The 72,089-nt window shown below is 40.6% G+C and overlaps 1 protein-coding gene across 1 annotated transcript; it reads left to right on the forward strand.

The window, feature by feature from the left end:
- Positions 1 to 1,605: 1,605 nt before the first annotated feature.
- Positions 1,606 to 18,844, forward strand: wnt9a (wingless-type MMTV integration site family, member 9A). Its single transcript, XM_044021513.1, is given in 4 exon segments — positions 1,606 to 1,811; positions 13,886 to 14,145; positions 14,262 to 14,524; positions 18,069 to 18,844. Coding segments are annotated over 4 exon segments (1,275 nt in total). The 3' UTR covers positions 18,615 to 18,844.
- Positions 18,845 to 72,089: the final 53,245 nt, after the last annotated feature.

Genomic DNA, 72,089 nt, shown 5'->3' on the forward strand with positions numbered 1-72,089 from the left:
CATATTATTCATTAGAGAAAAATGGAGTGCACCATCACTTAATCTGTTGTTTATTTTCTCAATTAATCGAGTACTTGTTTCATTCGTAAAATGTCAAAAAATGTTAATAAATGCCGATCTGTGTTTACCAAACCTGGAGACAGTGACGTTCTCGAATGTCCAAAATAAAACTTTTTTTTTGATTACTATTATATGGAGCAAAGAAACCAGAACATTTAAGAAGCTTGTTTTAATGATTGAAAAAACCCTCAAACCGCTTAATTGCTTATCAAAATAGTTGACGATTCATTTAGTAATTGATTAATCAAATAATCTCGGCAGCCCTAAAGTGAACAAAATGGCATATCAACATGTTGTCTGCAGTTGTCAGCAGAAAACAACTGTTTAAGTAGATTTCATGAACAAACCCCAGCCCTCGTTGAATTGCTGGGTTCTAATCCTCAGTGTTCTTTTATTCATAGCAGCGTCTCTCCAAAGCTAACAACCCACCAAGCATTAAGTGTAGTAGCCATGAATTAATGGTCTTGTTCCCACTTGTTATTAAAGGTTGGCCACAGTTTAATGATCTCATTCCCACATGTTATTGTTTCGTGGCCACAACTTATTGATCTCGTTCCCAATCATTATTATTTCATGGCCATTTTATAGTATTTTTTCCACCAAATGTCACCAAATGGGCTCCATAGTCAACGTAGTACTTTTTATGCAGGAAAAATGTCCATGTGAGCTGTTGGTAGTATTTTGTAGTGTGAAGGTACGGTTATGTCAAACTTGGATTTAAATGATTCAAAGATAATTTGCACCCTGTAAATAAAGGTTTTCACTTAATTAAACAGTTTTTAGTTTGATTATGAAGCTTTTAAGTGCATCACATGTTCTACTTTAGCAGGACTTGGACTTTCCATTGGGGTGACATCGTTTGTTTCAATCTGAAAATGCAGAAATTTGGGTTATAAAGTACAACACCTTTGGTTACTCTCAACCATTACATACAGTATATACGCCTGTGTTTGACTGGGATTTAGTCGATATGCTGCTTGCTCAGTTAAAACAAGACGTTTTTCTTATTTTTGTATCATACATTAAGGGCCCACCCCTCAGGTGCTTATAAGGCAACAAAAAAATTACATTTGCACAGATGTTAATCCAATATTTCAATACCTTTTAAACAACACATTTAAAACTAAATATTCTGCCGTTTCTCACACAAACTTGGCAAGTTTTTCTTGCTTGGCAATCAGCACACATACATTTTCCAGAAAAGCACTGTGCATCCACTTTAAAAAAAAAAACATCCCACGTGGAAATACATGGAAAAAGATTTAGGAGACTGACAGCAAACAAGCATTTTATCATCCAGTGCAGGTCAAGACTGACATTGTGCACAAACATTGGCAGCACGGTGCTGCTTCTATGACTCACAGGGGACAGACAGTCATGCCAATCATATAAATCTATAGACAACTGCGATTGTTTCTGTTTATCTTCCTGAAGTGACTTGTGAATAAGTTCAGCTCTCTCTTTCTGTGTGTGTGTGTGTGAGTGAGTGTATCCCCCACCTCTCTCTCTCTCTCTCTCCCTCTCTCTCTCTCTCTCTCTCTTGTGATGGGAGGAGCGCAGCTCAGCTCCTCTCTCTATAAGAAGTGTTGAACATTGAGCAAAGGATTTTACACAGCTACTCAGGAGAAACGAAATGATCTGCCCTGGAGCCGCAGCAAAATGCTGGATGGACACCTACTCCTGGGATGGTTATCATTCACAGTTATAGTGCATCTTCTCAACTTGCCTGGACCGACCGCAGCATATTTCGGGTAAGCACTGACAGACAGAGAAGAGTATGATGCTGCTTTCATTGATTTGATTGGCTCCTGACTTACAAAGCCGGTGACAACTTATTGACTTTTCCCCCCTCTCCCTCCTTTTAAGTCTCTAAGTCCCCACTTTTTTTTTTTTATTTTTTGAACAACAAAAGTCAGTTGTTTTGAAAGCATGTTTTGATTCCACTCAGGTCAGTGAGGTGTCACTTGGCCGCGGTTGCGCAGCGCGCAGCGGCCTCACAGCTGGTGGCTGCCTGCAGCAGGTTGTCTGCACATGATTTGGCTCCACTTAGGTTTGCTGACAGTCACTTTTTGGAGACAGAAAATGTCTAAGCAGGCTAGGAAACCGCATCTATTCAAACTAGATGGACGCAGCCTTGAGTTCATCCCCATTGCCCACCCCTGAATTCCCCCGGCGTGATTGAATGGCAGGTAACGGTGCGCAGTGATTATCTTGCGCAACTAAGATCGGATCCTTTAGTCGACTCTGAAAACAGCCGCGGAGGGAAAGGTGAGTGTAAATGCCTCAGACTCAACAGCTGGTAACAATAAAGCAAACTGACTGAGTGAGTGAACTAGTGGCCGAAACGTCTGCTCAGCTTGCACAGAAAATTCCCCCATCCAGCATAAACATATCACACAACTCCGGCAGAGGTTTTGGGTTTTTTTTCTTTCCCTGCTGCCTCCATCAAGTTTAAAAAACACTTTGGAACACGTGTCGGGAATTAATCTCAAACATTTAGCTTTTCGCGAATCATGTTGTATACTCAATGGTGTTTGATTTAGACATAGCGCAGGGGTGTGTGTTTCAGAAGCAATGCCCACAAAACGCCTTGGATTCTAGGTGTATCCCACTATGACCTCCACTTAAGAGTGGCAGCTACAGTTTAACTGTGCACTGAAGTTACTCCACTTGTGTCTGTAAGTGCATTTTCTCTCCTCTGCCTCAACTGACAATAAATGTGTTTTTGCAACACCTTTCCAAACAGAGTTTCAAGGTGCGTTACGAAGAAAAAAGAATCATCAAATGTCAAATTAAAGACTTTGAAAGTTTGCGGCGCGATATGTGAGATTTAAAAGACAACACCGAGGTCATTGAACGAGCAGCAGTTTCACCTCGAACAAACTTGCTTCCTAAAATGATCGAGGTGGCATCACCTACTCAACAGAAGCAAGCTCTTGGTGTCTTGGTGTCTTTTTTAATCCCTTCATTGTGTGTTGATGGAATTGTTAGTGAGGCGCAAGGAGACACATGGCTGTAGGGCTGCAGAGTGATGACACGCGAGGACTTTCGAGCAGAGTCAAATTTACGGTAGGTACGGGTGTTTTGTGCGGGATCCAGGAGTGTTAGGTGATCTGGGAACACAGTTCCCTCAGGGTGTGTTACTCTGGTGTGTTGGACCCGTCGACCTGTTGAAGTGGATCTCACTTTCATCGGCTTATCCTAAATAAGGTGTAAAAGTCTCGGGAGGCCAGTCAAAACATACAAGCACGTCAGGTTTTGGAAGCACTTGAACACTCGTTAGACATCAAAGAGTCTGAATAACCCAGATCGCTGAGAGTTACACCCAGTTTTTCACATTTCTGGGTAAATGTTGTTCTCGTGGGTGTTGCACCGAAGTGTTGGCACTCAACTTTGGAAACTGGGTGATGCAAACACGCTGTATGGCACCTGTAACAGCCCTTCCGCACGCTGGAAATATCACGGCCGTTCACAGTTAAACGTCATCATCTGTAATGCTCGTGCATATTCTATATGAGGTACTTTCTCCGTCTCTGTCTTTGGTTTCAATGCAGCTCTAAAGTTGCATTACAGCGACAAATGTGACCCCCGGCTCTGTGTTTCTGCCTCCCACCCTGTTGCAGTGTCAACTTTGGCAGGCAGTGTGTATTACAGTGGCCGTGCCAATTTGGCACACACATCTGCCTTAATGGTCCCAGTGGTAATGCATATTTACTTATTCAGTTAGCACTTGTTTTCAGTTTCTTCTGTCAGTCTGTTCTCTATCTGTGGCCTGTGTACGGAGAGACATGTGGTATTACAATACTCCTGATTTTCTCGGTGAGCCCGGTGAGAGAGGAATATGAATGAGTGTCAGTGAATGATTTAGCCCTGCGGTTGAGGAACATGGAACATACTGAGAGAGAATGCACAGGTGACACAGATACAAATGTGACTGCCCCCCTGGCCAACTTCCCAGAAATTGGACACCGGTGACACTCCGGCACAGTCCTGCTCAGCTTTGACCGTGGTACATACTAACATAAACCTGTTCAAATAAATATTCCATGAGCACAAGGCATCCTAGGGCCTCCTGGGTACTGATTTACTCAAAATAGAGGGTCAATGTTGCATACCCAATTTCCAGAGTGCGGTGGAGCGTAAGTGTAACATAAACACAATCTCTCCTGCCCATAGTCTGCACAGCTGAGGGTGGGGTGGGATTCCTGGCGTAGTCAAGCACCCGCTTAAATTGTCATCCTTTGCCACAAGAATGTGAGCGCTCATTTTCTCTCCCTCAGCCTGTTGTGGCAGGTGCTGGTTCTGCTCAATCCGTTATCATCAGAGTTTGAATTGGAGATGTTTATCAAGCTTTCGCTACGTGACTTCATAGGTCACAGCACCTCGGCGAGATCCAGGGTAAACTGACAGGAGGAGGAAGTGATTTGTTTGCTCGTTTGACCTCGTCACGGCTCAGAGTGCTGACTGTCTGTGACAACTCTGCTGATTTAAATTTTAGTTTCAGTGAAATAGCATGTCATTCTGTGGTCTAGTAAACCACGCCGCATGTTGGTCCAAACACTGCGTCAAGAGTTTGTTTTTATTTAGTCCATTTGTGATATATATATACAGGAAGGTTGCCCACAGTCATGCAGCAGGGATTTACCAATCGCTGCGGCAACACAGCATCTGCAGGAAGCAAAATACGCTGGTTGCTGTCGCTCCACTAATTAATTGCTATGATTACTTTGTACAGTGTATCACCAGCTCGCTCCAGACGAACAGATGTGTGATCGTTCTCCGCACTCCTTCAAGTGAGGCAGCGTGCCAGAAACAAGAGGAAAAAACAAATAGGATGCGTGTAAATAAACCGATGAGGATGTTTTTTTATTGTGCAGCTGTAAAGCGGTTTTAATCACTGCTGTGAATTAGTTCCTGGTGCGTATCAAACAGCAGTTTGTTTTAAAGGAGCCACATTTTCTTCTCGCACAGCACAGTAATGTTACAACTTGTTTTTTAAGTGGCTCCATGTAAACATTCTTTCGTATTTGCTGCCTCCTCTCTCTCTCTCTCACTCCCCTCCCGTCAACCGGGTTCGCCCGGCTCATGTGCGTGCCGGCATCCCTGCAGTGGTTTGTGGGAAGCTGCTGGGTGATTACCACTCATTAGGAGCAGCAGAGTTAGTGTGGACTCAGGCTGGCGTTGTCTGGCAGACAGTGGTGGCGGGCATCTCATTACCAGGCCTTAAGGACTGATTAGCCCTGACGTGCAGCAGGGCGGGGAGCCCCATTGATAGAGGGATTTCCCAAACTTCATAGGATATCCTGTGGCCATAGCCACACCTCATAGGGTATCACTTTACTGTGAGACAAGAAGATAGGATTCTCTCAGCACTGGTGCTATGACCTTGCAGTGTGGTGAGATCATGCAAAACTGGAGGCTTAGATAACAGACCCCAGAAAAAGCAGAGCTTTGTTTACTTTATATTTCTGTTTGATAAGTCCGGATTTGAACTAAGCCCGGCTTTGCTTTGACTGCTCTGCTCTTTGACATCTGTCTGTAAACGCCTGCTATTCCCATGGATGCCACAGGGTGGTGCAGTGTGTTCTGAGAGGGCAGGATGATCCTCAATCAGCTCTTTTCAACCTGTTTTGTGTAACAGTAGGAGAGTGGGAAATGAAATGTCTAAACATCACATCTAAAGGCAGCCAAGTGAGTGCAAAAACTGGGGGGAGGGGGAAAAAAAAAAGGAAAAGAAAACACTTCTGTGCATGTTTAGTTGTGGTCAACCTGCCTGAAAGTGTGCGAGCTTACGGAGCAAAAATTCATCTATGCATAGTGTTACTGTTTATTTTACAGCTTGAATCATCAGAAACTGCACATACACACCAGCGATGTGCTGTTATAGAATAATGACATGACTATTTTTAAAAAAAACAGAGGGTTCGATGAGGGTTGTAATCTCTGTTATGCCCGGTATATATCGCATCATAGGACCTGCAGTTCTGGTTTAATCAGCTGCGACATGTTTTGTTTTAAAAGGATGGCAGCTCCAGCTCTGTCCCATTAGTCAGCTGTGCACACGAGTGGTGGATAGTCGGAAGATATGGGAGGGAAACTCCCATTGAAGGAAACTCCTGTCGGCCAAACTGCATGCATAATGATCTTTGCAGATGGAGCTGGAGACATGGGTAATTTGCAAAACAGGAAAACTAATATAGACTCACGATACTTTTAGTGGTCAGGCATTGATGAGATGATGCTTGTTAGTGAGACTGCCATGTCCTGTGTTTTCCATTCTTGACCGCAGGCAAATTTTCTCGGCCTGATTTGTGGGGAGTGAAGAGACATGGTATGTGCTAAGATTAGCTGATCGACAAAGTCTCATTATTATATGTATATACTGTGTATATATATATATATATATATATATATATGATATACATATTTTTATCTTCTAAAAATATGTGTGCGTGTCCTCATGTCTAACAAGTGTGTGTTTTTAATTAAAAAATCTACACCAGTTATCATAAAAACATAAAGGCCTTCCATCTCACACACTTGGTTAATTAATAATATGTTTTATTTCTTGTACGTAGAACTGCATCATTCTGCATGAACTTATCCCAATAATCACATTAGAGCCAGGCAGATTCATGCCTCTCACTTATTCAATATTTCAGTATAGGTGTGACAGATCTCTGAGACGTCTGCTGATGTGAATACAGAAAAGGGACGTTTTAAAAATTGTTCATTGTGTTTGTAAAAAACGAAAGTAGAGACCACGATCATCTCTGCTCCAAGTGGATGAACAACCAATGTGTACATGTAAATTCAATTCCCGTGTCAGCATCAGTCAATCAAAAACACATAAGGCATATTTATCCATAAAGCCTGAGCAATAGTTTCACAGCAGACACAGTCAGACTGACATGAATGTGTCTGGACATGATCGATGTTCACCACTGCGATCATCAACCCTTGAGGAGTTCTGTGGCCTGTCAAAAATGGCCTATGTGTATGACATTCAACTGGCTGACACAAAGTGATTAATGAGCAGCATGTATGAATAGTGATACTGACAGGTTGTGTTTTAACTTGAACATCATGTCTCTCCATTATGGATTTAACAGCAGCGGATTAAAAACAGCCTTGTGTGCTTTTGCATATTTTGTATTTTGGGTAATGCGGGCCTTTCCGGAACAATAAAACCCCTCTCAGTAATAAGAGTAAATAATGGTTAATGAACTCAGCCACTTGCAGTTACTGAGGCATGACTGATTCAAAACAGCCACTGTTTTGTTTTGGATTTTGTGGTTTGACTTCGTGTGCTCGGTTTACTCACAGAAGTGCTTTTGGCCTTTGTCACAAGAAAAAACCAAAACACCAACGCAAACCCACTCTTTCTGAACATTAAATGTCTGCTTTTTGGAATTTGCTAACTGTCAAACTGTTGTGCTTGCCAACCAAACAACCGTACCCTGGGTCTTGAGTCAACATGTGCGAATTGGCGAGAATTGAGCAAAGTGTGTGTGTGCCTGAACGTGTTTGGTGTGCGCTGGTACAGCACTCCTCTGTGCCATGGTGTAAGCTAGAACAGGGGAGTCATGCGGACACTGCTGTGCGCCCAATCTGTGCCAGTCACACAGTGACTATAACTGAGCTGCTGACCTTAGAAGCCTTGAGTTCTCACATAGCAGTTAAACCTCTTACCTTGCACCACACTCCCTTCCCCAAACCAAGCTTGTGCAGCCCACACTTGCATTTATGTCTTTGGATTAAAAAAACAAAAACATGTATATATATATATATATATATGTAAATTTAGATTATAGAGATTGATTTTTTTATCAATCAACACATGCAATTCAAATATCAAGAGAGTAATTATCAAGGACGTGAGCCAATCAGTCAATTAGTGGGAGTAGTCTGACACCGGCCTATGTGGTGTGTGAATGACCAGAAGAGACAGCAGATGACATAACTCTGGGTCATATCCTGTTAAGTCATGCAAGATAGCGGACTTTCCCCTCTTTACGTTGTGGGTAGCAGTGCGTCTAAGCATTGCATGACATTCCCACACTTTACAGAAAGGCTTATTATACAAATAATACTGACTTACTAAGTCCCCAGGCCCCTACCACTTTGTTTTCAAAGTCATTTTGTCATGTTACTGTACTGTGTCAGTCACAGCTTGTAGGAGTAGTCACAACACCCAGTGCTTTCAACCAGTGACTAATCTTATCTTAGCCTCATACATAATTGTTCACTCTTTGCCCTATTTCTGGTTTTAATGAGTTAGGGAATGAACGGTGTCACTATGGAGAAAATAGCAGGATTTTTTTTAACTCCTTGGAGGTGGACAATAGCCTGGAGACTCCCTGTACCGGAGAGCCTTTTGACACTGATTCATGATTCCTACAATTATTCAAGTCTAAGCAGTGGAGAACATTGTCAGCCCTAGTTAGAGGGGGACAGAGGGAAAACACCACACACACTAACATTCCTACTACCTTTGGCATGGCCTGGGCTGTGATACACCAGATGGGTCTTGGGCAGGGTGGTCTGAAGTTTATCCAACATTTCTGAAAAAGCAGACCCCCCGCACCCCACCCCCCCATCCCTTCCACATCCAGAAAAAAAGGAGCACTTTAAACATTGTGAGGGCAGGAGGAAAAAGTGAAAGAGAGAAAAGGAGATCAGCAGGGTCGAGTGTAATTTCCATACAAAACCTTTAATAATAATACTATGATTTTTAGTTTCCACAACACACAGATTCGTCTCAGGTTTGGACAGTAGTTTTGTCTCTTTTTTGACAGCTGAACTCTTCCAGGGCACATGTTCATGTCTGTCATTGTCTTGTGTAGTCGGTTACTTTCATAGACAGCGGTGGTTTTGTCTAGAGAAGGCTTTGTTTTGAGCCAACAGCTGGGTGGAATGATTGGCATTCGTTTAGAGTAATTGGCCAGTGGGAATGGGGGGTGGTGGGGGTGTTCAGAAAAGAGGAAAAAAAGAAAAAAGAAAGAATGAAGGAAGGAGAGGGGGGTTGGTTGTGATCTTGAGGACACCAGACCACACAACCTGCAAGTTCAGGCTGATGGAGAAACTGTGGCTTTTGTTGCTTTTTCTGCATGGGCGCGTTCAGCCACGACTGACTCTCTTGTAGGTGTTGACTTAAGGTTGTAAGTGCCCATATGCACACACACGCACACACACACACACACACACACAAACACACGCACACACACACACAGAAAGACTGTATCTGCAAACGTATAGCCAACACCTGTGTGACTGCAGTGGAGTGGAGGTAATAAACAATAAACAGCCGCTGGTTAAAAGTTGGTCGCTGTCTTCATTCTTATTCTCATAACTAACACAGTGGCAGATAAACAGTCAGCACTAATAACTGGCAATGACACTGTGGTAGAATTGGTGGGGCATTTAAAGAGTAACTGATATCTGCTAAAACAATAAGCAGACAAATACAGCATAACAAAACCTAGACATCTTCATTTTCCATAATATAAAACAGCTAAAAGTGTGAAATTCTTATGTTTTAAAAGCTGGAAGCATAAAACTCATTTGATGATTTGCTTAAATAGACTTTCTTTGTAATCAATTAACTACACTGACATAAATAATGACTCCACTGTTCCAGCAAAGTAAGATTTTTGTGTCCACTCTCTGAGGGTTTAGTTGTTATTACCCTTATTTAACTAGTTACATACCGAGCCAGGGAGGAGCGATAAGAATTACCAGCTGAGAGTCTCTTTCAGGACTGTAATGTAAAGCTGGAGCAGGGTTGATGAAGTTTAGTGCACGTCAATGATTTCCTTGAGTGATAAACTCTGTGGCTCCGCAATGTGAAATGGAGGCATTTTCACTCAACCCCACTGCATTGGAAAATGTATTTAAAGTAAATACTACGGGCAGTGGGAGGTGCTGACAGGTGGAGAGAAAGGGCTAAACAAACGATATCGAGGGAGGTGCGGCATGAGAGTGTGTTAGTGATATTTGCGCGGAGTGTGTAGAGGCAAGTGTGTGAATGGGAGCCAAAGCTGAGCAAACACCAGCAAGAATCGCACCCCACATAGGATAATAAGGAGTTTTAATATGTTGTCGTCGGTGTTGGTGTCCACACGTAAAGTGGGGTTGCTGTGCCGCCGACTCAAACAAAAACACCCACAGAAACAGGCCCTTGATATGAAAACACAAAGTTAGGAATTTTTCATTTTGGTGGAGATGACTGTGCTTCTCTTTTTTGTCATATACATCTTTTATGAGGAAGCAATTACAATCTATTTCTTAAAAACACTTTGACTTTACAGTTGCAGAAGTACATGTGTTTACAGGTGGTAATGGTTAAAAAAAAGATAAAAGCCGTGTATCTGTTAAACATTCTCAAAAAGTTTTGAGAATTCTTCATAATACAAATTATTTTTCCATTAAATTGATTTCAACTGATGAATCCATATGTTGTAAGTATATATCCTATATACAGCATATAATTGATAACATTGAACCTTTAGCTACAGTTTACATATCCTTACGAACAGATAGAGCGATAATCTTTGGGCTTCACTGGGTTTTCAGCTCGTTAAATTTCAGATTTAAAATGGTTTTTGTGATCCAAGCCTGTTTTCCAGTTCATCTTTTCCTGTAAGCGAGTTGAATCGATTCATTGTTCAGCCAACAGCACAGTGATATTTTCTGTTATTTTTGCAGATCCTCATATTGGAATGTGTGACCCTTTTGTGTGACAACAGGGGTCACAGTACCACATCCAGGGAAAATATTGTCTTAAATGAGCTGCACATTTGAATTCAAGAGGAACGATTGTAATCCAAACCTCGGCTGAGTCAAAACAGCACATCCACTAAGAGGACAGACAATCTACAAAGAGAAAATAAACAATATCAGTGTGTACATCTGTAATAGTATGTGACAACTGGTCTGCCGCAGAGTGGAAACACGCAGAGAGCAAACCGCAGCAAATAGTGTCTTCTCAGGAGGCGTGAAGAAGTGCTTCTCCACTCTCAAATCTCTCGCCCTGCACACTTCACCCGCAGGCATTCAGATAGAAACGCGTCTTTGTGTAAAAAGGCTGCACAGACAGTAGCGCCGCTGAGATCGGTGTCATGTCATCTTTGGCCTCCTTCCAGCTCTGCTCAGACCATCTTTTTTGTCTCAGACAGGCAGACGTCACACAGACAGTTGAGGCCCGTCACTCTAATGGGCTCTTGTTTTGGCAGGCATGTGGGCTTTTAGAAGATTTGACGCCGATACGTGCAACTATCCATGTCTCACTCAAGAATGTCCACATCATGTTGGTGGTTTTGAGTGAACACACACACACACACACACACACACACACATATAGTATCAAGCCAGTGTAATTAATATTTCTTTGGTCATTTGTTGTCTCATGGTGTATTTGAGAAATACCTTGAAATTTTCCTTGAGACTATTGTTTCAAATGGACTTAGGCGGGTACTCCACATGGCGCCATCATTCAATCCCTGGTTGGTTGCTTACCATTGAAATGTTGTGGAACGATTGTCAGTCATATGTATCCTACTGGTCAGCTGGAATTGTTTGCTTTGGCACATTAAACGTGTTTCCTTGGCATTGTTAGCACAGTGAATTTAAACAAAGCATGAAACAAAAAGGAAATTATTCCGAGAGAGACACGGTTCTGCGTCTGCGTCGCCGTGCTCTGTACGCCTCAAACCATACATTTTTTTTTGCTCTCAGAGTGTTTTGGGAGAACAATCTCTGTCAAGACACGCCTTGCCAGGTTTCCATTTGGAAATTCATAGCTGTCAGACAAGTTAAAGAAAGGCAAATACGCTTTGTAAAAAGGAAACCATTGGACCCAATCTGAAAGCAAATCCCGACGTCTTTGATTTGACTGTTCAGATTTTTAACTAGGCTGTGAATGCACGGCACACAGACAATATTGTGGAGCATATGTGAACTATTAGTCCATTGGTATGAAACTGAAGACTCAAAGTGAAACATTTCAGTCAGTTATTGGACTTAGTAAAACAAATCTGTTGTCGAAGAACTCCCGTGACCCTGTGCTCGGGGCTGCAGTGAATCTGAGTGGTGACAGAACGTTGTGTGAGGAGCAGTAATGAAGTAATGTAATGTTAATGTACATCACCAATCAACACTTCTGCTACATTAACTAAACTGGTGTGAACATTTAGCAGGTGCCCGGCATCTTTATAAAAAAAATAATATTGCAGGATAATTTCTTTTACATGCCTAGCTGTGCTAAACCGCTTGCCAGGTTTCCCAGTCACTGTGGTTACTCCTCGCAGTCTTTTTTTGTAGTTGGCTGCATCGGCGTTTTTCACACTCAAGCAGGGATTGACAGCAAATCCAAGAATGTCCGTGTAATGAATTTTTAATATTATAATACACATCTGTATGTGTTTAGATGTCGGATAACGAGCAAATGGCTATAGAAACTAATTTAAGACATGAAAAGGTTTAAATGTTTCATATCACGTTACATATAACACATAACGTTCGCGTGCTAAAACGGGACACTCTGAAGTATCCCGTTTCTCAGACTGGCTGTCATTTCATGCCCTGTATCTGAAAGACATTATTATCCAAAGCTGGGAGCTTAAGATAATAATGGAGGATGAAAACGTACATCGCAACCTACGACAGACGTAAGAGGTCAACGTGCTGCGTTTCACCGGCATTAAGCGAGAAGTCAACCCGCACACGAAACTGTCTGCAGAGACACACTGGGCCCGTGGACTTTTGTGAGTTCTGTAAATCCATTTATTCTTCAGTTTCACTTTAAGGGTGTCAGAAGGAGGCCAGAAATGACACATAATGAACAACTACGGTGCCAATCCTGTCAGTTGGTGTGACCAAAATGGTCACAGGCTGACAGTCGTGTCCCCTGTGTGTGTGTGTGTGTTTATGAAAGTAAAGCTGTTTTCCCCATTACGACCTCAGAACACTGGTTGTCCATTTTGCCAACAATGTGGCAGTCCCCGCTTTGTGTTTTATATACGCTTCCCTTAAATAAACTGACGAAAAGGAGCGCAAGTCTACCACATGTTCTCCATACCATGTTTATAAATGAAATTTCTGCTTGTTATTTTTCAAATGGATGCCAGGTTTAAGATTCCAAATACCGGACTTTTGTTACGGGGATTCTATAACAAGCGTGTGTCAAAGCTGCTGTGTGATCATGTTTAAATCTAAACAAGTTAGTGACCGCCACCCACTACGCGATATGATGAAAAATATTAAACCGAGTCTCCGCAGGCTACTGTGTCACATAGTGTGAGGGTCATGCCATGCATGCCGTTGTTTGAAATATGTCCACATACCAACCTGAATGCTTCATTGTTTATAATATACAAATTATAATCTCAAAAAAATGCAAAGACTGTGGATAATCAAGCACTGATTCGACTATTTGTTTCGCATGATAAAAATCAGGGACAAAGGGGATGCCAGAGAGTAAATGAAAAGAAATAACTCTTCCACCTCTGCAGAGAATTCACTTTATACACACACACACACACGCCTGTGCTGGAGGTTGATCTCCGGCGAATGTTGAATTCCCCTGATCATTAACCACTGAATAGCTGCATTCATTTGAACATTAACCAAAAGTTTTAGCATTATATTCCCCAGCTGTGTCTCCTGAGCTGTTTACGTAGCACATCTTTGCAACTCTGCAAGCTGTTCATCCAGGAAGGCCAACATCCTGTTCTTTATTTGATACTTTATCAAGATGTATCCAGTCCCACTGTGTGGCGTGTTTAAACTGACCCGAGTGTGTCTGTGATGTGATTTTTCCCTCCAGGTTGACAGGTAATGAACCGTTGTCTATTCTGCCACTGAACTCTCTACCAGAGGAGAGCATGGGCAGGGCCCACTACAAGCTGTGTGACCGGCTCAAACTGGAAAAGAAACAGCGAAGGATGTGCAGACGAGACCCGGGCGTGGCAGAGACTCTCAGAGAGGCTATTACCATGAGCGCCCTAGAATGCCATTATCAATTCCGCTTTGAGAGGTGGAACTGCACCTTAGAGGGGCGCCACCGAGCCAACATACTAAAGAGAGGTATGAGCAGAAGAGAAAGATCAAGTTGCATAACAATTGGATGCTTGACTTCAAATATTAAGCGAATACTTCTCCACATGCTTAATTTCCTTGGACACTCTCCTCTCTCTCCACAGGATTTAAAGAGACAGCCTTCTTGTTCGCTATCTCCTCAGCAGGCCTAACGCATGCATTGGCCAAAGCTTGCAGCGCGGGACGCATGGAGCGCTGTACGTGCGACGAAGCCCCCGACCTGGAAAACCGAAAGGCGTGGCAGTGGGGAGGCTGTGGAGACAACCTGAAATACGCCAACAAATTTGTCAAGGACTTCCTGGGCAAACGCTCCAACAAGGACCTGCGCGCACGCGTGGACATGCATAATACAAATGTGGGCATGAAGGTAAGGATGCACTCTGGGCTAGGGTTTGCTGTTAGTTATTTGTGAAACAATACAAAGATACTGATGACAGCTTTCACATCTAGAGCCACACTAGAAGACATCACACATACAAAGCTTCAGATGGACAAAAACCTGCTTTCTACATTCATTTACTTACGGCACTTTTCTAAAGTTCTAGCATGACTCGGGTCAGCTCGGCTCGACTCTACTTTTTTTTTTGCTTTACAATTAGGTATAGTACCTGGTACCTGGTGCTTTTTTAGTACCTGCTCTGGTGAGGTTCCAAGTGAACTGAGCCGAAACGAAAATGAGACATCAACTGAGACTGAGAGTGTTGTTACTGGAAGAGTCATGACATCCGACACACTATCAAACCCAAACTGTAGATCAGTTAAAAAAGATCCTGAAAACATGCGTTAATCTCCAACTCTTAGCAAGGACATTTCTAGAATCTCAACATTTAACAGGAGTCTGGTGTATTTAGTGACATTTAGTCACTGTTAAAAGCCGGCGATCGTGAGCTGCATCACAACCTCTTCTGCCGTATTTTAGTTCAGTGACTCCGGTCACGCAGGAAGTTCTGAACTAATCTTTTTCATGATCCAGTACACTGAAAACAACTGCTTTCTTTGCTCGCCACTCGTTTGTGTCGCATATAAAAGGTCACAGCAGTTTCGTGTCGTGTAGTATTTCATGCTATGACGACCCCGCACATATTGAGATGGTAGTACGAAGTCATGGTAAAAGGACGTGCCTGGTACCCAGACTGTGTACAGTTCAGACCAGTAGTGCTAGAACGGTATAGTGGAAAAGTGCCATTAGATGGGGATATTTTTTTAAATCTTTTTGGGAACGCAGTCCAGGTGTGACAGAGCTCAGTAAATATGTGTCGGCTCATGACACGACCACAGCTCATTTTAGACAACATGGCCTTGCGTGACCGTGCTGCTACTCATATTACTGGGTAACACATGACTACAACAAACTGTTCACAATTGTGACAGGAGACATAAGGTGTTCTAGCTTTGTTACAGTGTCAGTGGTCACACTCCAGACAGGAGGCCGATCCTCAGGTGGAGGAGCTCTTTTCTCTTTACCCCCGTCTGTCTTTGATTATGATGACTGTGGGCGAAGCATTCCACTGACTTTATATGTCACTGTCAGTTCACTAGTAATGAGTAACTTCCTCCAAGCCTGTAAAAGCAGTTACTTCTGCTGCCACAGCTGATGGAAGAGTGAATATTGGACTATTGCACTATGTCTGTTCAATGTGACTTAAATAAATGTTTGAGAACACGTTCACTATATCAGCTGTACAATTTAGTACAACATTTAGTTTAAAGCTTATCTGAGAAGAGAAGTCGATCGGTTGTTTGTAACAATGACGTTGTAACAGAATTAAGTATGACATGAGCTTGGCAAACAATACAAAATAATAACAAAACAAGACATAGTATAGTTAGCCCAACTGTTAACCTTAAGTTACCTTTATGGCATGAAGACAGCGATGCACACCTGAATCGAACCAGGAAACACTCAAAACCATACCAGCTTGAACAGGGCCAAAGTTCATTTAGAGTCACAGTCAGTATTTAAACAGAAATGTTGGCTAATTACTTCAGGTACATGGTGGGAAAATTGTGATAATACAACGCTGTTTGAGCTCTGGGGCAATTATGTAGACAAACAGCAGCATGAAGTGCCAATTCATTCAGAGCCTTGTACCAGATATACTGTACCGTAGCCTACTGTCTTTGCTTTTGTAAATAAAGAGATTAAACACTACAGTCTGGGAAGTGACTGCCGTCCAAGACAAAACACACTGTCCAAATATACCGTTAAACTGGCCGCAGAAGAATTTGATATGACCATTGCAGAATGGCTTTGATAGTTAGTTCAATACAGGGCATCTTAGGAGAGTGAAATTACTCAAAAAAGACTTTAAAGATGCGGAAAAGGAGTCGCACTGATTAGAGGTAATTGCTGGTGTAAATTTGACGAAATGTGAAAGTGCTCATTAGTCAATCTTTGCTTTAGTCGTTCTGATTAGATAGGCAACAAACGCTATATCGTGCTCTGGCACAACCCAACAGTTGTTTGAGGTGAGCAAATATGGGCTTTTTTTTCATCTTGGACGTAAAATAAGAAAGGGAATGGTCTTTCCAGCCAAAGCAAACTAAATGTCTGGAAGCTGTTACTTTTACTCAGCTTTTCTCATTTTGTCAAGATTTTCATTTGGTTTTCAAAGTGAATTATAGCAGAGGCACACTTCCCAAATGTTAGCAAGCGTAAAACTCTCCCAAAAGGCCAATGCAGACTCTTCCTTTTTCGCTTGGCTCTCTGCAAACTCTCAGTAGAATCTATTTGTGATAAAAGATTTACTGCATCATGTCTTTGCTTTTTCTTGCGATTTGCACATGCAGTGAGATGCACCGCATTAGGTCAGAATGAATTCCCACATGGCGGATGGAAATGGAATGTGCTACCCTCTTCTACGACCTCCCCAACAAAAAGCTGACCTATTACTTTTTTTCTTGACCTGCTGGTGTGATGAATATGCACTTCCTGTTCCCTGACCTCCTCAATCTCTTTTGCAGTGTCTGAGAACAGAACTGTTGATGCTATCTGAACCTAATCTCAGACTATGTGTTATTGTCATTGACTTTTGAACACGCACTGCTTTTGTCATTTGGGTTGTGAAGTGAACACTAGCTGGCGACTAAGAGGTCCAGTAGTTTTGAAGTAACATGTAGTGGTCATCTTAGCTGACAACCTCCATGTTTCACATGCAATCGTGTATGATTTCTTTATTCATTCATTGTCTGCTGCTTTTTAAGCTAATCCCAGCTGACATAGTTCGCCAGTCCATCCCAGAGCCAACATTAATGCAAACTCCATACAGAAAGGCCTGAACAGGGATGCAAACTGGCAACCTTCTTGCTGCGAGGCAACAGTGTTAGCCATGGGTGCTACCGTGTTAATACGTCATTGATACTTTTTCCCCCCTAATGTTTCGCATCACTTGCTCACTGTGTTTTTCTACAATTATAATAGATGATAGCGACAAACAACTTTGGCTGTAGAAAACACACTGCCTTGTCAAAGGATGATAATAGTAGCCATTGCACGGCTGAATCACTGAACTGTTTATTTGTGGACTATTTGAAGCAATAACCTCCCCTCACTTAACATAATAACAGTTATTGAGTTTAATCAAAATGTCAGTGGTTTATCATAACCTCCAACTATTATCCACTTATGGTTTTATTTGAGGCCTTAGACAAAGTGTTACATTGTTCTCTTAAAATTCAGAAGCAACAAAATAAATTCTCCCCTTTAATTACATGAAAAGAGGAGTGACTATCAATTTTCTATGATTTCTGTCCTACTCCTCAACCAGCACCCTGTACCTCTATGATTTAATTGTGAGGCTACCTGGGTATTTGGCTCTTTGAAGTGCTGCTTACCAAACAAAGGCTCAATAAGCTATAGTTTTCTTTAATTTTTCTTGGATGTGAACAGTTTTTCTTTGTCTCTGAACCAGGTAATTAAGGCTGGAGTGGAGACCACTTGCAAATGCCATGGCGTCTCTGGCTCCTGCACTGTCCAGACCTGCTGGAGACAGCTCCTGCCCTTCCATGAGATTGGCAAGCAGCTGAAGCAGCGCTACGAGACCTCTGTCAAAGTTGGCAGCTCCACCAATGAGGCAACAGGAGAGGGCGAGATCTCAACAGGCCGAAACCAGCAGCAGCAACAGCAGCAGCAGCAGCAACAGCAACAGCAGCAGCAGCAGCAGCAGCAGCAGCCACAGCAGCCCCTGCCAGGCCTAAATGATCAGATCCCTCGCACTATGGACCTGCTCCACATCGAGGACTCGCCCAGTTTCTGTAGACCCAGCAAGTACTCGTCGGGCACAGCTGCCCGCAAGTGCTACAAGGATAAGAACTGTGAAGCGATCTGCTGCGGACGAGGCCACAACACTCAAAGCAGGGAGGTGACGAGGCCGTGTCAGTGCCAGGTGCGCTGGTGCTGCTATGTCGAATGCAAGCAGTGCACACAGAGAGAAGAAGTCTATACCTGCAAAGGGTAACCTGTTTCCTTTCAGAACCAGTGGAACAAGTGAACGAAAGGTCATGCTGAAAAGGAGTGGTGGTTTTGATCTCAAACAAGGTTTTGCTTCCACTGTCAGAACAGTGTCTGAACAAAGAGGAGCACGAGCTGATGGAAAAGCAATAAGCACTTTGAGGGATTTCTGTGGGTTTGGGTTTCAGAGGTCCTGTGACACGCCCCCCCCGTGTGTCTGCAGTTTGCATTATTAGACAAAAACCCTTCTCAGACAATTGGGTCAACATCTCAAGCGTTTTTGTCACAGTGTTGTCTTGAAGCGAGTAGCTTTGTATTTTCCTATTATCAGAGCATTTGCATCTGCTTACAAAGAAAACAGATAAGTATCCATTTTATTCAAGGAACGGAAACACCAACAAACAACAGACTGGTTCCTGGGGCTTTACCCCAAGAAGAATGGTGTGCATGTGTGTACGAGTGTGTGAGCGGGTGTATGTATGTATGTACGTGGGCACCTGGTAGGTAACAAAAGGGTGTGGGGGCTTGGAGGGGGGGGGGAGGGTTCCAATGACGACTTTTATGGCGATGAAAACCATATTCAGAGACTGCGAAAACAAGACAGGGTGTATGATTTACTCTACACGCACATATTTACACTAACACACATTGTGTGTTTGCATATGTATGTACATTCAGTTTTATAGTAATTATATTATACAAGCCACTTATCTAACTATGTTAAGACAAACCACTAACCACACAAATGTATGTAGTTTGTGTGCTTTCTCTCACTTTTTGTTTTCTTGATTCATGTTGACAAGGCCCTCTGGAAAGCAGCACACTTTGTCCGTTGTCTTGCTGTGCATAATTTATAGATCCTTTGGGACTACTCCTTCATGGGGAGAAAGAGAAATTCTCATTTTTTTGTAATATAATATGAAGCTGTTACTAAAGTAAATGCAATAACAGAAAATAACTAAACCAGCCAGTTTAGGCTACTCTCAGCCTTGAGCAAACCAGTGTTCAGGGAATAATTTAAACCACTATTTGGATACAATAGAGAGAAATAGTGCAAATGCACATACAATCCAAGTTGGAGATGACAATGGCCTTGTTATTTTAGCCAATACCATTTCAGCAAGTGATCACTTGAACAGCGAACAGTCCATGTGTGACTTAGATCAAAAATTGTGGAGCTCTGCAGAGCTTAAATCTACTTATGAGGACCTTTCTTTTTTTGTTTTTTTATACTTTGAATACTTTGAAGTTGTAAAGAAAACTGTGGAGAACTGGAGGAATGTAGCCCCCTACCATTTCAACTCCATATATCCTCCTCAGCTGCCACAATTCAATTGAGCCATATTCAACATATATATATATCTATATGTATATATATCTATATATACATATGTATATATATATATGTCCAGATATATATACACATACATGCAGTATGTACAGCAGGATCTGCGTCAGTCAGGCCAAACAGAGGCTAAATGGGGTGGAAATCTAACTTGTGAAGATGAAAAAAACCTCACAGCTACTATTTACTATATTCTATACGCATCGTATTTGCATATTATGTTTGGAAACTAACATTGAGGTTCGGCAGATATGCCTCAGAAGTCAGTGTTGACTTAATTTGCTCTGTCATATTGACGCATTGTACACAGTGACACATTTAATACAATAGAAGTCAATCAAATTTGCTATCACTAACTGGTGTGTGTGCAAAAATGACTAAATCTAATTCTAAAGTATACGCAACTACAGAGACGGATTAGTGTTTTGGCAAATTAACATTTTTCAGATGATTGGTAAATATGGCTACAGCTGTCAGCTAGTTAGCTCCAAACACATTGATTTATTTAAGTAGTAGTAGTAGTAGTAGTTCTATAAGTAGTTGCAATAAGGTGGGTTTTGTTACCGTGGCAGGTCACACGTCTGCCCCCACTTATTGAATTACGAAATCAAGAGTTTAATTTGATCCGAAATGCCTCTGTACACACAAATGCAGTCAATATTTCACTATATTCTCAGCACTTCACCTCTGGGAACATAATATAATGTTACACACTATAAGATATAAGATGTTAGATGCCTTGTTTTCGATGGGTGTGAATTAACTACTGAGTGAGGGACCCAGCTTTGTAATATAACGCCATTCACGCACTGAAGCCTTTTTTAAAGTATTTAAAGTTCTGTATTTATAGATACAGTTCAGTGCAGAATCCTTTTTCTTTTTTTGTTTGTTTGTTTGTTTTGGAAATTGTAAATAGCAAAGGTTTCTTCTCCTGTGGTATTGAGACAAAAGTAAGGCACATGTTCATCTCTCAAAAAGCATTGTTCCGCAATGTGGCACCATGACAAACGTCTTGATGAGTGGATTTGCAGATGGTCTAGTGTCTAAAGATGATCACTGCAATGTTTGAAATGAAACCATCGTCCCCCTGCAGCGACAACAACGCATTAGAAACAGTCCGCGTTTGGTTTATTTGTCCCGAGAAGATGAATTCCAAGCATTTTGATATGAGGAGTCATGCCAAATAAAGACTGGTCAAAACATATACATAGAACTTTGCACGCTACATGGAAACCATAATAGCTATGCTGAGACTCGAAGCATAAATGCCTGCTTCCCACAGTTTCTGGTGTGTGTGCGTGTGCTCTCTCTCGCTCATACACATACACACACACACTCGTACACACACTACACTACACTACACTCACTCTACTATTGAATGGATTCAAAACAGGCATGACAGGAATACCAAATGCACACTGTTTGTTTATAGATTGTACATAGGACTAAACATTTCTCCGAGGAGCATGATGCAGCAGCCAGTTTAGATTTTTTTTTTCATCCATACTCTCAAATCCAAAACTCTGCACTGTTAAGTCGTCAGTGGATCATGTACAAAATTCTATTTTGTAGAAAAAAAAGATAAATTATTTTTTAAATATTATGAGCATGTGCTTAGTGTAAATAATGTCAAAGTCTAAATTGATTTTATATTTCCGTTTTTTTGTTGTTGTTTTTTTTTAACTCTGTTTTTTTCTTTTCGGGTGTTTGTTCCTTTTAGGGTGGAGGCTTCAAGAAGCAGTGAACATAAATTTCCTTTCATATCTCGATGTTTGCTGTCATCTAAGCACTAACAATTCCTAAAAAATTCAGAAATCACTGCCAGCCAGCTTTCTTTTATTCATTCACACAATCTTGAGACGTCTCTTTTTAAAATCACACTCATCAACGATATTTTATTTTGTGAAAAAGCCTGGTGCTGTAATGTCAGCCATGTGATACAGTACAAACTGATGATTTTCACGATCAGAACGGACTGGTTTATAATCACCTTTGCATCACTTTACATGTACATGTACCTTTTTGTTGTTAGGATTTGTGCCGTGCTTGTAAAAACAAAACAAAACAACACCAACACATGTATTACCCTTTGTGATGATATTACACGAACAAAACCTTGTCCATGTTCACTTATTCATGTCTTATGGGAACCCTAAATTATTTTCCTCTACCTCATGTGTATAGCTTGTAGGTATAAACAGATCACAAATGACTGGTAAGAATGTATTTAAGTTATTTAACATCTTTGTATAACAAAGGCGAAAAAAATCTGAAATAATAAATGAATTTTTAAATTATGTCATGTGTGGCTTCATTTTTTTCTTCTCCTCACTATTGAAATATTGACCACTTATTAGCCAAGTGATTATGTATTAGGTGCCATGAGGGGGAAAAACTATGACGTGCAAGTTACTGAATTGAGTGTTTTGTAATTTCTTATGATACATAATGCTGGAAACACTAAAATAAAAAAGAACAGATCATTGACAAAAGTAAATACAACCATTGAAGATGAGGTAAGTCATTTGGATGTCACGCAAATGTTCGGAGGATCAAAAATCACACGAATGACAATCCTCAGTGACAATTTACCACATTTACTTCTGAAAAAATCTGTAATTATGAATTACAGATTTTATTCAGCCACTGATTTACATCATTACAAAGTAAACTTGTAAGATGGATTTATTTGCACGGTTCAGACCGAACAGACTAAATAAACGCCTCAAAAACACAGTCATTGAGGGGATTTCCCTCGAGTACTACAGCAGCAAATCAGATGGGAAGGAAATGGGAACCGACCAGGAGGTCTTCAGTTCATATCCCTGGTCTGTTGTTAAAATGTCTGAGGCCCACCTCTTGATAGAAGAATAGTGAGTGAAGCACAAAGGCCTTCCTGCTATGTAATCAGATATCATTGTTGAGGTTAAGTGTTTACAGGAATCCGATCCAGACGTTGCTGGATTTCACAGTTTCAGGCAGGATCACCCTCAGGTTGCTATGACATTTTATATTGATTTAGTGTAAAGTGATTATCAAGGCCTCAGTCAAAGTACACTGCACACGGCCGTGGCAGTGGTGTTTTTGCTCCAATGTCAAACAAAGTTACGATGAAACTAATTAGCGCCAGATATAAACATTTCTGTTTTGGATTTACAGTGTTCTGACAGACGCAGGTGCCGGAAAATTACCCTGCTGAACTGCTATTATTTCAACAAGCTTTATTCCCTCAGCAGACGAGTGGAGATTTCAGGGAGTTTTCTCTCTCAACAGTCTGGCATATCTTGTGGCCTCATCATACGAAGCCTTGACACTGGACTAATCCAAAAAGAAAATGGGGCTTTGTGAATTCAGGCTGTGGCTAGAAGCTTAATGTCCAGTTGGGAAAAGAAAACAATTTCAGTGTGTATCTCTTCTAATACCTACACATCAGTAGGAAAGCCTGTGATATCCCTGACACGTGGACCTAAATCAGCAGTGCAGGAGTAGCACCCTCTTGGTGTCAGCTATTCCTCCCCTGGGTCTTAGCTGCTTCGCTTTAAGAAAGTGAGATGCTTTAATGTAGTTGCTCGCCGGTCTCACCTCTGACTTCCTGGCCTGTACCAGACTCTAATATGAGCTGTAACTTTGCGCTGCGCTGTAATCCGACAACGTTTTGACAGCTGTTACTGTGAAGGAAGTGGGTGCAACTATAAAGCACGGACTGAAAAAAAGGTAAAAGAAAAAGGAAGCATCAACCTCCCAAACTTCTTCTCCTTTCCCCATCACGTCCCCCCGGACTGCCAGACAGTGGACAGATCATTCTTGAACTGTTGAAAGCGGCAGGCGATTTATTTTTCCAGCATCATCCGACTGCACAGGATGTCTGTGCGCAGCGCTGCGGTGGGGGGTGGTTTGTGAGGAGTGTTGATTGTGGTCTACTTGTGCTGGATCGTGCAACTGGTTGCAGAGTTCCTGTCATCACATGCAAAGAAGCAGAGACAATCACGCAGAAAGTCTCGGTGAGAAGTCAACGGAACTGATTCTTAAGAGAAGAATTATGCTTTTTTTGGAGTTCTATTCGACGATCAATAAGTCTGCGACGTGAAAGGAAGCTGCTGTGCTACTAAGAGCAGGTGGTTAGCTTTACTTAGAATAAAGACTGGAAACAGAAGGAAACAGTGAGCCTAGTGACCTCACTGTGGTGAATAGAGTCCAGCAAGGTCCTTAGCCGGGCCAGCAAATGGTTCTGGTCTGGCACAAGTCAAATAAATGTTTTCAAATCACTGGCAATGTGAACATTTTCTGACTCAGAAATGTAATAGCACACGACCGGAAGCTTACCAAAATTTATTAATTTAAAAATAATAATAATACTAATAAAGTTAACCATAATGGTAGCAAACATTAGAATTTGGTAACACAGGCGAAAAACATCAAATGTTTTAAATGGGAAAAAAACTAAACGTTTTTTCCATTTTAAAAGATAAATAATATCATTTTAATTGTGTATTAAATATCTAGGAATACGATGAAATCAAAGGTTCCAACTAAAATGAAAGAGATGTATGCAATGAGGATCTAAGCATTAGCCAACGCATGGGATGAAACATATGTGCAAAGGCTTATAAAAACACCTTAGCTCATGCCACAGGTCTGTGAAACTCACACATTTATGATTTTTTTCAGCTTGCATGGGAAAAAGCGAGTTCCTCTCTGGAAAGTGTGATAGGGGTCTGAAGGGTATGTGCCTTCCTCGCCTCCTTCCTGTGGCCAGCCCAACAGCTTACCCTGTTTATAACTGTTTTTGATTGTTGTTAAGCACCTGTCAGAGCTCCGACTTGTCCCTCATGCCTGGAAAAACACATGATCTCAACAAACCCTCAATACAGGAGTGAAGTGAAGAAGAAGAAAAAAGGCAATGCATTAAGGAAAAATAATTAGTGCACTGTATATATGGTGCAAATCTGCCACTCTCACAAGGACAAAGTCAACTTGTGTGAAATTGTTTTATGGGGGCTTTACGTGGCAAAGAGAGACATTTCGTTTTGTTTCTGCAGTAACATTAAACACACAGACACACACACACACACACACACACAAGCCAGTGCGCTTACATGCACATTGAAAGTCCGATTGAAGTCGGACTAAGCCAATAATTCGGTTTTCTTAATGTCATGTAAACACATTAGTCCAACTACAATCGAGCTAGTCCTATTCGGACTAACATTTCTGGATAATGCGATTCATAATCTGATGACTCCTGCATGTATACACTTAGCGTTCTGCACATGCACCAAAATGTCCTGCCCGGTCTTTGACCCGGAAGTAGAAGCAGGCAACGTATAAACTTTTTTACATGCTCTATCTACTTTGTATCACGATTAACAGGTACAGCAGGTACGACACATACAGAACCGCAGCACCGTCCAACCCGCCGTTCCACGTTTGCTTTTCTGTGGTGTTAAAGGTCAACAGGAAACTGATTAAATACACAATAGCTATTGAGAGATAGATTTTCTCCTCCGCATGTATACTTGGACTCGGCAAGTTGTCCAATTGTCTTAGTTGAACTACGGCCTCGCAGCACAATGCAAACACAATGTCATCCTTTTTAAGATATTTTGAGATGCAGAAATGTTACATATTATATCTTTAAGCTGTTCAAATTACAAACTGCCAGTACGAGCATCCATTTGTAATATATCTTGTGACGCATGTGCTGTAAAAACTATCAGTGTTTCTTTACTGGAAGTGAACGGCTCCACACTCACTCACACACAACCCCTCTCGACATGGGGGAAATCTCATTGACCATGTCTGAGGCCTCCCCGCGAGGAGCGATGGATAATGATGATAACTGGCTCGGGAGGTTTTCAACACTTGCTCACAATCATAAAAACGTCAGCTTCACATGACCAAGCTCATTTTTCAAAACCCCCTCCTTTTGTTATAAGACGCTGCACTTCTACCCAAAAGTCCAAATGAAGAATTAAAATACAGTGGACCTGAGTTGACATTCTCCTTCTGGAAAAAACAAGTTAATAAACAAACAAATTATTCTATAAATAATAGTGGAGCATGTGTTTCTTGCATTGGCAGACATACTTGGAAGGAGAGGAAAGCCCAGGAGACCCCATAGCACGGTTTCTAGGGGGAAGGGATAAACATAGATCCTTGTGGACGCCTAGGTTTTTGGCAAGCTTGCCGTACTTGCAAATTGCGCCAGGAGAATACGAGTGCTCACTAGGAGAGGTGCAGGGTTAGCAACATTTTCTACTTGAGGAAATTCCTCCTATTACTCCATTATTCATCGGAATCCCAGAGGGGACGGATGCTCTAACTGCTCTAGCAGAGACTGTTTGCAGAAAAACAGTTCATTACCGCAGAGCTCGTTCTGATGTATCACCAGTAGGATGTATGCGATGGACATGTACTCCTCAGTCCATCAATTCACTTTCACGATCATTGAATGGACATTCAACACAATGACTACACAGCATTTAATGTCAGCGTTGAACAGCCATTTACGATTGTTACAGAGACATTTCGTTCTACCAGGTCACCACCTGTTTTGTGCATCAGCGTTTAATAAAATGTTATCTACCGGGACAAAGTTTGGGTTTTGTTTTCGTTGTTGTTGTTATATAAGGACATGAGGGGAAGTTGTTCAGCTGTGAATCAAGGACGACCTGGAAGTTTCAATCAGCAGCTGTGCTGACCTATGACCACTCAGTTGTGTCTGCATGTGGAGCGATGGTGAGTAAATTAGTTGTTTTTGTGGTGACGTGTGTGTGTGTGTGTAAGGCCGGTTACAATTCCATGCCGATGAAAGTGAGGGGGTTTACAAAGATGACACTGCTGTCCAGCTCATGCTTCAATTGTGCAGTAAAGATTCCCCAGCTGTCCTAAGGATTAGCCTGTGTGCTTATGTGATTAGGATACATGGCACCGCGGCTAGACCAGGCGTCGCTGACCCGGAGAATGCAGCATGAGATGAGACGGGAGAAAAAACGGGATGAATGGATGATGCCAGGATGGACAGTGGAGGCCAGAAACACTGTGCCCCCAACATAACTCCACAAGAGTGAAAAATAAGCCTGTTGCCGCCCCACGGTATGAAAACCAGAGGGATATTTTTATATTAAAGCTAGATTTATGTGTGATTGAAAGCACAATGCTAAATGCCTCAAAGTTGGTGTTTATATTATTTCTTTACTTGTGATATAGAACAATAAAAACATTGTATAATTTTTTGTAATGTTTAGTGAATATTAATGCAGGGGACCATTTAAATTCAGACTTAAGCGTAATGGCAGACATAATTTATCACTCACACTTTTTTATACAGCTGACTTGAGAAGCCTAAACAAAAGCACTCTTATTGCAAATGGCTAGCGCACAGAACAACCTGTGTTATAGAAAACATCATGCGTGTGCATTTCTTCAGCTGATGTCCTCCTCACCATGCTCCTCAACCAGCATCAGAACTGTGGGCTTTATTTCCACACGTTTGTTTGGAAAGAAATGTGCAATTTGTGACTGTGAAATCATAGAGTAAATAGAGAGAGTGCTCATTAAGTCAAATTCAAATTCATTCATCACAATTAAATGCTTGGGCAAGTGAGAGCCACCTAAATAGGGAATTTGTCAATTATACATGTATATATATATATATATATATATATATATATATATATATATATATATATATATATATATATATATGTATGCGTCATGTGTAAAAAATAAATCTCCAGAATTGGATAATGAATGCAATGTAGAAGAAAGTTTGAGGAGCATGGGAAGCACTTCAGCCTAAGTTACCGCAGAAAATATTTTATTCATATCATTTTATAATTTCATCACATTTTAGTATTTTTACTGCTCTTGTTTGACCACAAAACTTTTGTTTGATATCCCCAACAAGGTGGTTAGTTGTTAATGTTATTTATAATTATTATTATTATTACAATAAAAAAGGTTGATATCCCACATATAGAAAATAAACAAACTAAATATAATATATATATATATATAACAATACAATATAATAATATAAGTGAATACACAGTATATACATTACATTACATTACATTTCCAATAAGAAGAGTCACCCTTCAATTGTGTACAGACACACTTGTGCTGTTTGTTAGTTAGTTAATTAGTTACTTAGTTACTTAGTTATGGCTGTGCTTTTCTGTTAGTCTGCCGGTGGGCCACATGCTGCAACCCCCAGTCGATGTCCTACACTTATTTTAAAATTATAATGAAAACTGGCCCAAACTGACCAACAGTGAACTACATGTTATTTTGATTTAATGTTTTGAGTCTATTTGCATCATAACTATGTTTTGTTTATTTGTGAACTATATTTCAAACACTTTCAGATATACATTTCATTTCTAATCACTAAACAGTTAATTTTTCCTGAAATGTTGGACTTTTTTTGACTTGACCAGCCCCCTCCTGACCAGCCTAGAAGTTCACTGGCCCTCAGGTCTTTTTGAGTTGGAGGCCCCTGCTCTAAATTCTGTCGGTTGCATTATTTGATATGTAATGATTATAAAGTGTAGAGGACATCACATTCTTGAAATCCCTTTACCATGGATTTTTACTAAAGCTTACATGCAGTATGATCTGATTGATCACACACAATACCAAACAAAATGAAGGCTCCTGCATTGACTCAATGATATGAGAGGTAGCTGTTGGAACATAATGTACACTGGACAGTATGGGGGGGAAGATTAAAAATAAGGGAAACACTGATGCAAACACAGGAAGAGGCCATACTTTCCCCCCCTGCATCCTCTTACTGAAATGTGCTCATGGTCTGGGACAAGCTTAACATGACTGACATATGGAATGACAAACAGAGTGACAACATAATGTGTGTGTGTGTGTGTGTGTGTGTGTCTGTGTATGAGAGCTGCAAAGCTGCATGTTGCTGATTCTGCTGTACCAGACACTATGGCACAGGTTCAACACTAACGTTGACAACCCAGGTCACATCCAGCACTGTCTATTAGTGAAAAGCCACGGTCTATAAATTAAGACAACATAACCTAATAGTTTGAATCTATGTATAGCATATATATATAAATAAAGACAACTGATTTATTCACTCAACACTCTTACCATCACAACGCCAGCGACAAACTTGGCGTGAGAAGGAGTTAAGGAGATAATAATCCCATCTATAAATGCAGGATGGTTTGCTCAATTCCCACCCTCGCTGTGTCTGCGGCACACATTCGCCAGCTCAATTGACTCCAATAGGCTAGTGGGGGTTTCTTTTAACGGAAACAATCTCAACAAGTGTGGCACGCTGCTTATGAAAGAATCAAGGCACAACCACATTGTCAGTCTTGGTGGCAGAGGTCAGCTCCTTAGGATTAGTGGTGTGTGTGTGTGTGTAGCATAAACACTGACCTTGTCAGGACCAGTAGTCCTCATGGAGACCAAATCCTGGTTTTCATGTGTGAGGAACTGGTTAAGGTTGTGTCTAAAGTGAAAATGAGAATTGTTGTTAGGTTAAGGTTAGGCATTAACTGGTTATGGTTAATGTTAAAGATAATGATTCAGGCTGTCAATGCAGAATAGCTGTGTGTGTGTGTGTGTGTGTGTGTGTGTGTGTGTGTGTGTGTGTGTGTGTGTGTGGTGGGGTTGGACTTAATTGTTAATCCATTGATTTAACTCGAGTTAACATGCTGGCCAGGGTCCAACAGAGACTTAATTCATGATTGGAGAGGGGCGTGTGTGTGGAGAGGAGATGGTGGGAAAGTCGAAAAGCTTTTGTCTGAGCAAAAAAGTAGAATTGAAATTGCAGAAACAGTCTGTGGTAGGTTTTCCGAAATGTCATCAACTACTGTCTACACTACACTTTGTGATTTGCTGTTGCTAATATTGAAACAAAAATAAGAAATACAGGGGAGAGAGCTTGACATTATGAAAAAAGCAGGTCATTGGCAGTAAATTAATATTTTTACGCCGACTTATTGAAAAGACAAATTGCACAAACATCATAATCGCGCGCACAAATCTAAAACAAATGTTTTCCTTCATAGCACACTGACAGAGCAGTATTTCCTTGGCAGTGTAAACACGAGAAACTTTGTCATCATGCTTGAAAACGGCGATGAATAATTTCATTTTAAAGATAATAGAACAAGGAGTGCATTGTCGAACATGTTGACCTGTAGAAAGATGCAGAGATTCTTGGAACATGTTAAAACAGGACAGTGAAAGCGTAACCGTCCATGGACAAAGAAACATTCCTTGTGTCAGCGATACTTGTGTTTTTTCACGTCCATTTTTTTCAATTATGTTAGCAGGCTTGTTGAGAGAGACAAGCAAGATTACCATGGAAAAAAAAGAGAAAACACTCATCATTCTAGACAGCTATTTATGGTGCTGTTGTAGCCTCGCAGGAATGGTCCTCCACCTTGACTTATTGAATTATGGAGAAGTTGTTGACAGGTTGAGCAACTGTCTCCTTCTCCCTGTGTTTCCTTACATTCACTTTACTCAACACGGTGCTGCAGCTGTCAGTGTGCGCTTCATTCCTTGGCTGCAGCCAGCCAGGGTAGATAAGTGCACCTTGCAGTCTCAAATCACAGTGACCTCAGGTTGCTATCGTTCAATCTGCCTCTCATGCTGCCGGTCAACTGGTCACAAGAAACTTCCCTGGCAACGGCAGGCTTCTGGATGCATTGAAAGCTCAGTTGACCAAACGCTGCTCAGGTTGCTATAAAGCATGATGAGTATGATCAACCTCTGATCTATGATTTCTCTGTTTATTCATAATCCTCCCACTGATTAGAGTACATCAGACCACTCTAGGATTAAAAGAAATTGCATACTAAATTATCGCATCACCTTTTGCTTATTTTCAAACAGATAAAATGATCGCTAAAGGTGCTGTCAGTGAAATATTTCAGTTGAAATATGTGTGGCGTATCTCTGTATCCTGATAGCTGTCACTGATCAGTCTCAGGCGTCTTGGCAGGAGCTAAAGCCTTGTTCAGACTGCCAGGAAAAGAATCCGATTTTTTTGCATGTCCAGATTTTATCCACATCAGTTTTGAATGTCTGGACAACAGAAGAACATTTGAAATTTGATTTTCTTCTCTCTCTGATTCAAATGCGAATGATTCAATCATTTAAAAAGGTATGAAATGAGATACAGTTTTAAGTCGATATTTTTGTCGTCTGTGTCACTCTTAACTAGTGCTGGTGTTGTTTAAAATATTCAAGATCATATTAATATTAATTAATAATCAATATATAATCAAATCAATATCTAGACTTTGATTGCAATTGCAATTGCCATCTAGATCTCGGTCAAACAGAAGGCTGCATGCTTATTGGCTGATGCCTATGAGATTAAGTCCCTAAGTATCAAAATTATGGATTGAGTGACAACAAAAAAACAAAACAAAAAAAGAGCTGCAACTAACGATTATTTTCATAATCGATTAATCTGTTGATTATTTAGATTATATAGAAATTAAGAAAATACTCAGATTTAAGAAGCTTAAACAATCAGAAATCTTGTTTTAATCATGAAAAAAGCTTCAAAACGATTAATTAATTATCAAAATAGTTGTCGATTAATAATCGATTCATCGATTAATTGTTTCAGCTCTAGTGACAACACACTTTTCAATAAGTTTGATACCCATTCCAAAGTCCCAAAAATAGTATACTAAAAAATTGTATTTGAACAAACTACATTTCTATTACTATATTAAAATGTACAGTATATACAGAGGCTATAGGAATGTATGGAACTATGACTATATGGAGCTATATGGAACTCAAAAAACTGAAAACACATTTTTTTCAGTATATACACCCCATTTGTCCATATAAGGAGTTGTATATGATTCCCAAGGCAAATTAGTATGGGTGCACCCATGGCACTGATCCGTGCCGCTTGAGCACTAAGGGTTAATCAGAGATCAAAAATATTTAGCACTAGAACTCACAGCTGACCATTTGTCTTTAATGTCTTTATGTTAGCACAATTGCTCAAGCATTACTGAGGTTCTGGGGAGGAAAACATCCATCAGTTAATTCTGAGTGGACTTAGTAAACAGAGTGCTGAGGCTGCAGTCCCCACAGCTCCAGCCAAGAAATACAGTGAATTATAAAACAGGTGTGTTTTCAATGAAATCACCTACATATGTCACTTGAACTAAGTGTACATACCAGCCACACATTAGTATTAGTAATGTGTTGACGGCTGTAAGCGTGCACAGCTGTCTGCTGAAATCTTGCTGAGCTCTCCTTTCTTGACCAACTTGTTGTTCCAGGTTTGTTGTTGGACACATTTTTTACACTGTTTTCCTGTCGAAACGTAATGCCACTAAAACACAGGTCAAACAAAAAGAAGCTGGTAGAGTGTTAAATTACTGTTTTCGAAAGAGCTTTATGGCTCCAATTTGTATTCAGTTCTAGTTGAATTACCAGAACATGGTTGGCTAATATGTGGTGGTGGTGGGATCATTAAACTGTGAGTGTGCATGTTGAAAATTGTGATCCTTTTAATTCACAGCCAGCTCTGAGGTGTGATGGAAACGTCACAGTGTGGGTCTCGAGGAGAGCGACTGACGAGTACCAAGCCCATGCATGGACCACATCCAGAAACACTGCAACCTCCAGTGAAGCAGTATGGAAGGTGTTCAGTTTCATTTAGGTCAACGATGCCCCTGCCAAAAAGGCAAATTCGTGTGAAGCGGATCTGCCACCTTCCTGGCTTTCCCCTCCAAGCCCCAAACCACACACTCTGTGGCAGGTATCAGTTAGTTACATGCAAAGCTGAGCACGCCAGCCTCCACGGCACAAGCTGAGGAGCGTGGTGCTGCTTGGCAGGAGAGAAAGGTGTGGCAATCAGTTGTTGCCTTGTTAACTGGGAATATCCGGCAGCCGAGTCAACTACAGATTAATGTACAGCAGGTGTTGTGTGTCTAGACTAGTGAGGAGAAGTACACTCGCTGAGTAATTGAAAGTGCAGGTGCATCTTGGGCTTCTGCCAGCATGGGCTGCTGTAATGTTTTTAGCTGCATGACATCTCACTTTTAGGGCTGTTACATAAAAAAAGCCTCAGAGTTGTGATGAAAAACATGATGCCTGAGCAGTGCCAGATTTGCTTGTAAAACATCCCTCAAATATTATGCACTTTTGTTTCTTCAACTTTGACAGCTATTAATGTAATTTCATAAGTTCAGGTTTATGGTTTATTGAAGTGATATAAAATTACTTGGCAAGCCATTTGGAATAAAAACCCCTCCTGACTTTGTCCTCCTAATCGTAAAAACCTGGTGGGTTTGGCTTCCCCTGCTGACACAGAATGGTCCGAGCCAAGAAATACAATCAAATGTTCCTGAAGAAGTCAATCATTGTGGGTAACAGAGACAGGATAATGTCACCTGGTATTCAGTGATAGACGGCAGTATTACAATGGCCTGGGGTCATTTAAAGATAATAACTTAAAATACCCATTTGTAATGACAAATAGGTTGAATTTACAGTATTCACATATCTGCCGCTTTTTCATAAACCTGAAACAACAACATTATGCAACTTAGTGGAAAAAAAAGATACTGTACAAAAGCACATATGTCAAATCTGTTTTTAAAAAAGGTTTTTTTTTGGTTCATGGGGAAAATGAAGTATGCAGTTTGCAAAGTTTGCAACACATCAAACAAATTTACAATTGTTGTAGTGGAGTGGTGCCTGTTTTATGCTCTGACCTGTACGGCTGCTCCTGGCTTGAGGCCCTCACTAGCTATCAGTCTCCGGAGCTAAGAGGATAATGTGTTAGCTGATATCTTAGCTCAGTGTGGTGCTGAAATGGGGAAAGGGAGTGAGTTTAGCAGAGGTAATGATGGACCACTTTGGTCTGCCCTGAGATTGAGAGATTCAGGCCCAATTTCAGAGGGTGCACTTTACACTATGCATACACAAATGCATTGGTTTCCTGCATACTGATATTGCTTATGTCATATTAGTGCTCCAATATGACTATTTAAAACCAACAGACCATTTCTAGTGTTTTCTTTTACCATATCAAGGGAAAAAGAATGCCGTAAACTCAGATGTTAGTTATACTTTATGCTTTAGTTGTAAAATATGACAAGGCTGAGACCATGTAACATGACTTCATCGCTGCCTTTAGGGTGAAATCAGGATGGATATGGTGCCAGGCAAGGGTCCTCTTTCTCTCCTCACACTGAGCCTCTCCAGTCATGGATCACAGAGCTGGAGAAGCAGCTAATAGCTCTCTCTAGCTGGGCCTGTGCTAAATACTCCCTCCACTAAAATTATTCCTCTGGGAATCAATGGGCCCATTCTTTTGTGGGCTGCAGTTTGCTTGATGGTCCCAAACTCAATGTGAAACATTAGACAGCAATGGGGAAAACATAAAACATAATACTTGTGTGACCAGCTTGTCATTGGCTCCTCGGTGCCTGTGTTAAGAATTTTGCCCAAGATAGCAGATCGAGTGAGGGAGAGACTAGTGAGGGTAACAAGGCTCTCTGCAGAGTAAACACAACACTGATATGAGGTACAGGAGGGGCTCCCGATGACGATCATTGTAAATATTTTGGGTGCCTTTCACAGAAACACCAAAATGCAATATTCAGTGTCAAAGCAATGTCTAGTGGCATGGAGTGATCCAGAGTCAGATAATCACCACATTAAGTCACTCTGCTTAACAAGGCTCAACTGTAGGACAGTAGAATCGCTGAATTGCATTGGTTCAGATTCATGGACCCAAGCAGCCTTGCACGATCAGCAAGTATTAGCTTTAACTTTCTATATTGTGGCTTTATCAGCAGGTAAAAATGTCGCTGTGTTTCCATCATGGTACAATTGAGTTTTGTACCCTGGGTCAGGCTTGCGTTTCAACAGAGAACAGTACCTTTACTTGGTAGGAGGGGTGTGGGCTGTGCTCGACGCCCGCGTCAGTGAGATACATAGTGTGACATCGTACTGGTGCACCAACAACAAACAACGACATCAAATGCGACAACAGCAACACAACAGACAACAACGGGGGACATCCAACAGCTTTTCTGCTCGGTTTGTGGCTGTTTGTCTCAAAAAGGGAGTGATGCTTTGTGCTATGTCGTGGGCCTATCTCCACCTGTACTGTACCGTACCATTACTCTGGTACACCAAAGGAAGGGTACCAAAAAATGTAACATTTGGGGCTGGTTATTATGGTAATATTCCTACTTTAAATGCAAAAAAAAACATGTTCCGTACCATACCAGACCTAACTGTTCCACATCCAGCTTTCTGCATCACTCAGAGACAGAGCATGTCATTTTCTCTCTGTAAAAAACTACAATTAACTTGGTCTTCTACTTCAGCTCAAAAGCAAAACGTTTTATTTATCTAAGATTTATGAGGATAACTATCACCATAGACTGATCTGAAACTTTCTAATAATGATAACATATAGGATATCCAGATAAACAAGGACAGACACATGCTCTCTCCGCATTGACATGGAATTATCCCTTTATTTTTAGGTTGTTTTGTGGGAAAAGGCAATTGTTGCCAATGCTGGAATGGTTAACCTTAGTCGAAGAGCAAATAGGAGTGTCCCACTCTGAACTGCCCTGTGATCAAAGTCCCATCACATTTTAAGTTCTCTCTCAGATCATTTGGTTTACATTATGCTGAAATTTTACTTTGGAATTATTGTGCAATATTGCCAAAAACATGTTACCCAAACTGTGCTGCATAATTCTAAAGAGCAACTCTTTAAATATAACCACGCTGAATGAGAACATTTGATCAAAACCAAAATCAACACCAATGTATCTCTCTAGATTGATATTTTCCCATACAAATTGTTCAGTTCTTTATATGAAACACACAGAATCGGGGGTTAATTATTATACAGGAATTAGTTTTCCTGTTTTGGAGCGTGGTCAGAGCCAGCACCTTGAGACCAAGGATCCAAACTGAACCACAGTCTTCTCGTCTGCATCCCCTTTATTGATTGAGCTCCACAAAAATGTCAAACATCTGAAACGGAGCAAAGCGTTTAGTGGAAAAACAAACATCTCTATTTCAGCCTTTTATAATCCTCATCATGTCCTGTCTTGAAGCCCCTTTTTAATCTTCCTGTAACTGTTCTTTCAGTCAACCACAGGGATCACTACCCTTCACCCAGAGAGTTTAGCCTAGCCCTTGACCACAACATCTCCGCTGTCTTGCCGCAATAACCTGATTCTTACTTGCCCATAATTCACACATGCCAGGGTTTCGAGGATCTTTGCTTCCCAAATCAATTATCACAGATCTGACTTCCTCAGCTGATGACAGCATTCTGTCTGACTGCCTTCTCCTCATACTCAAAGGCTCAATAAAAAGAACACAGATCCAGTTTTAAAATTTGGGCCCAAGTTAAAGACGTTAAAGCAAGAAATTGCAGAATAGATAGAAAAAAATAGATTTTAGTGTAAAACCAGGCATTTATATTATTTCTAGAAAATGCAAAACACATGCAGAGTGACACAGAACAAATCAAGTACATCAACTTTTGTCTGTGAGCTTCTTTTATTGATCATACTGATGCTTTTAATAGACCACTTGTATACTAGCACTGGATATGAAACGCTCTTAAATCTGTTATTTATTGTTTTTGGTCATAATACGTGTCTAAATGCCGTCTGGATGTGGCTCGTGTTCATTACATCCCCCTGTCTATGCCAAACCTCAGCTCCACTTGTCTATTTGGTTACTACTACTGAGCCTTTGTTTGTGCTTCAGTGGAAGCTGATATGAGTCGTAAGAGGAGCCTGTTGCTACAAGAGTCTCTGCAAAGGTCAAACATGGTGGTTTGTTTTTCCTGGGATTCCTTTGGGATGCAGAGTGAATAACTTTAAGGCCTTTTTTTTTTACCTGTAGGCAATAAGGTGCAACAGCACTCCTGCCAGTTGGTCAATTAGAGACAAACATGTCTTTATGGTCCTGGCTGATTGGTGAAGGGTAAACATTTGACAATGATGACTAAAACTGAGAAGAAAAAAATGAGGAAAATGGCTTGACCACAGTATATATCAGACTTTTATCACCACACAATTATATTTCAATATGAAACAATAGCCGAGAACTTTATTTTATTGTCAGACTGAGATTCAAATTATTATTTGGTGAGGAACCTGTCTGGTTTTTGTGGTATTTATTTTGACTGTTAGTCATTTGGTCCAACCTACAAAACAACTACTCATTTGCAGTCACCACAGCTCCACCCATGAAAGACACAAAAGCTACTTGGAGAGCACCCTCTTTGAATAATGTGGGACAAATTCAATATTAAGCTGTCTCTTGAACATATTTGGCTGGTCTTGGAATGCTGATCACAGAGACAGAAGACAGCTGAAGTGGTTTATTGCAGCAGCAATAATAACAATCATTTTGCTGAAAATTCGGCCCAAAATGGTAGGTGTGGCTGCAAAAGGCTAAAGCAGAAGGAATTTTGAGAGTTTGATTTGTAGCATTCATGCGTTAACCTAGTTCCTGTTCAAGTTCAGGTACCATGATTTTTTATTTCCTTAAATGTGCAGTTGGGGCAAAATTAAAGAACATACATATATTCTGTATACGGCAGAGCCAATTTGATGGTGATTGGGCCGCTACATTCTGTAGGCGTGGCTGCATGTGTGCTGCCTAAATCGAGAGCACACTAACCCCACCAAGTTGGCCTCACACCACGAGCAGCATTATGAAATGGAGACCTTATCTCAGCTTTGCTGTTGAATGGCAAACAGCCAAAAACACATACCTTCTCCTTATTGTCCTCAGTGTTTAGATATGCGCTTGTTGTATGGGATACAACTGATTTGTCAGTCACGTCAGGCTCGAGAGTGATGACAAGTACAGGGGGAATGTTAAGTGCAGTGTATCAGAAAACATCAAAGAATACACAGAACCCTGGGCAGCGCGTAAAATTAATGATCCAGATCGACTCCTGTGCAAAACAAAGAGAGGAGAGAATAAGCTACTGTATCAAAAAGGTCACAGTTTAAGTTCTGTGTATTTTACGGTCTGCTGGACCATAATGTGTCACCTATTGCAAACTTAACATCCTGGATGTGGCATCAGCTTGGAAAGAATCTGGGCATCTGCCAAGAAAATGAAAACAGCTTTGAGAACCTTCCTAATGCCTCCAGTCACAGCAGTAAACCATTTTATAATACTGCAATACTGCATTTTCTTAAAAAATAGTATTCCAATTACTTGGACTAATAACTGTTTATGTAATCATATGGATTACGTTATGGCCGCAAATATGGCCACATATTTTACCACACAATCTGTTGTTTGGCAACTGCATTTCACAGTCATCTAACCCTGTTTGTGAAAGTACTGAAGCGAACCCAATCTGGAAACTATCCAAATCCAACCAGCTGGCCAGATGCTTCTGTGGTGCCTGAGCGCTGCTCATGTCCATGGCGACAATCTCTGGCGACCAAGCAAGAGAGAAAAGCCTGAAAAGCTGCTTCCTGGGTGAGCTGTGGTGCCACTGGCGCCTGCATGAGTGAGATATAAATCCTGGCTGCTTTGAAAATAATTAGCACAGGGATAAAAGCAAGCAGGCCAGTCTCCCCGGCCTGGCGCTGAAGAGGAGACAGGTGCTACCAGTGGCCTAAGCCACTGTAGTTGCACCCTTGTAGTACACAGCAGGCCCAAGCTTGCAGTAAGTATGCCAACTTTGATTAGACAAAAGAAAGAACCCCACTGGTCAGGCAGCTCTGCTTCCCTTTTTGTGCTCCTGCATCACACAGTTCAGGACTGTGGGAGGCTGCAGGGTGTGGGATTTATATGGGTCTTGGAAGAGAAAGTGGCAGGAGAATTAGGTTGGAGGGATGGGATGTTTGTGTCCACCCCTGTGACCTGACCGTTGAACTGACCCCCTGGTATGATGAAAGCTATGTTTTTATTTGGCCAATATCTACAGACGGCAGTGGAGTCCAGTGCAAATAGATGACGACGAGGAGATTGGAAGAATGAAGACTTTCCAAAAAAACAAAGTAAAATCCTGAGTTGAGGACTCGGCTGAAGACTAGTTAGAGATGTGATAAGAAAACACAAAGAACACACACACACACCTGTTATTTTCCATTAACAGAAGTCATGAGGGAGACAACACCATAGACTGAAAGCTATGTACACACTGGTTTGTTTAACAAAGACAACATGGAAATCTTTTTTAGTAACTTTCCATAAGTGTGAATACATAACTGACCCATTTCCTGTAGTGATGGGCCACATGATGGTGTGATGGTAGAGTGAGTCGTCTTTCAACTTGAAGGTTGTGGGTTTGATTCCCAGCTCTGCTACTCTGCATGCTGATGTGTCTTTGGACATGACACTTAACCGAAGTCTCTATCATCATCACTTCATTGTGTCACTAACTTGGTCAAATAGAAGGTTTTATAAATGTCATATTGTGTCTCAAAATACATTAAGGGTTGACATTTTAGTGCTTTCACACCAATAATGGATTTTCGTTGTAAGTTACGTTTCCCTCAAGTTTACCCTTAACTACAAATCTAAATTCCAACTTCAGTGCCATTAATTCAGTATCTGATAAGAAGAGATCACTCCACAAGCTTTGCCTGTGGGTTCCCATCACTCGGAGTGTGTTTTATAGCAGTGATCCACCTCTGCCATCGTTAGTATCATTGAGGAAACGGTAAACTGTTCTCCTGTTTATCTTCCCCCAACTGTTTAAGTGTCCTGGTGTACAACAGCTTTCCACCATCTCCATTTGTTCATGAAATCAGCCGGTGAGGAGACGAGTGAGTAGACGAGTTGCCTGACATATTGCCCGGTCTATACAGTAAGTCTATAGATGTGATCATAGCAGCTCCCTGCCAAAATAGCATTGTTTTGCTTTCGAGTCTTGCATGATGGGATTGCATGACATCAGCTACCAGAGCACTATAGATCTCACCCCTTCCTGTCAGCTCTCTCGTTTAAGCGCAACCCTCAAAACACAAAAACACTGCCTGACAACTGCTAGAAGCCGAGAATAGGAGAGAGTGTTATGGAGACAGCTGCATTGATACTGACGACATCATGGCATGACTACATCACCTCAAGCAAGTTTCCATGGTTATTGTCGCTTTTGACCAAAATATAAGTTGTGTGCCACCAACTGGACAATGAAATGTTAGACTACAGGGAGCATGAGTATTTTGGCACACAAGGTTTGTGCGGACTCAAACTTGAAATGTGCTCCCGTTTGTCTGCGTGGGGTCCACGTGGACCACTGCAATGAAGAAATTTACATCATGGGGACCTCTGCGGACACGACCCTTTACTACATCAAAAATACCATGCCAATGCTAGGTGTCTTTCAGCCTTTCTTCTGAATGGAGATGCCTTTTGAAATTGTCAGTGCCTTAAAAGTGAGCTCAAGTGAACACATCTGCCGAGTATGGTTCTGTTTTGTAATGGAGCATCTTGCATATGCCTAGCCTCATGGAAATTATTCTTCCCTCACGTTGAGAAACTGTCAGTCATTATCTGCAAGAACGACATGAGACCATCATTTTCCACGTTCAGGAAGCATGGGGATCCCTGGCTGCGGTCATCCGGTGGACAGGAAAAGGAAAAACAGGATGAGAGGCAGTTCCCTTCTCTATGGCAAGTCTCCAAGGTCAGAACCGGGGATCCCCTCTCCGATCTGACTTGTGGTGTTCAGTGTTGGAGAAACTGACAATTGAGACGTTCCCATGTCATATTTTCTATTGTCTTTTGCACTTGGGTCAGGGATTCTCTTTCCTTGGCGATGATACTGCTGCTGCCAGTCGCTGGTTCTATGACTGGGAGTCTTGCCGTAAAGTCCTCAAGGATGACACTCATTCTCTTATCCACCTCCCCCGTGGAAAGAGGCAACTCATTTGTTGTGACTCACACCTGGTTACTGTATGACTTAATAACAGTCATTGCGATAGACACTTAACGGTAAACTAAATGTGCCCCGAGTGCTGTAATTGTGAGGCACTTGCTATTTCATTTTATGCCACTTCTCTACATAACATCCTAGAATTTCAGAGTGAAATGTGTAATTTTCTACAGCACAATTATGTGACATCAGCAGTTGCTTGAAACTCTCATCTGACAAGCCTATGTAATGGATCGCGTACTAACGTTCTGTTTTCATGTTGGTGCTTAAATCAAAGTAACCATAAACATATAATATTCTGAGTTAGGTCAATACTTTAAAAACAATTTGCTGCTAGAACTTAAGTGCTTCACTATAATATTGAGCAGGAATTGCTTTGTGGAGAATATTCTATGTGTAGTAGCTAATTTGACTTGATTTATATTCAGCATGGGAACACACACACGCACACACATGCAACAATCTAATGACAAGTTGTTCTGTCCAGTTATCCTTGTTGAAAACTCTCTTCTGTTGTAGAAACTATAATTGCTCAGATAATGCGTGTGTGTGTAACAAGAACCAGGATGGCTTTATTTAGCCCATGGAGACGAGATCAGTCACAGTGATGTGAAGGGTGTTTCAATCATTCATGCCAACAAGCTCATACTTCATCTGGATTAATCATTACCTCTCTCTCTACAGGTGAGTTATGGTGTATGTACAGAGATGAGTGGGAGCAACAGGACTGATGACATTCGCCTCAAGCTCAACGTTTCTTTAGCTCATGCTCAAATATTTTGTCATTGACCAGAAGGTCAGTTCCTATTATTACCCAGAAAGAAAAACTCTCACGCTCACTTTCTAAGTGTCAAGTAAAATTATAACTGCCTTGGCTGATGCCAAGAAACAGTCTATGTCTGGCATATCACTCTTACATGCATGTGCCAAACACACTTCTCCCTCATTAGCTGTCAAGGGAGAGTAGTACATTTTGTTTATTGAAATAGTGAGTGGGGATTTATTATTTCCTCTTGCAGAGGAAATGTGGACACTTATTAAACACCTCATACTCAGGACATTTGTGCAACAACGAAAAAGAAGCCGGAAAAAGCAATAAAGAGGGGAACCCAGAGAAGAATGGGGAGAGTAAGTGTGCCAGCCTTTTAGGAAGTTTAATCTGGAGACAACACCCTGCATTTGTCAAAGACTTGTGCTAAGGTCATGAAGCAGACTTGATGAGGTGATAAAGTGCTCAGGTACTTCTCATGCTCAGCAGAAGCAGGAAGCCTCTCTGTCTTCCATGAGGCCCAGCCACAGAAAGATTTATTCAACTAGACCGAGCGTTTGAGCCAAGGCAGTGACGACCGTGGAAGACTAATGCATATATTTTTAAAAGATTATTTATTGGTTTTGTTTAATTGAGTGCCAATGCCACATTTGATTTAGTGTCTGTGGCACTAAGCTGAAAAACAGCCATGGGAAAATCTGAGTTTTTTTGTAAATAATTAGCACTGAGGATAAAATGGGATACATTTTGAGCAGACACTAATTTCCATTTTGAAAAAGGAAAAAAAAAAACACTTCTGTAAAAGTAACATGGTAATTGTTTGCCCAATTTGTCCGTGACCACAATTTGTCGGGATAAATCATATGACTGAGATACTTCCTTTCAAAACAGTATTTAAGAAACCACTGAGATATGAAAATCAGCCCTTATTTTCAAATTAAAGGGCAAGCACGTTTGGAGTCCACATTACAGAGATTCCTGATCAATTTTAAGCTTTCAAGTTATTTTATATCATTGCAACCACAAATGTTTAATGCTTCAGTTGTTTAAACTGCTCCAGGACTCGCATAATGATTGAACATTGTGTGTGCTGGAAGGGCTCCACATTTTTATATTGTGGGATATCTGCAGTAGCAGCCTTTCACTGGTTTCCCTCAGTGAATTTAAGAGTAGGAAAGAGGATGGCTGTTAACTTTGTGTATGTACTGACATCAGCCACTGACCAACGCTGTCGAACAGACATCAAAACATGCACTTAGGCAAACTGCACACTCCCTTTTCCCACATCCCATCCCAGAGCCCTTTATGTTGTCCACACAATGGAAATCCAAACACACAAGAAAGATTTTTCCATGCAAATGTGAAATCCATACAGGAAAAAGAAAAATATGCAGTTCAAGATTCACCATGCACCCAAAGAAAACAACTCTCTGCAAAGTGCTTGTGTTGCCAGCCCGACAACCTCCAGCCTTTCAATTAAGCTGCCAGCAGTACATCAACTTGACAAATACTGAAGGATGTGACCTCTTGATCTGAGCTGAACCCAACCTTACCTCAACATTATGGTCAGTGTGAGCTGACGGACAAAACAGTAATCCATAAAAAGGAGTTTGTGTATCACGCATATTCGGTAGCTCCAAGCAAATGGACGAACAACAAGGAACACTTTAACCTTTTTTTTGTTTGTTTGTTTAATATTGCGTTACTTAAGTTCAAATATGACTGTGACTACACTTGAGTGACTGAGATGTCAGGAAGGCCATCTGTAATTATATTCAATCACAGGGTGGGTCAGTGTTTGGATTAGCTCCACTTGTATCAGTTTGTAGATAATATGGACTTGTGTGGCATCTAACGCTTGCTTCTTTAGTAAAACCTAAATAAACACCTGATATTTTACAGATGACTTTACAACAGCCTCATTATGGTGCAGTCCCATGTTTTTATTTTCACATTATTGCACATTATTTTGTTCCTCGTGTTGTTTTTCTTCTAACATTTTAGGTAAACAGTTGACTGTCGATAGCATCAGCAGTCCCGGTGGACAGGGGACAGGCTGTGGGAAAGTGGCACTGAAACGATGATCACTCTTCAGATGGGACACTTAATTGGAGCTGTCTGAACACCTCCTCCCAGTCTTAGAGACACTGTTGTCTGAAACATGCCAGTGCTGTTAACAATTGTCTGTTAAAGCATACCGAGGTCCCATGAGCTCCAGACGTTTGAAAGCTGCCTGGCTTTGGTGCAGCACGGCTACGCTGACAAGCCAGATGTGTCGCAGTAAGTTCCTTGGCGCAGTCAGCAACTACGCACATTTCTCAGCCCACAAAAAAGATGCAGACAAGATAAACGTGGCTCTGCTAATTAAAACAGACGCAAACACATGAGCAACTATGACTGGACCGTAAAAGAACAGTTATCTGTTACTAGACATGCAAATCTACCGTATATGTACAGTTGCATTCTCTTAACTCAATCCCATATCAGATAGACGGATACATTTTTTCACCAAATTTTTTCCTTGGATGAGTTGGCTACTGCACAACAGTGGTTCAAGGACTTGTCAGCCAGTCGTACTTTTTAAATGGCTAACAAAATGAAGAAACGCTGACATGAATGACAGGTTACTGTTTGGTTTATTCATTCAAAACGTGTTAAACATCATTGTAATATGCTGCAGAGATTCGTTGACGCACAATAGGAGCATGCACCAATGACTAGTAATAAAAAAAGTGAAGCTAAGAAAAGCTTACAAGGTGAAGGTTATACTATTTACTGCATGTATGATAGACAAGCACACTGAGGTTCCATGAGCTTTATTTTATACTGTGTGTATTCATGTTTCATGTGTCAGAGTGCCACTTGTGTCCCCCCCACCTATAGTCCTCAGAGGTGGGCTGACAAGACTTAAACAATAATGTGTGGTGCTATGCCACAAGCACGATCAAAAAATCCATTATCAACCACTTATCCTGTGAGTGTAATGGGAGGATCATCTTGAACAGGTTCCCAGTTTGGGCCATTGCAGGACCAACAATCATCAAAGAAAATAATTCCTTTGCTGATGTATGATTAGTCCTGACCAGTGTTTCCTAAACTTTTTATATGGGGACTCACTCTTTAAAGATGCCAAATTATCTCAAGCCTGTTGCCTCACAGCCAAAAAGTCACTGGTAAAAAAAGTTGTGTGTTTGTGCGTCTTTGTTTTACTTTAAAATCACTTGGTGTCTGCTGTAGGTGGCCACACTCCGCCCCCTTGAGAGTACAGAGCAAATATAACAGAGATAGATGCCATTAGTTTTTAAGGTCTGGCCCGTTTCAGTTTGCATAAGTGTTCAGAGGGCCTTCCTGTAAATTTGATTGGCATGGCCATAAAATTAAAGGGAGCTATTGGCAGGGACACATTTGACAAATTGTAAACCAGCTGAGAGTTTACCTCTTCAACCTTAACATGTAAGACTTGATGTGAATGAGTCACAGAACTCTGCGATGGATCTGCCAAACACATTTACGTGCCTGGTCAGCATGCCAAATACAACACATGGATCCAAAAGTGTGCGAGTGAGACCTACACATCCATTTGAAAACCACAAAGACATTATGAAGAGTTTTATTTTGAAAATTGGAAAAATACTACTAAGAAAATATAAAAAATATATAATCTGTAACTTGTGTTACGAACCGTTTCTTGTGGAATGAAGAAAAATTAAGAATATGGCCATTATCATCCCAACTATTACTTTTCTTTCTATGTTTTAGATTGAATCTACAATTTTTTGCATCCTTTTTCCATTCAAAATGTTGATAGTACACTTTCAATTAGCAATCTTTATTATAATCTGTTCTTTGCATGTATTACCAGGACATAATATGTTAACTGCTTTAACCTTTTGCTGTTTTTTTACTTTATTCCCTATTATGTGCATCCAACTAAGCTGATATGTAATTATTATCAGTTTGTAGATTTCACAAGCGAATAGTTTGTGCGTTTAGAAGAGACACATCTGTATTTTTCGGAGCGTCAGGTTTAGCAGTGTCAGCGTTGAAGCGACGGCCAAGATCGACATTTGATCAGACAACATCTGATATTTCTCAGCTGTAAATTCCAGTCTGGGACATAGTGCACACTTGAGAATACAAGAATGATGCAACAATATCAGGCATATTTGACAATGACGGACAGGAGTGCACAGCACGAATAATCTATAGGGATGAGGCAACAAAGCTCGTCTGTGACATGCATAGGTGAGGTTCATTCCATTACCATCTCTAGAATTCACAGCTTAGACACAAATGCAAAAAAAAAAAACATCCAGTTTAGTGAGAAAGAGAGCAGGTAGAGCAACTTTAGGGGCAAAGGTTTTACAACAAATAAAATCAATTAAAGAATATAAGAATCTGTGTGTATTTCTCTTGTGTCCTGTGTGGATACAATAGCACCAAATAAAATGTTAGACATAACCAATTCAATAATAATTCCGATAAAATGAGAATATTATTACTGGAAGGTGAGGAATCTTTTCCTGGAAGGAAAAGGATCCAAACCTGGCAGTCGAAGTTAAGATTACTTATCCTTCATGCGACACACAGGCTAAGTGGTGTATTTATATAACATACATGTCCCGGGACATACTGTATAGTGGATGTGAAATGGACCAGAGGAATCTGAGGGAGAAAAACAAGTCAATTTCTCAACCAAGAAAATGGGGAGATTTAGGAATGTGGCCTCAGTCTTGGCACAAATATGGAGGACAGTCACGAAGCTGAATGTGGGCAATAAACAAAAAGTCACGCAAATGTACACTTCACATGCAACACAGTTGGTGATTCACTTAACCGTCTGGCTGAAATTTTATTCCCTTTGGCATCATCTCTTTTTTTGCAGCAGACAAACACACGAGTGAAGCTGAATGCAGGTTATCAATATAATACTCACAAATGACACCATGCTGAGAGAATCCAAGTAAACCACTTTCACTGCCAACTTCATTTGAGACAATGGAAACCTTTTTGGTCTCCCCTCCCTTATGAGCAGACAGAGCGTTGCTCCCTCTTTACGTCATCTCCGTTCCCTTATTAAAACAATATACGAAAGACTTTGTGAAAAGGCCATTAATGACTAGAGGAATTAATATTGAGCCACGGCCATGTCTCAGAGGGCTATGCCGACTTCCCCGCACTATGAGAGTGTGCTGTGCAGCAGACTCCAGCGACCACCACAGAGTCGCCAGGACACAAACATTAACAACAGGACCTACATGTTCCCTCTTAATTGGATGCCTTTTATCAAACAATTTAAAAGCCGGCTTCTGCCAACCAGCTGGGAAAGGAAGGGCTCCACAGAGACAACACAATTACATACAGTAGACGAAAGCCATGTCAGAGGTGCTGAAGGACAGAAATAGAGATACGAAAGACAGGAACCAGTCAAGTCTCAAACAAACCCTTTTCCTATTATGTAATTCATCATCAAATCAATAAAATGACAAGCATTTACAGGTGTTATGGATGAACAGCTTTGGTATTAAATGTCATTACACCCTTTAACTTTAACTATGACATGCAAGAGACAGTTGATAACATTTAAAGACATATGTGACATTCTCAGCTTTAAAATATCAAGTATTTCCAATAGCATCAAGAGATTTTGGTTAGCTTTTAATTATGTTCTCTGTTTCATCGTCTCTGTTATAATTTCAGGGTCAAAACCCCGATGAAAAGTCAGAGCAAGGAAGGAAATATCTAGTACTAGTTAGCCAATGTGTTGTCTTTAGTCTTTTTCTGGCTCTCTCTGTAAAGTGTGAATGCACAGGGGAACCAAACAAGACAACAGCACATCCCATGATCCCATGCTGCTTCCCGATGTCATCAAACTAGGTCTTTTGTTATTGAATTTGATTGAGAGACTCGCAGCAGCAGACACACTGTGTGTTAAATTAGTATGTTATGTTATGTTATGATAAGTTCTTGTAGTTAGAAGTACGTTCATTTGTAATTGGCCATAGATGAAACACACCTGGGAGTGGTCAGGAATGCATGGGAGAGTTATAATGTCACAACAGTGAGATCCTAAAAATCAACGTTTTAATCCTGAGAAAGCACAGACTAGTAGATCCAGTCCAGAAACAGGGTCACACACTTTTAACCTTTAATCAAGACTATTTCAGGGATTCGGGATCTCACAGAAACTTGTGTGATTTAACGTGACTTCAGAATATAAACAGACATGGAGGCAAACTGTCAGTGTTGTTAGTAGCTGTTGTGTGTGCGATGTTTAGCGGTGAGAAGCCATGGCTGAGAAGACAGAATCAACTTGGCTTGTACAAGTTACGGTTCTAAACAACTCACTCTCGCTGGTTATTGCGGGTTCTGCTCACGCCCCGATATCTGCTTGTTCATAAATTCATACAATTTGAAAGAAGGAGACTCTGATATGTCTGATGATGTTAAAACCACATCTGTTTATGCCTCACACATCTGTTTAAATCAGCCTAATATCGGAAAGGCACCCGTGATTGTCAACAGGACCAGATCGGGACCGGTATGTCTCGCTTTTCGTGCTTTATATGTTAACAGATTAGAGACAGCCACACACAAAAAGTCCAACTTATTTTCTCTGCTTGTGGTTTATAACATTATTTTGTGGTTCAAAATAATCTTTATGTATAAATCTGTTGAATATATCACACACATAAATACTCAGAACAATTCCTGTACCCGTTTCAAAGTAAAAGAAACTATTTAAATGTATTCCAGACATTTAGTCTTCATACACAGGGATTGGAATGATATTATTTTTGACCTTTTTAAAGAGAAACTCTATGTAAAACATAGCAGCAGTCAAACTCCCTGTGTGAGCAACAGATGTGCGTGAGACGCAGTAGATCAGCATCGCAACCATCAAGCACAGCATATGCATCCAGTGTGGCCCGGGCATTAAACGGTTTTAAAACTTCATTTTGGCATTTAAATAAAAGCTGACTTTCTTGCGTAGAAAAAAAGAAGAAGAAAGAGACAACTATGTTCAGTCGGAGGAAAATACTAACACATCTGGTGGGACTGCTGTGGCAGCGGGTGAGGGACAGAAACAATCATCATTCATGCCAAACTTGGAACACATAGAGCCAGGCTCTGGGGTAGGTCGTATTTTTTTAATTTCCTGTAGTGGCTGAAAATTACACTTTCTAATGCTCATTCAGTTCAGTGGAGTCGGTCAATTCGTTAAAAGAGTCATGAAACATGAGTTGTGCGGGGAACATCCGATCTGCATTAGAGCTGATAAAGAAACAGAACTTTGCCGATATGATCTTTAGAGCTGCAACTAACAATTATTTTCATAATCGATTAATCTGTTGATTATGTTAGTCGATTATTCGTTTGGTCCATAAAATGTCAGAAAACCTTAAAAAATGTTGATCGGTGTTCGTCAACCCTGAAAATGATGATGTTCTTAAATGTCTTGTTTTGTCCACAAACCAAAATGATTCACTTCTACTGATTTCTTTGTTGCCCAGAGAAATAATCACATTTAAGAAGCTTAAACAATCGGAAATCTGGTTTTAATCATGAAAAAAGCTTCAAACCGATGAATCCATTATCAAAATAGTTGTCGATTCATTCAGTAATGGATCATCAATCGATTAATTGTTTCAGCTCTGATGATCTTTTTCTTTCGTTGTTCTTCAGTAAGAGTTTGAACGACGCTCAACACTGTTTATATTACAAGCCTGTTATGTGGTGCTGTAATGCTGCCACAGAAAGACAGTGAAGAAGCCAACGAGCATGCGCATAACGCTAGTGGGATATTATAATTGTTTTCCTAAAGTTGCAATATACACGAAAACACAAAGGTGCCGTTTTGAGAGCGTTATAGGGCAAGAAAAAGCAGATATTTTGGATTTTCCTAAACTCATTCTCGTGTGTACGGGCCGTTCGCTGTGTCTGGATAATGGTGTTTCAGTGCAGTCTGATTTCAAACTTGCAAGAGGTGTAAAATAAAGTGGTTTCATATTTTGTTTTTATGTGTTAGTACTTTAAAATCCATCAATAACTACTAACATTTTAGAGTCACAGGTGGGGTGATTTACAACACTGTGAGTTATAGTAACATCTTCTAGTGTTACAAATGTGAAAATATTAGCCATTGAACTATTCTGGCCACATACCACAATGGCTTGAAAGATTCATGTTGTGTTTATGATGGAGTTAGCAGGCTTTGGCCTCTGGGTTCAAAGAACCATCCTGAAACAAAGGAAGACGGAGACTGACCTGACCTGGCTCTACAGTGTGAAATCACTCCCAGGTCACATGTGTTTCTGTTCATCCTCTTCACCTTGAGGTTTCAGACGATGGAGCAGATAGCACGCAATGGTGCACCAGACCTGCTGAAGGCCACCTCTCTGCTCCAGATGCTGGCTTTCATCTTTTTTTAGAAGCACAGTTGTGGTAATGATTTCTGTACTGACAGAAAGCCTGTGTATGATCACAGCACGCTGTTGCTCGGGGACAGAACAGGCATGTGGTTTATGATTCTGAAACTGGAGAATATTTCATGGAAATATTCTCTGCTAGTCACGGGGGTGACAGCCTTTCACGCTGTTATTGACAACGTCTCCGCAGCGAGCCAAGCGACTCCTCCAGTTTGCCCTTTTCACAGTCTGCCTGCGTGTGTGAATTGCAAAAAAAAAGAAAGAAAAGAAATTATCACATCGGTCAAACGCTCTGAATATATAAAACTAATAGGGGCAGCAGCTGACACTAGACAGTCAAGATCAAATGAGTGCCATTATGCACTGAATCTCGACAAGTTTTTTGTGATAAGGGAAGCACAGTGAGTCTCTCCAGACCTGCTCTGCTGTCCCCGCACAGATAAATGGCTTCCTCTTTTGGAAGGTCCCACTCCTCATTTGGATAAGCAGCGTAATCAGCAAAACACTTTGAAACATATTCCCTCATTAATGTTCGCTTACGCTTTGAAGTGAGGGACTTTTGTTTGCACCCAAGTCAGTTTGGATATAATCCATGCTCTGATTAACCTTCGTAGCGCTGAAACTTGATTGCTCACCAAAACATGCGCTGTCACAGATGTTGGCTGCTCCAATTACGATATTTGGCTTTCATGTAAATGGCACGAAAGGGAATGTTGTAAACAAAATCCCAAAATAAATACACACAATGAAAATATTTCTACAAAAGTATTTTATGTCAGAATGGCAAAGGAACATCACAGCTGCGGATTCACATTTTCTGAGTAAAACCTTCAGTCTGAATTTTCATTAGCATAACTTCAAAAAAGTCCCAGAACAAACCAAGACAGCAAGGCAGAATTTAAAGTGAAAACACAACTTAATGACCACAAAAACAGACGGCAGAGGAATGCCTTATAATAATGACAAGATGTTAAAATAATGGTGACATCTGCTCCTCTCAATGATGTTGAATTTAGAAATCACAAAGTGTTTTAAGTGGCTGCAATTAAAAGTGTTTTTTTTGTATTATTATTCTTGGGTAACACTTTATAATAAGGTATAAAAAGTAATTAACTTATCAAAATTGTTAGTTCATGTTTGGTACATGATTTTTTTGTGCACCCTATTATAATGTGTCACCTTTTCCTGATTAATCAAGTAGTCGAGTAGATTAATCAATAATCAAAGAAAATAGTGGAAAAAATTGTACCCTTGTTTTTCCTCAAGTGTCTTGATTAGTCTAAAATATTTCAGTTTACTGTCACAGAGGAGCAACATTTAAGAAGAAATTAGAACTTAACTAAAACGCAAACCGATGAATCAGTTATCAAAATAGTTGCAGGTTTAATCATTAATTATGAATCATTTAAATGTCACAACCCTACAACTAAGGCCTCGTTGCTTAAAAAGCCATTTTACACATATTATTATTTTTTTATATAAATTATATATATTATATATATTATTCGGTCACTGAGCAACACTGACAAGCGTTTTCTTCCAAGTACCGTTTCAACACCAAAGACGTTCAAAATACATTCATTCTGTGTGAAGATTAAGTTTTTCCATTGTTAGTAACCACCAGCCGATGTCAAATGAAAAGCACCTAACATGAGGTCTCCTGCTGTTTTCCATTACATAGTTATTCAGACAAACTGAAATACAATACAACATATGGTTGCACTTAAACATACGCTCTCCTCCATTATGTTTCTAAAGATGACATTATCTTTTCATCTCGTTGTAAACATGTTTTTTCCTCACCGTGAGGCCACTTTTTCCATACTTTTGTTTATAGAGAATATTACTGATATTGTAAAAAAAGTGTTCGAAAACTTTACTTTTTCATTTTCTTTTTTAAAAATGAATCATCTGTGACAGGCGTTAATGGCTTACTTTCACAATTCCTTGGGATGATTTACGACGGACGGATCTATCTGTTCGTACGGATTTTTTTTCCCCTTCTTCCCATCGCCGAGGAAGTGAGTGTGCAGAGGGGTGAGTTATTAGTGAGACATTTATCTGGGGCGCTGAGGTGGTGACACATCGTACACTCACGCAACATTTTAATTATTTTGCTTTTTAAAACGAGAAAAATGAAAAACACGTGCGACGTTGCCTTTTGTCTGAACCTTCCGTTTTAGTGTCATATTTAAATCAACTACAGCAAACAACAATCATTGAAGTTAATGAGTCCAAAGCGTTGTCGTACGAGTCTATCAGCTCAGCAGTGTTTAGGTCTCGCGTCATGCGGCGACATTCCTGTGCTGCACACAGGAAGCGATTTGTTCTACGTCAAGCATGATGCAGGCAACAGCAACACTGCTATGCTGAAGTGATACAGCTGCAGCGACTGCTCAAAACCACATGGCCGTTCGTTCATCACTTTGATCAGACAGACGCCACTTGCACTGCCGGTGTATGTACACAAACGCTCTCTCACTCAGGTCTGAGAGTATTGCTTGCTTTGCCAGAGCCTCTTTTTAGATGAGGGATGCAGCGCACAATTAACGCTGCAGTGTCTCGATTCATGAAGACCAAACGGAGGCAGAACAATAAATTAACAACACAAGTCCATCGAAATGTTACTCACTGGAGCTTGAAGTCTTGAATGATTTTGAAATTTACGATAAGGAGGGAGAGTGAGATCACTTTCATCTCGACCAAAACAAGAATTTGGCAGTCACGCAGCTCCAAGTGTTTTTAAGGACAAAGAGACACAATTAAAGCCTGATCGCTCCGTACAGATTTTGCAATAGTCCTCATTGTATCAAGATTTTTATGGAGGGGTAAACTTTCCATGTTGGAACTTTCCCAACGCCTGATTGAGAAATGACGATGATTTGTATCAGTTCATTATCCAAACCAACTTTTGACTGGAAGTAAGAGATCATTTCTCAGTGTCGTTCTTTCAGATGACAAATTTTAAGGTTGTGAGAGATCATCATTTAACGGCCTTGTGCATCTGCCTCCTTTGGCTTCTCCAGATGTTTAATCCATGTGTTGCATTCTAGTCCAAGTGAAATGTGCAAGCACAATATGCATGTCATCTCAGAAACATCTAAGAATGTGTTTGTGATCAGATTGTATTCGGTGCCATCGTGGCTTTTTTGTAAGGAAGTGTAGAGTTGGTGCCTGTATATATACACACACATATGTATATAGATATATATATGTATATCTATATACATAGATATATATATAGGTGTATATATATATGTATATATATCTATATATATGTGTGTATGTATATATATAGATATATATACATATATACATATATATATATATATATACATATATATATATATATATATATATATGTATATACACATATAGGAATGGTGATTACTTCATTCTTATAACTTCTTGCTGACAGAGAGCATAACGGTTTTCCCCGTCTTTTCTCGTTGTGCACATCAGAAACACAAACTGAACGCAATTTCAAATTAGTACTCAGGTTAACCCGGGACGGCAGCAGCTGTTTTCCAACACTGTTCCCAATCTATCGATTTGATCTGGTTTAATAGCTGAACCGCAGACGGCTGCAGTTTATTTACTTCACATTACCACAACGAACATTAATAAACTTCAGTCTAATGATATTACGTCAGCTTTAATTCACTGTGAAGACAGAAGAAGAAATGCCTTTTTACATAGACATTTTAAAATGAACTTTACGGAGGCAAAGCGTATCATATGGTCAGATATAACAAACAGGAAGGGCTGTTTTACATATTAATGAGAACACAACGGCAATTAAATATGTTGTGACAGGCTCAGAAGAGACATTCCTTTAACATAGTGCAATTTTTTATAGTAGGGGGAAAAAAAGGCCCACTTCCACCCCCTTATTCTTCATCTTGCTTTTAATTTGCATTGACGCTGTTGCACCACATATAAGCCAGTCATAACACAGTTTTGGAAAAGGGTGTAGACTTAACAGTAACAGACTAAATTTATGGACACAATGGCCTAAACCTGAGCCCACCCCTGACTGTCAAAACTAAATGAAACTTGAGTGCAGAGAAAAGGTTTGGAGAGTTCACAGAGTTGTTTTGTGTCACGGCTGAACTTGTGATGGGTCGTCCAGTCTCTGTGTTCACGTAGATGCAACACGTTGCGAAACACTGCTGTACCTGCGGATGTGCTTGTATTTGTTTCCTCTTGGAGATCTTTTTCGGTGTTAAAACTGACTTGCTCGGGACAAACAGTCCTCATAGTGTCAAAAGCTTGGTCTTGAAGACTAGAACCTAATTTCTAAAGCTCTGGTTAATGATAGAGAGAAGATTTGTTAAGGCATTAACAAGCTGGTTGACAGATCAGGACCAGTAGCCATCAAGGGGATGAAAGACTGGTCCTCATGAGGCAGGACCTCATTTCCGAGGGAAGGAGTTTAAAGTTAGGATTAAGATGTGCATTGTGGTTTTGATTAAGGTCAGGGTTAGGCATGAAGTCGCTTTGTTTAAGGATAGAGATAATGTTTTGCTTAGACTGTCCAAGTGAATGAAAGTCATTAGAGTGTCCTAACAAGAATAGGTGTGAACAATTGTGTGTGAGTGAGAGAGAAAGAGACAGTTAAACAGCTCAGGGCCGAGTGCTTGTGGTAACTTCAAAGCATCCGGAGATTTTTTGATACGAATTCTGGAAAATGTGATGAATACCAAGAGTCCCTTCATTTCCAAGCCATTTCATAACACGGCGTGTTGTGCCGACAATGAATTGTGCAGTGACTGCTTTCAAAGGAAAACGTTAACTTAATTTACAACCCCAATAACATTAGCGGAAACACATTTTTGAAGTTTTTTGTGGAAACGCCAACTCTGAAACATTTTAACAGCCTTTATCTGAAGACACATCACGTGACAGCTTACATGAAGAGCAGCATACGAGACACTTTCATCATGCTCTCATCACCTTAATCTCAACACTAATGCGGTTATACTCAAAGTAAGCACTAATTGAATGACGACATGAGGAATCTGATCTTAAACATACATGTACATACACATGTAATCAGGATACTGGAGTTTTGGCGTAGATTTGAGTCATAATCAAAGCATGTGCTGTAACATGTTCGGGAACATAAATGGAATACTCTTACAGTAACTGAACGTCATAAATGAAATTCTCAGACGAAGGTCAGTCACGTGTCCGTGTCCACATATGTACACGATCAGTGTGTACGCACCGAGCGTATCCGTTTGTGGTAACGTGGCTATTGTCATATTCGAGAAGCCCCTTCTCTCCTGCAGCTTCGTTGTTGTGTGATGTGTGTGTCGTGCAGCATCTGCTTGTTTTCTCAGCCGAGTGTCCACCTTCACTGTCATGCCCACAGTCCGCGGTCTCTGCATCGCGAGACAGCAAGATGAATGCGACCGCTATGGGCAGCATCATTATTAATGAAAAGTGACATCATCGCGTGGTCTGCTTAACAGCAATCAGGCCTCCCTCTCTCTCTCTCTCCCTCTCTCTCTCTCTCCACAACGCTCAATGCAATCCAGATGTCCGTTTGATTAAAGGCTTAAACGAGATTGGAGAGGGTGAGAAGGAGGGAGGCAAAGCACAGGTCAGTCCCTGGATTCTTAAACAAAGAGTTTTAATAAATTTCTCTCAAAATAAAAACACATGGATGGATGGATGGAGCCCCTTTCCCTCTGATGGTCCTCACCTGGTTTCAGGCAGCAGAAGTACGTGATAATCAGCATGGAAATTCTTACCTAATTGGATCTACTGCTTATTATAGCATATTTCTTACTCTAATAATAGTTGTGGGAAATTCACTCGCTGACATTTCAGATCAAACATCACTGCTTGGTGTTTAACTGCAGTGATTCACATTTAGTGACGGAAGGATTATTTTTTCTGTTAGTCGTCCCACAACTTTGGTCAAGACTAATTATCAACAACGACTAAATTGGGTTCTAGAGTAAGTAAATCCAAACGACTGTCCTATTTTGCAAAGGTGAGTTGTAGATCATTTCTCACTCCTCTCATGTATACACACTCAATTCTTGTTGTCAGTTCCCTGAGATATCAGTTGAGCTCTCAGCTGTTCAACAGCTGGTCTTATCCGGTTACCCAGCGAGCTTCATTGTTAGCTTATCATCTTTGCTGCTCGCTGAGTTTTTATTTTTTGTTATATATACACATGCCATTGATGCTACTGTAACCCACGCCCTCCACTCCTCCCACATATTCACGATTATTCACCCTTCGTCCATTTCAGCAAGTCATCAACCACCATGTAGTCTCAGCAGGGGATTTACCGTTAGCTGCTGCCGAGGGCACATGCGTTCAATTACAATATCTGTCCGGCTGAGTCCAAGCACCAACAACTCTATCAAACTTTATCACCCACAAATCATCTGTTCAATCTGTAATACATAATCACCTTTCATTCATGTGTCTCTTTAATTGAAAACATCAATAAAACAATTCAATGACTTTAATTTCATTTGGAGCAGATAAATTCACCGTCCTTACATCCTGGTAATCCTCTGCAGAACCAGGTGTAGTTGGGCGTTTGTGACATTTATTGATATATTCCGATCAGCCTCAGCCTTTGTTTGTATTTACTGCTGATCAGCCTATAATGTGGCCAGCATGGTAGATATTCTCAACTTCTCAACATTACGGCAGTACCTGTCTCTGTTCTCTTGCATTTCTCATCCAAACAAAGTCAAAGTAGACACTGCACACACAGGAGCCCTTTGCAAGTCATGTAATGTTACGAGCTACTTTACCAGGAGTGTGTTCACACAATAGGAATTAGGGGTCTGTGTATTTGAATTGCTGTAATGTGTCAGAAACTATAGCAATATTACACTAATCATTACATTACATTACATAACATGTCATTTAGCAGACGCTTTTATCCAAAGCGACTTACAATGAGTGCATTTCAACATTTGGATACAAACAAGAGCAAGTAAAAGTAAGTACTAACCCCATAATCTTTAAAAGGAAGAAACTGACTCTTAATTCTGATCATTTTGATCCTGTTGACAAAATGAACCTCAAAGGATGGATAGCGACATTTAATTAAGTATAAGTATGTTAGTGAAGAGTGGCCTCATCACACATTTCTCAGTCAGAACATTTACATGATGTATAACTGTAGCTTGTAAATGTAGTGGCTGACTGAAGAGAGGAGGACACAGTGCCAGTGATCACGCAGCATTGCTGTTGTTCCCTCTCCAGCCCCTCAGAGAGGCCCCTGTTTCAGCCCACAGTGCAAACTGAGCATGCTTGGATGGATAAAAGTCAGGTATATTTATTTAAGGACATCATTAGAAAGCCCAGCACAAAGTAAAGGTAATAAATCCTAAGGCCTATAGTCTTTGAGAGCATACACACAATGTGGATAACCCATGACAGATCGGTTGATAGCTGAACTCCAAAGCAGCTGATGCGATGTCCAGAAATTCCTGGAGATTGTGGAGTAGAGTTATCCCCATGCTCAGCACTAATTCCCAAATTCATGGCGTTAGCTCCAATCATTGTCAGTGAAAACTCCTGTAGCCATTCCGCCACGGAGTCCAGGACCTTGTGAGTAAGCCCACTAGAGACCCTATCAGAGATGTGATTATAAGGTCATCCAAATATTTCCCCGGGGTAAGAGAGTGAAGTAGACAAGGATTCAAGTTTGTTATTGCAAATGATAGAAGAACAATGGGGTTAAAAGCCCCTCCCTGGGGAGAGCGGCTGGTATTGCACAGGGATCAAACTCATAGGATCCCCACTACACCCAAGAATTCTAAGCATAGTCACCTCTATGGACATTTAAGTGAAGGCAGGTAGCGTAGACTGCCATGAGCTACGTCCCTCAATTTCTCGCTGAATAACATTCCAGCCGTTTGTCTTAATCGAAGCCTGAGGACGCCCTGACCGTTTCACAGTGACAGATGCAGTCATCTGGCAGTGAAACCAGGGACTAGCCTCCTGTCCAAAAAAAAGAGGGATTTAGGTAAACTACTAAAAAAAACACACACCTGTCACAAATGAGAATGAATCAAGTCTACCTCGATTTTTCCCTTCTCTCTCCAACCAGCATTTGACCTATACTGGCCACAAGAAGACGCGGGCGGTTTGGACTTACTGCAACCTGAACTGCCACATAAAATGACTCACCTGACGCTGACTGGGCGTGACCCGTCCTCGGCTCACATTTTCCCCCACCAATTTTTACGAGAGCAAAGCCAAGGTCGAAACCGAAGCACAAACCCACCCAGTGTTTTCTTTAGCATATATGTTGCTGATGCAGGATGGATACAGGGATGAAAAATGAGAATCGCTGACTCATTTTATTTGCCTTATTCCCACTAATGGCAGACATGATGTTTATCGTGTTACTATGGCGGTGGGTCTGACAGTATCCCAAGCTCTGTGACGTGTTGTTTTCCACCTTGCTACCATATTGGCGGGTCATTGAAAAGCCTAAATATTACTAAGAAGTATCTCTGTTTTGTTTTGACTGTGCAGGTACCATAAAAACATGGAGTCCCACTGGGGAACTCCCTTTTCTGTGTTTCTGTGTGTCAAGCACTCTTATTCTATGTGGGCCAAATGCTGTGCAGGGGAAACCATCACTCACTGTCTGTAACTCTGTTGGGTCTGCAATGATGCTATCTGTTGGTGTTAGCCTGAAGGGTGCCACACATGGAGGCTGTGAGAGCAGGGGAGCTATGTAAGACTGAGTCAGTTGCAGGGAGAAAAGTAACAGATGAGCGAAAATGAAAACATCAGAGAGAGACCTGAATGAGGAGTGTGTGAGGCCTGTCCCTCAACTTGTTTGCATGTTTGTTTTTAATTAATAGTTTGTTTATTTATTTATCTGTGTACTGTCTGGCCTACAAGCTCCAAGAGAAGGGAAACATTTACAGCATTTCCATGAGCGCAAAAGGTGCAACACAGGCAATAATCTTACAGCGGTCTTACATTTGAGAGTTTAAAGCTCTCAAAGGTCAGAAACCGTCAAGCTTTACATGTAAAAGTTCATCAAGGATTAACTCTGATTGAGGCAATTCCAGCCAAATAAATTCAAGTCAGATTTTAACATGTATTTTTTCTTGTTTAGACAAACACCTAAGTGTGGGAAAAAAAACAAATATTGCTACTGAAAATGACAGTAAATGTAGCATGACAAATATTTGAATTGCCACAGTGAGTTTGAAAAGAGTTAAGACAACTACATCGTTCAATGTAGCAGAACTCAACAAATACCTTTATCTGTGTTTATATATCTTAAATATATCTTATCAAGAGGGACTTCTGCTTTCTAAACACAGTCAAATCTCTCTTTCCTCTCGGGGTCTGAAGAGACATGCAAAGCAGCCCTCTGGTCTCAGGATGTCTGTCCCTTGTTTGAAGTTTATCTAACTACCATATGTATTTGTTTTCCCAAGCAGAGTAAATGATGATTCTCTCTGTCCACTTATCATCCTCCCTCCCCCCCACCAGTGCACATGTTATTTATTATGAAATGACACCTTGCTGTCCGGAGAGCCTACTGTAGTGGGCATGATTTATGGACAAAGACTATGAGACACAGGAAGGACATTAAAAATCCTATCAACATCATGTCACAGTTGGTGGACCATGAGGAGGAAACTGGATAGCCAGCGAAATGTTTTATGTTCATGTCTGTTTTACTAATGGGGAGTTCATTTCAAAACAGTATGATCCAACCTTTCATGCAGAACGTAACATGATCATATTTTATGAGAATTATGAGAATATTGGATCTATATAGAACAAATGGTTTAACATTTCATTGGATGAGAGAATGAATGCCACTCTTTACTCACTACAGCCAGGAGTCAGTCAGTTTAGCATCACATCAATGCTGAAAATAGAGGAAAACAACAAGCCTAGTCTTGACCTAGCAGCAAAACCTGTGTATATTCACACCTCTACGGCCTGGGTCATACTTTCCATATCCGTGTGTCGGCAGACGCCTGCTATGACCCATGTAGACATCGATGTCATCATCTGCCAGTGTCTGCAGCAGGGTACTCGGACCCTCTGCAGATGAACATGTCCACCTCCACCTTTTATGGCCACATGGACCACACTATGCCTATTGCACATGCTCCTCGCAGCACAATACTTTCCACTTCAGAAGGTGGTGGGCTTTCGCTTTGGTCAAGAGATAACGGAGAAGACATAACCATGGACATTTGCTTGGTTACGTGAGGCGCTCCACTATTACCCATAACTGATGCTGGAAAGGAAATGCATAGCAGCTCACTATATGGACACAGAACACAAAAATTACGACCCAGACATAAGCTCAATGATTGACATGGTTTAGTACGTGGCTTGGTGAGTTCTCACTGGTCAATGCCAACATTCTAAGGCAACAGTTTTACAGCATTCTATCACTCTAACAGACCAGTGCAAGGGATGCTGTTCTGATCATACAGCAGACCATGTATCAATCCTCCATAAGAGGCTCTGTGAATCTGTCAACATAAACTCACTGGTGGACACTGCGTGAAATCCATCTGGCTCAGAAAACTAACAGGGCATGGAATATTACTTTCAATATATTAGGAGAGAATAAAACCTTGAATTCGTGGATAATGGCTCACATTTCCCTCTTCAAGTAAAAGAAAAGGAGGACAAGTAGCCAGAGTTTAAGAGGCACAGAGCACGAGAGTTCTGGGAAATAGGTTGCAATCCATGCACTTTTTACTCAGTTTAACCTAATGGGCTATTTAATATAGTGAGAGTTATACAATTATAAAAAAAATGCCATAAATAACATGTTAACATGTTTTAATGTTAATTTCTCAAGAGAAAGGTTTCACTCATGGAAGTCATGAACCATTAAGAAAGGAAAAACAATCCCTTACATATCTGACTTGTTAAATCCTTGTATAAATAGAGTCTAAGATCAGTGCTTAACTATTTACATGTCTAATTGTCTAACCGTAAAATTAAGAAAACAACAAAAAAAGGTCAACTTGTGAGTCAAAAGCCCAGGACATTAAAAGGACGATGATCTGTTTGATGGTATTTAAAACCATGGCTGGCAATGGCAAATACAGCGTAAATATCCTGATGGGTGCAGTTGCAGCTTGAGCTCAAATGAAAAAAAAAATCCAACATGCAATGTTTATGAAACTAAATCCTTAAGAGCCCAGAAATTTCAGCTTGGTGATAAATTTCCTTTTTGGATTGTTTCAATCTTTGAATGCACTTAGATACACATTCTAGCTGCTTTGAAGACTGGAGGTGGACATATGGCTCTCCCTTTCCTCCCCTCAATTTACTGATACATACCAGGTGTTATACTTTTCATGTTGCTTTCTCAAGATAAAGCTTTCATTCCTGAAAAAATAAATAAATAAATAACACAACACACACGTTGCTGTGCTACAGTCAGAGAGTTTGCTTTTTTCCAAAATACATTGTGCTATCTCATGGCAGAAACAAATTCTAATTTCTTTGTCAAAGAAGCAAAGGGCCCTGCATCCCATGTGGCCCTCAGATGTTTCTGTTATTACCACTACGCTAAGACAATTTATTATAGAAAAGTTCGAGGACACAGAGAGACAGAAAGAGGCATGAATTTTCCTCTGAGACATGCAGCAAAGGCCAACAGCGTGGTGGACCAAATGAACAAAATATGGCCACAAGAAAGAATGTGTTTGATAGATAATGAAAAGATAAGAGGGAAGGAATGACAGTGCTTTCATTGCCTGTCTAGTTGTTCTGATGGGTGTCTCCTTTAAAAGTCTGTGGGTGGTCAATATCACACACTTCACAGAAAAATGCATGGAAAATGTGGAGTGTGGAGTTCTGGTGGTGGCTGTTTTGAATTTATCACAGTGATACAGTCCATAACTGTCACACTAGACCATTTTGTTTTGGAGAGAAATTTCTCATCTAATTTTAAGTTTGTGTAGATCATAGGGTGTTTGACAAGGATCTGCATGGTTCCATCCAGTGAGGTAATGCTCCAGTCTACCGCGAGACAAAGTTGCCAGGAGGACAGGCTCTTGTCACATTAATTTGGGGAGGTAACACTAAGCACCAGCCCAGAATGATTCATGAATCAGCAATAACAATGGGCCATCCCGATCAGACACAGATGCATCTTAAAGGTGGACTATCTCACCCATTACAAGTCCCATTATTTTCGTTCTGTTGAACCCAAATAATCCCGTACCAGATGTGCAAATCAATCCGAGCAGCTCGCTAACTTTCTGTCAGCCCATATGGAAGTGTAAATCCTTTGAAAAATGTCAATAAAAGCTGCAGCACTGTAGTAACATTAATAGCCCTGCCCTTTCAGAGGGAGCTGTATGAACAAATCCGGTGGATGTCAACATTCCTGTGAAGTCGGTGTCACTCTTTTTCATAATCACATTTAAAGATTTAATCAGATTAAGCATGTACAATACAGGCTTACCCCATGTGTGGTCTCCTACCCCAACCCCCCACCCAAATCCTATTATTACCCATTTTAATTACAGGATAATACCTGTGGGATATTGTATCATTATTGTTGCTAATATTATTAATATACAACACATGTTTTGCTTTTGAGATGCCATTTCACACCTGAGAAGATGAATGAGTAGACAAAGACTGCTAATGACAACACAGCAGTGGTGGTTTTAAATGGGGAAATAGTCACTAAATCCTACCGATTGTGTCAGTGTGGACATTATATAATTGATAACAACTGCTCCTTCTATTTTTACAGTCATGGGAATAGCAAATTAGTTTCTAAATATAGAGGATTAGTTGACACGCATTACAATGATTTGTAAAACAGGCTGCTGTAAATGTGTCCCTCTTAAGTCTTAATAGGCTTGACTCCTGTTATTTTATCTACTGTGTTCAGAGTGCTACATCAAACTGTTTCTAATTAGAGGGAAGTGAGTTCAGGGAGAGGCAGGGAGGTCTGAGGAAACCCAGCCACTGAAGGTGTGAAAGATGAGGACAGATGTTGTGTTGTCTCTGATGGTGAGGTCACTTTGATGGCTTTGACCTCATATGCGTGAGTCTCACAGCCAACGGGTCATAAATATATGCCTGAAATCAGGAGGCAGACATTACCAACATAGTGCTGCATGACCTAATGATCTGGCAAGCTATAGATGGTGCAGTGTGTTGTTTTGGTGTGCCCGTACTACCATTCATTCGCAGTGCTAAATGAATACTGTAAATTGCTTGGTTTTGCTGAATTACTCAATATGATGGGCTAGTGATCAAATAGGGAATAGAATATTTTGGAAAAATTATAAAGCATTGAAAGTAAAATAAAGGAAAGAAAGTAAAAATAAGTTTTATGGTTTTTATGGTTCTTTTGGTCAAGTCTGTATTTTTGTTTGTTTTTTTAGCTATTCCAGGTGTCATGCCATTAAGATGCCCTTGACCTAATACTTGCGTGATAACAAAGGAACTGTTGGCTAATTGAGCACTTTATACTCGTTATAAAAAAAATTGTGTTGGTCCAACCATGACCTCTTAGTCTGCGTTTGATAAATCACCAAAAGTCATGAAGCAGGAAACAGTGATACACTGCCCACCATTGACAGGAATGCATGCATACAAGATGATGCCTAGTACACCACACATCCATTACCTAGCACTGTGGGGTTTTGGGGAGGTTTGCTTAGTGTGAGCTTTGTTCACTTCAAAGCTCTGTACAAAGCTCTGCTTCGCACCACAAGTCTGAAATCTTAAAGGATTGCTCTCAAGCTCTTCCCTGTTGTTTTGCAAAAATGACTGTATCAGTGATCACGTCCCCAAACAGGTCAGGCAATTCCAGTTGCGAAGCCACATGGAGGATTTATTAGAACCAGATGGGCTGTGCTCCCTTACAAGTTCGACCGAGTCGAAAAACACTGGGCTGGCTTCTCCCAGGCCTGCTCTGGGGAAAGAGAGCGGCTGGTCCACCCATTTCCTTTCCTTGCCCTTCCCAGGCATGTCAGAGAGGAGCCAAGCCAAAAAAAATCAGACCTGCAGTGGCTTTTGGACAGGCTGGGACTCGAACAGTGTGGTAATTACGGATGGCAAGAGGGAAGGTGTGTGGTAGAGAGGAGGGGGGCTGCCGGGCGGAATCATCCATTGCCAAAGGCTTTAAAAGAGCCACTAAGGAACTAGAAGAAAAATAAACAAACAGATTGCTAAAAAGCCTTGGCATTTTTTTTTTTCTCTTTGACATTCTCTTAACACCGAGTGTCACAGAAAAGTTAGTTGAGTTTTGTTGATGATTTTTGATGACAAATGGTGACTCATTAGGCTACTGGGCTATGAGCAGAGGCAGTGATTAAGATGCTTAACAGTCAACATTGGTGTGACCTAAAGTGAAGCCATAGTTTAATACTGTTTATATCTCCTAAGCCATCTCCCAGCCACCCTTACAAGGGCCATTGCCAACAGCAATTTACACTTGTCTTTACAACTCATTTACTTCTGTCCAACCACCTGTTTTTCATCGGTCAGAAACACTACTAGTATCCCTGTCCATCTCTTAGCTGAAGCAGCTGCACTGTTTCCATTGCTTGAACCTGGCTGGCAAGAGTGCAGTATTTAGTGGTGCTTTAAAGGAGCCCTCTTTTATTGTTGAGGAATTAAAAGAATTAAAACTGAAACAACATCTTGTGAAGCCACAGAGCATGTGTACTACGGGCAACAATGTAATGGGTCAATGTAAGCATAGCTATCATTAACATCATGATGTTATCAAAAACTTTGAACTTAAATGGCTGCAAGATTTGACATACTGGAAAGTTGAAAGAAAAAGAAAAAAACAATCTGTTATTGACCTGAAAGAGTTGAAACTGAATTGCGTGAGAAACCATGACTCATTTGGACTTTCCCTCAATGTCTTCAGAGGAGACTTCAGACTTTCATGAGACTTGCAGTGAAACTTAATTTACATTTGTCTTAATTAACATGAGACACAACTAGGCGTTAGACTTCTTTTATGTTCAAAAATGTTATTTTACTGTACTCAGTAATAGAATTTAATATTCTTAATTATATTGTCCCCTGGTAGACATCAACTTTTTTTTTATTTTCAGCCACTATACACATTTAGTCTTAGAATTGTTCCAGTCAGGAGTGACTTTTTGTGTCAGTTAATATCAGAATCAGAATCTCTCTATTGTCATTGCACAAGTACAACAACATTTAGACAGCAGCTCTCAGAATCAGTGCAATTAGAAGTATAAAGCAATACAATATATTATTATTTGTTGGTTTGTATATATACATATACAAACTAATATGGACTAAACTATACACACGTAGTGAAATGCTTAGCCAGATTTAATGGAGCAGGACTTGGTTATTTAGTTGGCTTAAATAGCTGGACGCAGCTATGGGACATCGAGGTTCAGTTTTCCTATTCTGCCACTGGTTCCTTTTGAAATGTCCACTTGAATCTCAAACAATATTAGGTGTTGCAGAAGATGAATCTCCAGTGTGATTCATTCTCTCCAATTTTTGGGTGCAAAGTATTGCCAAACCTTATTTTCTCATTAAGTTCTTGCTTATGATTCTTCACAGGGACCTGAAATGATTCAAAGATATTTCCAAACAGGTGGAGAAACTTATGAGCATGGGTGGATTTCCTGAGGAGAAGCATAAAATAGAGCAGAAAGTGGAAAAGCAGAACGGCCCTATTAAAGCAAATCTGGCTTTTTCTCCTGTTTGTAGTAAAGCAGTGGATTAATATAACATTACACAATTTTGTTTTGGGTGGCCTTGCATATCCCCCCAAGAAAACATAAACAGCTGCTGTTCAGGGAATGCCCTAATATACTTCATTGCTTGAAGAGAGGTTTTTCCTTACAGCTGCCATATTTTGCCATGACAAGTGCATGTCTCAGAAGGATCATGTTAGAGAAACGTTGGCCAGAGGTGCAGTTGATTTACTCCATGAAGTACTCAAAACCAGAGGGGCTTTTGTTGCTAGACACAGATTGAGAAAACAGGTAAGCATCAAGGCTTAAATCCAGGAAAAACATGTTTCTGAGCTACTGTTTCTTTCCGTCAAGGACAGAGGCATGTCTACAGTGGGTTAGTTTGTGACAGAGAATATGAGAAAGTAAGGACAAGACAGATAATAAAAGGAGTTAAGACCTTGAAAGAGGAGCTTGTTCAACACCATTTCCAAGATTTCTAGTGAGGCTCACAGTCTAAGAAGCTCAGATTCACATGCTAAAGGCACGTTGGTGCTTTACAGTGTAAAGGCCTGAGCAGCATGCAGTAAAACTGAGTTAATATGGTATTAGCTGTCAAATTAACATTAATACTATACTGAAAGTTAATAATTTTAAGTGTCCGGAATTTCATGAATTGAACAAATTAGAAAAAAACAGATTAGGGTTTAGATAAAAAAGAACATTTGGGAAAATTGAATTGAATTGAATTTTTGCCAATTGTTACACAAATGGCTAAATACTCTCATCTGTGTACGTTTAACATGGAGGATCAGAATATTTGGTGTTTCTTTGCTGTGACACAACAGAAAGTATTACACAGCACAATGGTGTAGGTGTACAGATGTTTGTGAGCATAGCATAAAAAGCGTCTGTTCCAGGTCACAGAGGTCACGCTGTGCCTGTTCATTTTAAGTTTGATGTACCAAGCCTTAAACTTATTGCTACATCAGCACACATCACTGCCATAGCTGTAATGCATGTAAATGCAGTGGAGCTTATCGTCACCCAATGGAACCTGATGGGTTGGGGCAGGTTTCAGTTAAATATCTTTAATTTGGTCTGAGTTTGGGTTAAGTCATACTGGCTGGGCCTGGCTGAGTACATGTATAGCACTATATATACATTTCTCTTTCATGTCTGTGTGTGTATTCACTGTCACTTACACTGCACATGTGTGTAAACAAAAAAACATCAACCATGGTAACTAAGTGGACCTCCCTATATCCATTATGGAGCCGCCATATTCCAGTAAAAAAAAACAGAAATTCATTGATGAGGAAATCCTTGTCATGAAAATCCTCTCTTTGGTATATGATGACTCAAATGCGCTACCTGGATTACAGTGGATTACTTTCTTAAAAGAGGCAGATCATTTTCACTGCAATACAGACGTGCACTTTCACCTGTAGTTTCCATACTTGCAACTTTATACATAATAAATGACTCTTCATGTTTTTGCATAAAAGTCCCTCTACCCTCCCATGTTTGCACACATGTAAAAGCAGGAAAAGCACAGGTTGGCCGTCTGCAGCAGGTGGACTGCGGTTCTAACCATGTGCAGTCCGTCTCATTGTAGCATTCCATGTTTTCAGGCGCACAATGTGAAGGATTAACTTCTGAAATCGGCTCAAACATGTTAGTACATCTGCCCCAGTGAGCTTCAGAATGAGATGTGGTGCCAGTGAACTTTTAGCAAAGTCAAAAAACAGCTGTTTACAAGCCCTGTTAGCTTTTTGTAGCATTTATTGTGTTAAGTTCTGGTAATGAGCTTCAATGATGTGAAGATCTAGCTTATAAGACAGTGGCTCAGTCTGTAGATTCTGTAGACAATGTAAACACAGAGCACAAACAGATTTGTTACTGAAATGAGTAGCAGTTTTTCATTTCTGATTATGGCAACGTATAATTGACAAGGTTAGCCCAAGTTTAATAGCATTTCCTTAAGGCAGTATGATGTACGTTTGTAGATGGTACAAAATGAACATGAAACAATTTTTTGGGATGTACCATTCTGCTCCTGCCAAAGACACACAAAAAATTGCAATCCCTTGTTGAATACTAAAGCGACTCACTCTCTCCTGAAGCTTGGCACAAGCTTTCCTGCTGAAGCAACAGCGAGCCTCTTGATGTGGTCTGTCGTTTCCTCTTAGCTGGCTTTGCTACAGCATGGGGGTTCGAGGAGTGTGGGAAAAACCAGTGTGAAAGGGAAGAGAGGAAGTGTGTATTTATCTCTGCTGGTGGGGCATGATTACCACTTTGATCTGTCTGCAGACCAGCTCCTGGACTGCCTCGCGGGCAGCAAAGGCCATAAGGTCACTGTGTCAGCCAAAAAAGGTCTAGCACAATGTTTGGTTTGCACCTGTCTTGATAATATGGCAAAAGCCCTTGTGCATTTAGCTAAATGCAACAGGTGGAATTCAAGTTAAAAACAAACTCTCTTTAAGGTTCGCTGGCCTTTGTTACACTGTAAATGACTGACAGGTTGACCCAGAAAATATCTACACATGACATCATCTTGTTTAGTGTCATGACAACTTCTCATCCCATCCAGATCGAGTATTAAAGGTTGATCACTCAACAGCAAAGGATTTAAACTGTCTTGATGACAGGACAAGAGTGTGTTCGGCACAAACGAATTGTGGAGTAAGTTTTATCAAGATTATTTACAGTAAAGGATATGATATCATGGGGTTTGGTCTCCTCCATAGCTATCCGTCTTCAATCCAACTCCCAATCTTAGTCACTAAGCAAACACATCTTTTGTTTGATCTTCTTGTACAGGCAGGAGTGGCTGATTAAATGATCCATTTTCCATTGTCTGGAAAATGATATATTTAATTAAAACACAAGCCACATGTCAACACCTCCCCCAGTGTAGAGAATGAAATAATACAGTTATGATGTGTCTTCAATCTGTTGGCAACCCACACTTTATTTTGCATTCAGGGTGATTTTCCCAATAGGGGGTTTAATTGGTAAATGTGTGCTCATGCATGTACTCTATATCTATACTCAGGATTTCCAGCCATGGGTACACCCAGACTTTCTACTCTGCTTCTGTGTGCATATGGAGGAAGTCGGTCAGCAAGAGTGCAAGTGGCACATGGTAGTGAATGGTGGCCTGAGAGCAGATTAGCTGCTCCTGTGTCTATCTGGTGCTGACAGTTCACACAGGCCTTTTTTTCCACTGCCTCTGGGCGTATCAACACACAGTTTCCCTTCTCAGAGGGCTCTATCTCCTGACTTCAGGGCTAAAAAAGTGAAGGTATACTGTATGCATGCCTTGAAATGTAGGCGACTTAAGAGTAAAGCATTAAAGGCAGATTTGCTAAAGAAAAAAACAAATGATTTGGTTATGATTCCTTTAATCTAATTTTGTGTTGTTATACTGGTTAGACGGTATATGGCCAAGTAGGGCCAAGCACAATGAAAGTATGCCTGCTAGTTTTAGATAGCACTGTTATTTTAACGTCCTCTTAGGATAGCAATATCCGACCACAAGGGCAGGTGAGTAATGCACGTACAGTATATCTTGCTAAGGGGCAAGTGCAGCAGCAATGACATTATGCAATTGGTCACCTATTTGACCCGTTACATTATTTAACAAACCAACAAAGAAGACTTAGAATGTCTTACTACGTGGGAAAGGATGTTTCTTTTTGCATGTTGTAGCCAAAGTTCAACCATGAATAATTCATTAGAAAATATTATTGATATAATATCAGATATTGAGCATAATAGGGCAGCAGTGTTGTGTTTTTGACGCTACTGGATTATTTATATGAACACCGATCTGAATCATGAACGGTGTGTACCAACCCTCTTGATCGGAATGAAATTTGTTTCCGAATGTGCTGTATAGGATCACAATTTTCTGACTTGACAGATTTCTATTCCGATCAGACTTTTATTCTGATTATTTTTGTCCACGTAAACATAGTTACTGAGAGCAAACCTGTGCTGCCACTATTGACTGGATTAATTCTTTGGGAAACACTATTGTACATATTATCTATTTATCTATTTTATACTTTTGCACTGAACACCTTGTTCCTTTTTTATTATTACCTGTACTTTTGTACGTGTACTTTGACACTCGGTTGCTGCTATAATTTTGTTGTACATTGTGCAATGACAATAAAAAGGATTCTGATTCTGATTCTGATTGCACACCCACCTGCATACCTGTAGGTACAGTATGTCCACACATAATAACATCACTACATAGTTCTCGTAGTCCAAACTCTGAGGTTCTGATTCCTGCTGTCCACCCTACCTCTGTGTTTTAGAGCTCCAAAAATTGAGAAGTTTAAAAATGCTGCAGACTCTGTTTTTGTTTTAAAACGCTGGGACTGCCTTTAAGCGTGGACAGGCAAAAACGAGACCTTAGGAAACTAAAACGCTGTTACCCACATTCACTTGCTGACTGGTTCTTATCAGCCCTGAATTGACTATCAGCTGAGAACAAAAAGCTCCATTAACACACAAACTTTCAGTTTCAATTTATTCTCATTTTCAGTCTAATTTGGAAAAAAAAAATCCTTTTTCTACTTCTCACTGATTCTTGTAATAGTAATGTAATTCTTTCGGAAACTGAAACAACTGCAGAAGAGAAAATCACCTTGCTGTATACAAAGGCACACATGACCAGTGCACCTGAATAGTTTTTGAAAATGCATGTTTTTTTTTAAAAGAAAACATCTAAACCACTCTGAGCATGTATCTGATCTCTTAAAGGAAGCAGGGCTTTGTCTTGGGGACTCTACATCACGGTTCCCATTTGGGGGTTTGTTAATCCATCTTTTATATGGACACTTGGTTTCCTGGATGGAAGAACCTATTATTTCCCCCCTGAGCCAACAATCATTATTGAAACTGCTTAAAAAATCCCTCTGTCATATTAGAGTCTGTGTCCAACCAGGCAATTAAAATAAAATGAATTCACTCATCTCAGCAGTTGACTGCTGTTTTAATGTTATTCAAGTTAACAAACAAACAAACAAACCAAAAATAAAAACAACCCAGCAACAACACGTGTTAAGCGTCCGCTTTCTGTGTCTTCACCTCTGACTGACTTCTCAGTTTTACTCCAGCCACCCATTAGAGTCTCCATCTGCTTCATTATCTTTATTAATGATGTTCCTTTCCTCTCTGTCACATCAGAGGCTTTCACTTATTGCTCTGGTGATACTGCTGGTCATTAGGACAGCTCAAAGTGTGGGATCCCATCTGGAGTGTCTCACACAGAACACTGTTAGGGCCAGAGAGGCTGCCGAGGCTCCAGCAAACTTTCAACAGTTTTCTCAACCAGGTCCCTGTGTTGTGGAATACGGGATTTAGAGAGACAGAAAGTCTGTGGGTTTTAATTCTCCATACGTATGGCTCAGAGAGTGAACAGGAAAAAGTAGTCATATTATTTGGAAAAGCCTTGAAGGGGAAAATTAATCAATATTCATAGTGGATGTAGGGGACACAAGCAGGCGTAGAGAATTCATTACAATGGAATGAGGTTCACGTCTCTACAGAGAAAGCGTTCCCAAAGCATGATAAAATTGAATGCATCTTTCCAGCTTTTAATCATTTAGACATATCAACTTGCAAAGCATAATTTAAAAGAAAAAAAAAATCCAGTTGTTACTGATTAGCATAAATAAACGAGAAGTAAATGTTAGCATAAGGAGCCTTGACAGTGATGGAGGGCTGCAAAATTTCCATTTGCAGTCACGCACAGTAATGTCATCGCTTACATGGATATTCAACCCTCCTCTAGATTAACAAGCCCAGAAAACTTTGCAGAGCAGGTTCAATCACCTGACGTCACATGCTCGCTGGGAGTAGGGTCTTTTATATGGAGTGGCGAGGGTGTGGTGCGCGGAGCTCGCAGACTATTAAGCTGTCACCACTCTATTTCTGTGGCGGGACTACAGTGGGTTTCGCTCACCCCCCCATGGAACTGGTAATGATGAGATTTGAGGTCAGTCAGCCACTTTGCCGTGTGCACAATCAAAACTCAAGACTGCATTTGCAGCTACTGTGGAGCTGCAGTGAGTGCGTACATGTGAAAGGGCACATGTTGTTGATTGACGGTAAATCTGCAGCTCCTTTAATAAAGCAAAATTATAGTCCTTCACAAGAAACAATTAAACAGATTAAACATAATTGGCAGGTATGAGTGCACCATAACACAGGCATCTGCTACACGGTGTACGTATTGGTTACCATAGCAGCAGATGTTTTTGTGTTAATCACTGTCAACTTACAGTTTACAGCTCACTCAAATCAAGG

This window comes from Solea senegalensis, linkage group LG1 (assembly GCF_019176455.1).
Source record: "Solea senegalensis isolate Sse05_10M linkage group LG1, IFAPA_SoseM_1, whole genome shotgun sequence".
Taxonomy (NCBI): domain Eukaryota; kingdom Metazoa; phylum Chordata; class Actinopteri; order Pleuronectiformes; family Soleidae; genus Solea; species Solea senegalensis.